Below are 72,089 nucleotides of genomic sequence, written 5' to 3'. Positions count from 1 at the left end.
CATCTTGCCCATGTGGCACGGTTCGCATGTGTCAAATGATTCAAAATCAAGAGACTCTAATAGTCCATCAGTATGGAGCTTCTTCATGCGCTTAACGCCGATATGACCAAGGCGGTAGTGCCACAAGTATGTGGGACTATCATTATCAACTTTACATCTTTTGGTACTCACACTATGAATATGTGTAACATCACAATCGAGATTCATCAAGAATAAACCATTCACCAGCGGAGCATGACCATAAAACATATCACTCATATAAATAGAACAACCATTATTCTCTGACTTAAATGAGTAGCCGTATCGCATTAGGCAAGACCCTGATACAATGTTCATGCTTAAAGCTGATACTAAATAACAATTATTAAGGTTTAATACTAATCCCGACGGTAGATGTAGAGGTAGCGTGCCGGCGGCGATCACATCGACTTTGGAACCATTCCCCACGCGCATCGTCACCTCGTCCTTGGCCAGTCTCCGCTTATTCTGCAGTTCCTGCTTTGAGTTACAAATGTGAGCAACAACACCGGTATCAAATACCCAGGAGCTACTACGAGCGCTGGTAAGGTACACATCAATAACATGTATATCACATATACCTTTAACATTGCCGGCCTTCTTGTCCGCTAAGTATTTGGGGCAGTTCCGCTTCCAGTGACCCTTTCCCTTGCAATAGAAGCACTCAGTCTCAGGCTTGGGTCCATTCTTTTTCTTCTTCCCGGCATCTGGCTTACCGGGCGCGGCAACAGCTTTGCCTTCTTTCTTGAAGTTCCTCTTACCCTTGCCTTTCTTGAAACTAGTGGTCTTGTTGACCATAAACACTTGATGCTCTTTCTTGATTTCTACTTCTGCAGACTTGAGCATCGAGTACAACTCGGGAATGGTCTTCTCCATCCCTTGCATGTTGTAGTTAAGCACAAAGCCTTTGTAGCTTGGTGGGAGAGACTGGAGGATTTTGTCAATTATAGCATCATCCGGAAGTTCGACTCCAAGTGACGTCAGACGACCGTGTAACCCAGACATTTTGAGTATGTGCTCACTGACAGAACTGTTCTCCTCCATCTTAGAGCTAAAGAACTTGTCGGAGACTTCATATCTCTCGACACGGGCATGACCTTGAAAAACTAGCTTCAGCTCCTGGAACATCTCATATGCTCTGTGTTGCTCAAAACGCCTTTGGAGCCCCGTTTCTAACCTGTATAACATGCCACACCTAACCAGAGAGTATTCATCACTCCGTGTTTGCCAGACGGTCAGAATGTCATGGGCTGCTGCGGGAGCGGGAGGGTCACCTAGCGGCGCATCAAGGACATAAGCCTTTTTAGCTGCTTCAAGGATGAGCTTCAAGTTGCGAACCCAGTCCGCATAGTTGCTACCATCATCTTTCAGCTTGTTTTTTCTCTAGGAATGCGTTGAAATTGAGGTTGACGTTGGCCATCTACAATATTTATAAAGACAACTTTTCGACTAAGTTCATGAAAATTAAGTTCATTTAATCAAATTAACTATGAACTCCCACTTAAATCGACATCCCTCTAGTCATCTAAGTGATACATGATCCATGTTGACTAACCCGTGTCCGATCATCACGTGAGACGGACTAGTCACCATGGTGAGCAACTTCATGCTGATCGTATTCAACCATACGACTCATGTTCGACCTTTCGGTCTCTTGTATTCGAGGTCATGTCTGTACATGCTAAGCTCGTCGAGTCAACCTAGGTGTTTCGCGTGTGTAAATCTGGCTTACACCCATTGTATGCGAACGTTAGAATCTATCACACCCGATCATCACGTGGTGCTTCGAGACAACGAACCTTCGCAACGGTGCACACTTAGGGGAATACGTTCTCGAAATTTTAAGAGGGATCATCTTATTATGCTACCGTCGTTCTAAGCAATAAGATGTAAAACATGATAAACATCACAATGCAATCATATAGTGACATGATATGGCCATTATCATCTTTGCTCTTTCGATCTCCCTCATCAGGCATCGCATGATCATCATCGTCACCGGCGTGAAACCATGATCTCCATCATCGTGTCTCCGTGAAGTCGTCACGCCAACTACTACTATCACTATTACTATAGCTAACCGTTAGCAATGAAGTAAAAGTAGTAAGCACATGGCGTTGCATCTCATACAATAAATTAAGACAACTCCTATGGCTCCTGCCGGTTGTCATACTCATTGACATGCAAGTCATGAAACCTATTACAATAACATGATCATCTCATACATCATACATGCAACATCACAACTTTGGCCATATCACATCACATGTCAAACCCTGCAAAAACAAGTTAGACGTCCTCTAATTGTTGTTGCAAGTTTTACGTGGTTGATTTGGGTTTTAGCAAGAACGCCTTCTTACCTACGTGACAGCCACAGCGATGATATGCCAAAGCTATTTACCCTTCGTAAGGACCCTTTTCATCAAATCCAATCCGACTAGAGTAGGAGAGACAGACACCCGCTAGCCACCTTTATGCACGGTGTGCATGTCTGTCGGTGGAACCAGTCTCACGTAAGCGTATGTGTAAAGTTGGTCTGGGCCGCTTCATACGACAATACCGCCGGAAAAGAATAAGACTAGTAGCGGCAAGAGAATTGACAAATCATCGCCCACAAATTTTGTGTTCTACTCGTGCATAGAATCTACGCATAGAAAACCTGGCTCGGATGCCACTGTTGGGTTACGTAGCATAAACTCAAAATTTTCCTACGCATATTCAGATCTTCCGCACCTTGACCAGCAACGAGAGAGGGGTAAGAGCATCTTCATACCTTTGAAGATATCTAAGCGGAAGCGTTGCTAGAACGCGGTTGATGGAGTCGTACTCGCAGCGATTCCGATCTAGTGCCGAACTACGGCACCTCCGCGTTCAACACACGTGCAGCCCGGTGACGTCTCCCGCACCTTGACCCAGCAAGGAGGAAGGAGAGGTTGGGGAAGAACTCCAGCAGCACGACGGCGTGGTGTCTATGGAGAGACGAGGTCTCCCGGCAGGGCTTCGCCAAGCACCGGCGGAGAGGCGGAGGAAGAAGGGAAGGGCTGCGCCGAGGGAGAGGGAGAAGTCTGTCTCCCAAGGGCCAAAACCCCTCTCTATTTATAGGAGGAGGGGGGGGTGCACCACCCTTAGGTTTCCCCCCTAGGTGGTGCGGCAGCCACCAGATGGGAAAGGGGGCGGCCGCTAGGGTGGGAGGGTGTGGCGCACCACCTGGTGGGCCTAAGGCCCACCTGTGCCTAGGGTTTGCCCCCTTCCCTCTCCCCTGCGCATTGGGCTGAGTGGGGAGGCGCACCAGCCCACCTAGGGGCTGGTTCCCTCCCCCACTTGGCCCACCTTACCTCTCGGGGTCGTTGCCCCCTTTCGGTGGACCCCCGGGGCCACCTCCGGTGGTCCCGGTGGTCCCGGTACGTTACCAGTGATGCCCGAAACACTTCCGGTGTCCGGAACCATCCGTCCTATATATCAATCTTTACCTCCGGACCATTCAGGAGCTCCTCGTGACGTCCGGGACTCAGAACAACTTTCGGTAACCTCATATAACAATTCCCTATAACCCTAGCGTCACCGAACCTTAAGTGTGTAGACCCTACGGGTTCGGGAGACAGGCAGACATGACCGAGACACCTCTCTGGCCAATAACCATCAGCAGGGTCTGGATACCCATGGTGGCTCCCACTTGCTCCGCGATGATCTCATCGGATGAACCAGGATGTCAAGGATTCAACCAATCCTGTATACAATTCCTTTTGTTTGTCGGTATAGAACTTGCCCGAGATTCAATCGTCGGTATACCAATACCTTGTTCAATCTAGTTACCGGTAAGTCTCTTTACTCGTTCCGTAGCACGTCATCGTGTGACTAACTCCTTAGTCACATTGAGCTCATGATGATGTTCTACCGAGTGGGCCCAGAGATACCTCTCCGTCACACGGAGTGACAAATCCCGATCTCGATTCGTACCAACCCAACAGACACTTTCGGAGGTACCCGTAGTGCACCTTTATAGTCACCCAGTTACGTTGTGATGTTTGATACACCCAAAGAACTCCTATGGTATCCGGGAGTTGCACAATCTCACGGTCGAAGGAAAAGATACTTGACATTAGAAAAGCTTTAGCATACGAACAATACGATCTAGTGCTATGCTTAGGATTGGGTCTTGTCCATCACATCATTCTCCTAATGATGTGATCCCGTTATCAATGACATCTAATGCCCATGATCAGGAAACCATGACCATCTATTGACTAACGAGCTAGCCAACTAGAGGGTTGCTAGGGACACTTTGTGATCTATTTATTCACAGATGTATTACTGTTTCCTGTTAATACAATTATAGCATGAACAATAGACGATTATCATGAACAAGGAAATATGATAATAACCATTTTATTATTGCCTCTAGGGCATATTTCCAACACTCCCCTCCTCCTATATATAGTGGGAACTTTTTGTTGGAAATATGCCCTAGAGGCAATAATAATTAGTTATTATTATATTTCTTTGTTCATGATAATCGTTTATTATCCATGCTATAATTGTATTGATTGGAAACACAATACTTGGGTGGATACATAGACAAAACACTGTCCCTAGTAAGCCTCTAGTTGACTAGCTCGTTGATCAAAGATGGTCAAGGTTTCCTGGCCATAGGCAAGTGTTGTTACTTGATAACGGGATCACATCATTAGGAGAATCATGTGATGGACTAGACCCAAACTAATAGACGTAGCATGTTGATCGTGTCATATTGTTGCTACTGTTTTCTGCGTGTCAAGTATTTGTTCCTACGACCATGAGATCATATAACTCACTGACACCGGAGGAATGCTTTGTGTGTATCAAACGTCACAACGTAACTGGGTGACTATAAAGATGCTCTACAGGTATCTCCGAAGGTGTTCGTTGAGTTAGTATGGATCGAGACTGAGATTTGTCACTCCGTGTGACGGAGAGGTATCTCGGGGCCCACTCGGTAATACAACATCACACACAAGCCTTGCAAGCAATGTGACTTAGTGTAAGTTGCGGGATCTTGTATTACGGAATGAGTAAAGAGACTTGCCGGTAAACGAGATTGAAATAGGTATACGGATACTGACGATCGAATCTCGGGCAAGTAACATACCGAAGGACAAAGGGAATGACATACGGGATTATATGAATCCTTGGCACTGAGGTTCAAACGATAAGATCTTCGTAGAATATGTAGGATCCAATATGGGCATCCAGGTCCCGCTATTGGATATTGACTGAGGAGTCTCTCGGGTCATGTCTACATAGTTCTCGAGCCCGCAGGGTCTGCACACTTAAGGTTCGACGTTGTTTTATGCGTATTTGAGTTATATGGTTGGTTACCGAATGTTGTTCGGAGTCCCGGATGAGATCACGGACGTCATGAGGGTTTCCGGAATGGTCCGGAAACGAAGATTGATATATAGGATGACCTCATTTGATTACCGGAAGATTTTCGGAGTTACCGGGAATGTACTGGGAATGACGAATGGGTTCCGGGTGTTCACCGAGGGGGGGGGGGCAACCCACCCCGGGGAAGCCCATAGTCCTTGGGGGTGGTGCACCAGCCCTTGGTGGGCTGGTGGGACAGCCCAAGAAGGCTGTATGCGCCAAGGATAGAAAATCAAAGAGAAAGGGAAAAAAAGGAGGTGGGAAAGGAGAGAAGGACTCCACTTTCCAATCCTAGTTGGACTAGGATTGGAGGAGGACTCCTCCTCCCCTTGGTGCGCAGCCCTTGGGGCGCCTTGTGCCTCAAGGCAAGCCTCCCCTCCCTCCTCCTATATATATGGAGCAACTAGGGCTGATTTGAGACAACTTTTGCCACGGCAGTCCGACCACATACCTCCATGGTTTTTCCTCTAGATCGCGTTTGTGCGGAGCTCGGGCGGAGCCCTGCCGAGATCAGATCACCATCAACCTCCGGAGCGCCATCACGCTGCCGGAGAACTCATCTACCTCTCCGTCTCTCTTGCTGGATCAAGAAGGCCGAGATCATCGTCGAGCTATACGTATGCTGAACGCGGAGGTGCCGTCCATTCGGCACTAGATCGGAGTGGATCGTGGGACGGATCGCGGGATGGTTCGTGGGACAGTTCGCGGGGAGGATCGAGGGACGTGAGGACGTTCCACTACATCAACCACGTTTCTTAACGCTTCTGCTGTGCGATCTACAAGGGTACATAGATCGGAAATCCCCTCTCGTAGATGGACATCACCATGATAGGTCTTCGTGTGCGTAGGAAATTTTTTGTTTCCCATGCGACGTTCCCCAACAGTGGCACCATGAGCTAGGTTTATGCGTAGATGTCTTCTCGAGTAGAACACAAAAGTTTTTGTGGGCGGTGATGTGGGTTTTGCTGCCCTCCTTAGTCTTTTCTTGATTCCGCGGTATTGTTGGATCGCAGCGGCTCGGACCGACATTACTCGTACGCTTACGAGAGACTGGTTTCACCGCTACGAGTAACTCCGTTGCTCAAAGATGACCGGCGAGTGTCGGTTTCTCCAACTTTAGTGGAATCGGATTTGACCGAGGAGGTCCTTGGATGAGGTTAAATAGCAATTCATATATCTCCGTTGTGGTGTTTGCGTAAGTAAGATGCGATCCTACTAGATACCCATGGTCACCACGTAAAACATGCAACAACAATTAGAAGACGTCTAACTTGTTTTTGCAGGGTATGCTTGTGATGTGATATGGCCAATGATGTGATGTGATATATTGGATGTATGAGATGATCATGTTGTAATAGTTAATATCGACTTGCACGTCGATGGTACGGCAACCGGCAGGAGCCATAGGGTTGTCTTTAAACTAACGTTTGTGCTTGCAGATGCGTTTACTATATTGCTAGGACGTAGCTTTAGTAGTAATAGCATTAGTAGCACGAGAACCCTGATGGCAACACATTGATGGAGATCATGATGATGGAGATCATGGTGTGACGCCGGTGACAAGAAGATCGTGTCGGTGCTTTGGTGATGGAGATCAAGAAGCACAAGATGATGGCCATATCATGTCACTTATGAATTGCATGTGATGTTAATCCTTTATGCACCTTATCTTGCTTAGAACGACGGTAGCATTATGAGGTGATCTCTCACTAAAATTTCAAGACGAAATTGTGTTCTCCCCGACTGTGCACCGTTGCGACAGTTCTTCGTTTCGAGACACCACGTGATGATAGGGTGTGATAGACTCAACGTTCACATACAACGGGTGCAAAACAGTTGCACACGCGGAACACTCGGGTTCAGCTTGACGAGCCTAGCATGTGCAGACATGGCCTCGGAACACATGAGACCGAAAGGTCGAGCATGAATCGTATAGTTGATATGATTAGCATAGAGATGCTTACCACTGAAACTATTCTCGACTCACGTGATAATCGGACTTGAGATAGTGGATTTGGATCATGTACCACTCAAATGACTAGAGAGATGTACTTTTTGAGTGGGAGTTCTTAAGTAATATGATTAATTGAACTGATTGTCATGAACATAGTCTAATGGTCTTTGCGAATTATGATGTAGCTTGCGTTATAGCTCTACTCTTTTTATATGTTCCTAGAGAAAATTTAGTTGAAAGTTGATAGTAGCAAACTTTGCAGATGATTTTCCTCGTTGCTGCGTAGAACGCTTATGTGGTTAATGCACCACTCAATGTGCTGCACCTCGAGCGTCGTCTGTGGATGCTGTGAACATCCGACATACACGTTTCTGATGACTACACGATAGTTCAGTGAAAAATACTTAATGGCTTAGAAGCAAGGCGCCGAAGACGTTTTGAAACGTCACGGAACATAAGTGATGTTCTAAAGAGATGAAATTGTGATTTCGTGCTTGTGCCCTTGTTAAGAGGTACGAGACCTCCGACAAGATTCTTTGTCCACATAATAAAGGAGAAAAGCTCAATCGTTGAGCGTGTGCTCAGATTGTCTGAGTACGACAATCACTTGAATCAAGTGGGAGTTAATCTTCGAGATGAGATAGTGATAGTTCTCCAAAGTCACTACCACCAAGCTGTGAGAGCTTCGTGATGAACTTTAACATATCAAGGATAGATACAATGATCCTTGAGGGATTCGCGATGTTTGACACTGCGAAAGTAGAAATCAAGAAGGAGCATCAATAGTGGATGGTTAGTAAAACCACTATGTTTCAAGAAAGGCAAGGGCTAGAAGGGATGCTTCGTGAAACGGAAAAACAGTTGCTACACTAATGAAGAGACCCAAGATTAAACCCAAACCCGAGACTAAGTGCTTCTGTAATGAGGGGAACAGTCACTGAGGCGGAGCAACTCTAGATACTTGGTAGATAAGAAGGCTGGCAAAAGTCGAAAGAAGTATAATTGATATACATGATGTTGATGTGTACTTTACTAGTACTCCTAGTAGCACGAGGGTATTGGATATTGGTTCGGTTGCTAAGTGATTAGTAACACGAAATGATAGCTACGGCATAAACGGAGACTAGCTAAAGGCGAGGTGACAATATGTGTTGGAAGTGTTTCCAAGGTTGATATGATCAAAACGTCGCACGCTCCCTCTACCATCGGGATTGGTGTTAAACTGAAATCATTGTTATTTGGTGCTTGCGTTAAGCATGAACATGATTGGATCGTGTTTATTGCAATACAGTTATTCATTTAAAATAATAATGGTTACTCTATTTGCTTTAATAATCACCTTCAATGGTTTATTGAATCTCGATCGTAGTGTTACACATGTTCGTGATATTGGTGCCAAAAGATACGAGGTAGTGATGATAGTACCACTTACTTGTGGCACTGCCGCTTGAGTCATGTTGGTATAAATTGCATGCAGAGGCTCCATGATGATGGATCTTTATACTCACCTGATTTTGAATCACTAGTGACATGCAAATCATGCCACATGAGCAAGGCCTTGTTTTCATTGGGATGAAACAAGATAGTAACTTGTTGGAAGTGATACATTTTGATGTATGCAGTCCAATGGGTGCTGAGGCACGCAGTCGATATCATTATGTTCTTACTTCAATGACGATTTGAGTGGATACAAGAGTATTTACTTAATGAATCACAAGTCTGAAATATTGAAAAGTTCAATTCTGTTTCGGAGTGAAGTTCGTCGTAACAAGAGGATAAACTGTCTACGATATGATCGTAGAAATGAATATCTGAGTTACGACTTTTGGTACGCAGTTAAGACAATGTGGAAATTGTTTCGCAGTTCATGCCACTTGGAACATCATAGTGTGATGATGTGTATGAACATCATAGACACGCACTATTCGGTATGGTGCATGCTATGATGTCTCTTATCGAATTACCACTATTGTTTATGGGTTATGCATTAGAGACAACCGCATTCACTTTAAAATAGGGCACCGCGTATTTCCGTTGAGATGACACAATATAGAATGAGGTTTAGAGAAATCTAAACTATCGTTTCTTGAAAGTTTGGGGCTTCGACACTTATGTGAAAAAGTTTCAGTCTGATAAGCTTGAACCCAAAGCGGATAAATGCATCTTCATAGGATATCCAAAACAGTTGGGTACATCTCCTATCTCACATCCGAAAGCAAAGTGTTTGTTTCTAGAAACGGATCCTTTCTCGAGGAAAGGTTTCTCTCGAAAGAATTGAGTGGGAGGGTGGTAGAACTTGATGAGGTTATTGAACCATCACTTCAACCAGTGTGTAGCAGGGCGCAGGAAGTTGTTCCTATGGCACCTACACCAATTGAAGTGAAAGCTGATAATGGTGATCATCGAGCATCGGATCAAGTTACTACAAACCTCGTAGGTTGACAAGGTCGCGTACTACTGCAGAGTGGTACGGTAACCCTGTCTTGGAGGTCATGTTGTTGAGCAACAGTGAACCTACGAGTTATGGAGAAAGCAATGGTGGGCCCGGATTCCGACAAATGGCTGGAGGCCATGAAATCCGAGAGAGGATCCATGTATGAAAACAAAGTGAAGACTTTGGAAGAACTACTTGGTGGTCATAGGACTATTGAGTAAAGATGGATCTTTAAAAGGAAGACAGACGACGATGGTGATAAGTCACTATTAAGAAAAGCTCGACTTGTCGCAAAGATGTTTCCGACATGATCAAACAGTTGACTATGGTGAGACTTTCTCACTCGGAGCGATGCTAAAAGTCTGTTAGAATTATGTTAGTAGTTGCATTATTTTTGAAATATTGCACATAGGATGTCAAAACATTGTTTCCTCGACGGTTTTCTTGAGCAAACATTGTATGTGATACAACCGGAAGGTTTTGTCGATCCTAAAGATACTAACAAGTATGCAAGCTCCAGTGATCCTTCAATGGACTGGTGCAAGCATCTCGTAGTTGGAATATGCACTTTGATGAGTTGATCAAAGATTTTGGGTTTGTACAAGGTTTATGAGAAACTTGTATTTCCAAAGAAGTGAGTGGGAGCACTATAGAATTTCTGATAAGTATATGTGGTTGACATATTGTTGATCAGAAGTAATGTTGAATTTCTGTGAAGCATAAAAGGTTGTTTGAAAGGAGTTTTTCAAAGGAATACCTGGATTGAGCTGTTTGAACGTTGAGCATCAAGATCTATGGAGATAGATCAAAACGCTTAATAGAAGTTTCAACAAGATGCATGCCTTGACAAGTTTTTGAAGGAATTCAAAATAGGTCGGCAAAGAGGGAGTCCTTGACTGTGTTGTAAGGTGTGAATTTGAGTAAGACTCAAAACCCGACCACGGCAGAATAAAGAGAATAGACGAAGGTCGTCTTCTATGCCTTAGCCGTAGACTCTAAAGTATGCCATGCTGAGTACCGCACCTGATGTGTGCCTTGCAGCAAGTCTGTTAAGAGGTACACAGAGTGATCCAGGATTGAATCACTGATCAGCGGTCAAAGTTATCCTTAGTAACTAAATAGACTAAGGAATTTTTCTCGATTATGGAGGTGGTTAAAGAGTTCGTCGTAAAGGGTTATGTCGATGAAAGCTTTGACACTAATCCGAATAACTATGAGTAGTGAAACAGATTCGTATAGTAGAGTAGATATTTGGAGCATTCCCGAATAGCACGTAGTAGCAGCATCTATAAGATGACATAAAGATATGTAAAGAACGCATGGATCTGAAAGTTTCAAAACCGTTGACTAAAACCTCTGTCACGAGCAAGACGTGATCAGACCCCAGAACTATATGGGTGTTGGATTCGTTGAAATCACATGGTGATGTGAACTAGATTATTGACTCTAGTGCAAGTGGGAGACTGTTGGAAATATGCCTTAGAGGCAATAATAATTAGTTATTATCATATTCCTTTGTTCATGATAATCGTTTATTATCCATGCTATAATTGTATTGATTGGAAACACAATACTTGTGTGGATACATAGAAAAAACACTGTCCATAGAAAGCCTCTAGTTGACTAGCTCATTGATCAAAGATGGTCAAGGTTTCCTGGCCATAGGCAAGTGTTGTTACTTGATAACGGGATCACATCATTAGGAGAATCATGTGACGGACTAGACCCAAACTAATAGATGTAGCATGTTGATCGTGTCATTTTGTTGCTACTGTTTTCTGTGTGTCAAGTATTTGTTCCTATGCCCATGAGATCATATAACTCACTGACACCGAAGGAATGCTTTGTGTGTATCAAACGTCGCAACGTAACTGGGTGACTATAAAGATGCTCTACAGGTATCTCCGAAGGTGTTCGTTGAGTTAGTATGGATCGAGACTGGGATTTGTCACTCCGTGTGACACAGAGGTATCTTGGGGCCCACTCGGTAATACAACATCACACACAAGCCTTGCAAGCAATGGGACTTAGTGTAAGTTGCGGGATCTTGTATTACGGAACGAGTAAAGAGACTTGCCGGTAAACGAGATTGAAATAGGTATACGGATACTGACGATCGAATCTCGGGCAAGTAACATACCGAAGGACAAAGGGAATGACATACGGGATTATATGAATCCTTGGCACTGAGGTTCAAATGATAAGATCTTCGTAGAATATGTAGGATCCAATATGGGCATCTAGGTCCCGCTATTGGATATTGACCGAGGAGTCTCTCGGGTCATGTCTACATAGTTCTTGAGCCTGCAGGGTCTGCACACTTAAGGTTTGACGTTGTTTTATGCGTATTTGAGTTATATGGTTGGTTACCGAATGTTGTTTGGAGTCCCGGATGAGATCACAGACGTCACGAGGGTTTCCGGAATAGTCCGGAAATGAAGATTGACATATAGGATGACCTCATTTGATTACCGGAAGGTTTTCGGAGTTACTGGGAATGTACCGGGAATGACGAATGGGTTCCGGGTGTTCACCGGGGGGGGGGGGGGCAACCCACCCTGGGGAAGCCCATAGTCCTTGGGGTGCCGCACCAGCCCTTGGTGGGCTGGTGGGACAGCCCAAGAAGGCTCTATGCGCCAAGGATAGAAAATCAAAGAGAAAGGAAAAAAAGGAGGTGGGAAAGGAGATAAGGACTCCACTTTCCAATCCTAGTTGGACTAGGATTGGAGGAGGACTCCTCCTCCCCTTGGTGCACAGCCCTTGGGGCTCCTTGAGCCTCAAGGCAAGACTCCCCTCCCTCCTCCTATATATATGGAGCAATTAGGGCTGATTTGAGACAACTTCTGCCACGACAGCCCGACCACCTACCTCCATGGTTTTTCCTCTAGATCGCGTTTCTACGGAGCTCGGGCGGAGCCCTGTCGAGATCATAACACCATCAACCTCCGGAGCGCTGTCACGCTGCCGGAGAACTTATCTACCTCTCCGTCTCTCTTGCTGGATCAAGAAGGCCGAGATCATCGTCGAGCTGTACGTGTGCTGAACGCGGAGGTGCCGTCCGTTCGGCACTAGATCGGAGCGGATCGTGGGACGGATCACGGGACCGTTCGTGGGACGGTTCGTGGGGCGGATCGAGGGACGTGAGGATGTTCCACTACATCAACCGCGTTTCTTAACGCTTCTGCTATGCGATCTACAAGGGTACGTAGATCGGAAATCCCCTCTCATAGATGGACATCACCATGATAGGTCTTCGTGCGCGTAGGAAATTTTTTGTTTCCCATGCGACGTTCCCCAACACTTTTGGGCTTTTGGGGACACAGTTTTCCCTCTCCCTCGACGCAACCCTGCTCTTCTTTCTCCTCCTCTCTGCCGGTGCTTGGCGAAGCCCTGCCGGGAGACCTCGTCTCTCCATCGACACCACGCCGTTGTGCTGCCGGAGATCTTCCCCAACCTCTCCCTCCTCCTTGCTGGATCAAGGTGCGGGAGACGTCATCGGGCTACACGTGTGTTGAACGCGGAGGTGTCGTGGTTCGGCACTAGATCGGAATCATACTGCGATCTGAATCGCCGCGAGTACGACTCCCTCTACCGCGTTCTAGCAACTCTTCCGAGCGATCTTCAAAGGTATGAAGATGCACTCACCCCTCTCTCATTGCTAGTCTCTCCATAGGAAGATTTTGATTATGCATAGGAAATTTTTTCAATTTATGCTACGTTACCCAACAGTGGTATCCGAGCCAGGTTTTCTATGCGTAGATTCTATGCACGAGTAGAACACAAAAGGTTGTGGGCGATGATTTGTCAATTGCTTGTCGCTACTAGTCTTATTCTTTTCCGGCGGTATTGTGGGATGAAGCGGCCCGGACCGACTTTACACGTACGCTTACGTGAGACTGGTTCCACTGACAGACATGCACACTGTGCATAAAGGTGGCTAGCGGGTGCCTGTCTCTCCTACTCTAGTCGGATTGGATTTGATGAAAAGGTTCCTTATCAAGGGTAAATAGCTTTGGCATATCATCGTTGTGGCTGTCACATAGGTAAGAAGGCGTTCTTCCTAGAAACCCAAATCAGCCACGTAAAACTTGCAACAACAATTAGAGGACGTCTAACTTATTTTTGCAGGGTTTGACATGTGATGTGATATGGCCAAAGTTGTGATGTTGAATGTATGATGTATGAGATGATCATGTTATTGTAATAGGTTTCACGACTTGCATGTCGATGAGTATGACAACCGGCAAGAGCCATAGGAGTTGTCTTAATTTATTGTATGAGATGCAACGCCATGTGCTTACTACTTTTACTTCATTGCTAACGGTTAGCTATAGTAATAGTGATAGTAGTAGTTGGCGTGACGACTTCACGGAGACACGATGATGGAGATCATGGTTTCACGCCGGTGACGATGATGATCATGCGATGCCTGATGAGGGAGATCGAAAGAGCAAAGATGATAATGGCCATATCATGTCACTATATGATTGCATTGTGATGTCCCCTAAGTGTGCACCATTGCGAAGGATCGTTGTCTCGAAGCACCACGTGATGATCGGGTGTGATAGATTCTAACGTTCGCATACAACGGGTGTAAGCCAGATTTACACACGCGAAACACCTAGGTTGACTCGACGAGCTTAGCATGTACAGACATGACCTCGAATACAAGAGACCGACAGGTCGAACATGAGTCGTATGGTTGAATACGATCAGCATGAAGTTGCTCACCATGGTGACTAGTCTGGGTTACACGGTCGTCTGACTTCACTTGGAGTCGAACTTCCGGATGATGCTATAATTGACAGAATCCTCCAATCTCTCCCACCAAGCTACAAAGGTTTTGTGCTGAACTACAACATGCAAGGGATGGAGAAGACCATTCCCGAGTTGTACTCGATGCTCAAGTCTGCAGAAGTAGAAATCAAGAAAGAGCATCAAGTGTTGATGGTCAACAAGACCACTAGTTTCAAGAAGGGCAAGGTAAGAAGAACTTCAAGAAACACGGCAAAGCCGTTGCCGCGCCCGGTAAGACAGATGCCGGGAAGAAGAAAAAGAATGGACCCAAGCCTGAGACTGAGTGTTTCTATTGCAAGGGAAAGGGTCACTCGAAGCGAAACTACCCCAAATACTTAGCAGACAAGAAGGCCGGCAACGTTAAAGGTATATGTGATATACATGTTATTGATGTGTACCTTACCAGCGCTCGTAGTAGCACCTGGGTATTTGATACCGGTGCTGTTGCTCACATTTGCAACTCAAAGTAGGAACTGCGGAATAAGCGGAGACTGGCCAATGACGAGGTGACGATGCGCGTCGGGAATGGCTCCAAGGTCGATGTGATCGCCGTCGGCACGCTACCTCTACATCTATCGTCGGAATTAGTTTTAAACCTTAATAATTGTTATTTAGTACCAGCTTTAAGCATGAACATTGTATCAGGGTCTTGCTTAATGCGAGACGGCTACTCATTTAAGTCAGAGAATAATGGTTGTTCTATCTATATGAGTGATATGTTTTATGGTCATGCTCCGCTGGTGAATGGTTTATTCTTGATGAATCTCGATCGTGATGTTACTATCACCCCCAAGATGCGGCCCTATCCTTAATTTGGCACGAGCGCCTCGTCAGGGATAGAAGCGCATCTCGTCGTGTCACAAGAATGCATATCGTTACAAGTACATGTACTGAAAAGAAGAGATATATAGAATTGGCTTACACTCGCTACAAGCTACATCAGACTCACATCAGTACATTACATAATCATCAAGAGTAAGAGCAGGGTCCGACTACGGACGAAAACAAACGACAAAAGAAGAACGACGTCCATCCTTGCTATCCCAGGCTGCCGGCCTGGAACCCATCCTAGATCGATGAAGAAGAAGAAGAAGAAGCAACTCCAAATGATCAATCAACGCGCTCGCGTCATGTCACCTTTACCTGTACCTGCAAATGGTGTTGTAGTAATCTGTGAGCCGTAGGCGACTCAGCAATCTCATTTCCAAAGGTATCAAGACTATCAAAGCTTAATGGGTGAGGCATGGTTAAGTGGCGAGGTTGCAGCAGCGGCTAAGTATATATATATATGGTGGCTAACTTACGAGTACAAGAAATAAGAGAGGGAAGATCTACGCATAACGGACGTGTCTACTGGTGATCAAATGAATGATCCTGAACACCTACCTACGTCAGACATAACCCCACCGTGTCCTCGATCGGAGAAGGAACTCACGAAAGAGACAGTCACGGTTACGCACACAGTTGGCATATCTTAATTAAGTAAACTTCAAGTTATCTAGAACCAGTGTTAAACAAAGTTTCCACGTTGCCACATAACTACGGGCACGGCTTTCCGAAAAGATTTAACCCTGCATGGGTGCTCCAACTAGTCCATCACAAATTACCACAAGCCGCATAGAAATCCTCAATCACGAAGCTCGCGATCTCGTCGGATTTCCTAGTGGAAAACCTCAACTCTGAGATTACCCAAAGCATCACCGGAATCCCGATGCACAAGATATTCCGTCAAAGGTAAAACTAATCCAGCAAGGCCGCCCGACGTGTCGACGATCCCGATAGGAGTCGCGTACCTCGTTCTCAGGACATGGCGGATGGAAAAGCCTACAGGTACCAAACCTCAAGTTGCCCCGTGGTGGACCCGCAGTTTGTCCATTTTGGACCAACACTCATGAGGAGCACTGGCCCGGGGGTTGATTAAATTATCCTCGGTTTAATTACTCCCTATGCAGTTCATTAGTTATTAGGAAAATGTAGTACCAAAGTTGGGCCTTGCCAGACCAGCTTTAATCTAAAACGAATTATCAAGGGGGTCCCCATAACAACCCCGATCGTGTTAAGAGCGCTCATTTATGGAACATAACACCGGTAACCGAAACTAAGGGGGCAAAGTTGGAACAAAACACCAGGCTAGAAAGGCCGAGCCTTCCACCTTTTATCAAGTATATAGGTGCATTAAATTAAATAGCATTTAAATATGGTGATATATCAAGGAACCTATGTTACCACATGGAAGCAACTACTCCTGCAACTAGCAACGCTAACAACAGGGTTAAGCAAGCAGTAACATAGCCAATCAGTGGTTTGCTAGGTCGAACAGGTTGAAGGTAATCATGGCATTGTTGAGAGGCTGATATTTAACATGTGGTAGGCATCGAGGCATAAACGATAGAAGCGATAAAACTAGCATGGCAATGATAGTAATGGTATCTGGGAAAATGGTCATCTTGCCTGAGATCCCACTCGGAAGAAGAACAACTCCGAGAAGCAGTCAAACTAACGTAGTCGAACGGGTCCTCACATTCCGACACGCTTGCGGAACTCTATCGAGACGGAGCAAACCGGAAACAAACATCAACACAAATATTCACCGCACGATGCACAACATGATGCACAACCTAGTATGATGCATGAACAGATCAAAGATGCAAGGGATGACATGGCAAATCACCTCACGCAAACACTACACATTAAATGAAGCTCGATATGCAACGAGTTACATATCGACGAAACTCCACGTTTAATTATTTAATTCACTCCCGTTTATTTACACGGCAATATTAAATATTATTAGACATGCCAAGGGGTGAAGAACGAATTAAACTACCTATCTAGGCATTTTAAATGAGGCCGGAAGCGACATATAGCATCTCTGAAATGACCCCACGCGCTAAAATTCTAATTCTGTCCAGATTTGTCCTAATCAAATTTTATGTTTGTTAAACGGCGAAACAAAGTGGTTCACGTAAAATTGCATGTCGTTCTAGCCCATCTACATATATGGCTCATCTCCAACGGAGCTACGGTTAAATAGCTATGACCTAAATCATTTATATTACGTCGACACGCAAACCGATGCAAACAGCATGCTAACAACCTTAAACATGCATGAGATTTGGACATTGTTGATCTACGTGAAATTCTAGTCAAGTTCCATATATAACTTGTTTCGGTCCGGTGCATGGTCTAAAAGCTACGAGTGTTTGAAAAATCGATGCTTTTTCTGAAATTCGCAAAATCTTAGTGCAGGGAAAAAAATATGACAGGGAAAACAAATATGGGGCAAAGCTGGGATTCGATACCAAGACCTCGTACATAAGCCCACACCTAACTAACCAGCTAGACTACAATAGAACGCTGGCAAAAGATAGGTATGGTCCTATATAACCATTCCATCAGGTTGATGACACTGAAAATCTGTGCTAAAAACAAAGAAAAAGATTGGAGGCGCCAGGGATTGAACCCAAGACCTCCTGGACACGAGTTGGATGGCAACCACTCGGATTACTATTATGTTTGTGAATAAAACTGGTGTCCATGCTACTTAACCTTTGCAACCAGAACATATCTAGCCAAAACATCAAGGTTCAGTCACGCAGGGCTTGCTCACAGCAGGAGATGTAGAGGCTGCAAGAAGATGTAGAGGGTCGGGTGAGCTCGAGGAGGCATTGACCTCGCCTAGGGCTCGGTCCATCTTGCTTCCTTACTGGAGACGAGGCCATGTGCGGTGGAGGTCCTTGCTCCTGCACATGAACACAGGGAGAGAGGGAATTAGAGGAGAAAGGGGAATGAAAGGAGAGAGAGCACAACAAGGAGGAGGTCCGACGGGGCTGGTCTGGAGGTGGTTGCCGGCGACGGCCGGTCCGACGAGGCCACTGAGCGGAGCAGACAGAGGAGCTCGAGTGCTCCTGCTCCAGATCAGGAGCTGCACGCAGCTAGCGGGGTGTCGTGCATGGGGCTTTGATGGGTGGAGGCATATGGGAAGCGGCGACCTGCACTACTTCTGCTGCTAAGCGCGGTGCTGGCCTCGGCCACGGGACGGCTACTGCTCGTGGTGGACATGCAAGCAGCTGCGAGGGAAGAGAGGAAGGAGGCGGTGCACGGGGAACAAGGAGGACTCCTCCTCGCGCTAGGGTTACGTGCGCCGGTTGCGCCTTGGGTCGGCTAGGTTGGGATCCTTCTCTCTCTCTCTCAAAGAAAAAATACACAGGCAGAAATTAAACATAAAACCAAAACGACTTTTGAATTTTAAAACTCGGGTAGAAATAGGGGTAAAGAATAAAACTAAAAAAAATTAAAACTAGGCTTCTAAAATCTTGTGCCAATTATAAAAATAAAATTGGGCTTTTTTTTAAGAGTAAAAATTAAATGTCTTTTACTCCTTTAAAAATATACCCCAACTTTTAAAATAGATTGGGCCTTTTTTTTAAGCAAATAAAAATAAAACCCTTTGAAGAAATAAATAAAACCACTTTACAAAAGAATAAAAAAAATCAAACCCCTTTTATAAATAAAAGGGTCTCTAGTTTTTAAAAAAATAACAAAGGAAAAAAAATAAAGCAAAACCTAGGGGTATCCCCCACATTTAATAAAATGATTTTCTTTAAAAGAAGACGAATCTTTATATTTAAAAATAGGGGTTAAAACGGAACTTTAGCAAAACCACAAAATGAAATAAGAGGAGAGAGAGGGAACTACTATCGCTCTAGGACTCGGTGATCACTCGAAGCACAACACTCAATACACCACTCGTGACAGACGATGCAAGATGCCATGCATGATGCGTCGATGCAAACTAAATGATGGTGCACCAAATAAAACTAATCACACGACGGAAACGGAAATAAAGGGGCAATCTTCTGGAACGTCGGTCTCGGGCTGTCACAGTTACGCATATTCATAGTGTGAGTACCAAAAGATGTAAAGTTGATAATGATAGTCCCACATACTTGTGGCACTGCCGCCTTGGTTATATCGGCGTTAAGCGCATGAAGAAGCTCCATACTGATGGACTATTAGAGTCTCTTGACTTTGAATCATTTGACACATGCGAACCGTGCCTCATGGGCAAGATGACTAAGACTCCATTCTCTGGAATAATGGAGAAAGCAACCGACTTATTGGAAATAATACATACTGATGTGTGTAGTCCAATGAACGTTGAAGGTCGCGGGGGCTATCGTTATGTTCTCAGTCTCACCGATGATTTGAGAAGGTATGGGTATATGTACTTGATGAAGCACAAATCTGAGACGTTTGAAAAGTTCAAGGAATTTTAGAGTGAGGTCGAGAATCAACGTGACAGAAAAATTAAGTGTCTACGATCTGATATTGGAGGAGAATATCTGAGTCACGAGTTTAGCACACACCTAAGGAAGTGTGGAACCGTTTCACAACTGACGCCGCCTGGCACACCGCAACGCAACGGAGTGTCTGAACGTCGTAATCGTACTTTATTAGATATGGTACGATCTATGATGTCTCTTACCGACTTACCACTATCATTTTGGGGATACGCATTAGAAACTGCAGCATTCACTTTAAATAGGGCACCGTCTAAATCCGTTCAGACGACACCGTATGATTTATGGTTTGGCAAGAAACCTAAGTTGTCGTTTCTTAAAGTTTGGGGCTGCGATGCTTATGTGAAGAAACTTCAACCAGAAAAGCTCGAACCCAAAGCGGAGAAATGTGTATTCATAGGATACCGTAAAGAAACTATTGGGTATACCTTCTATCTTAGATCCGAAGGTAAAACCTTTGTTGCCAAGAACGGATCCTTTCTAGAGAAAGAGTTTCTCTCGAAAGAAGTAAGTGGGAGGAAGGTAGAACTTGATGAGGTAATTACACCCCCTCTCGAACAGGATAGTAACGCAGCGCGGGAAGTTATTCCTGTGGCGCCTACACCAACTGATGAGGAAGTTAATGATAATGATCATGAAGCTTCGGATCAAGTTACAACTGAACCTCGAAGATCCACAAGGGTACGCTCCGCACCAGAGTGGTACGGCAACCCTGTAATGGAAATCATGTTGTTAGACAACGGTGAACCTTCGAACTATGAAGAAGCGATGGCGGGCCCGGATTCCAACAAATGGCTTGAAGCTATGAAATCCGAGATTTGATCCATGTATGAGAACAAAGTATGGACTTTGGTGGACTTTCTCGATGACCGGCGAGCCATAGAAAATAAATGGATCTTCAAGAAGAAGACTGATGCAAACGGTAATGTAACCGTTTATAAAGGTCGACTTGTCGCAAAGGGTTTTCAACAAATTCAAGGGATTGACTACGAAGAGACTTCCCGTAGCGAAGCTGAAATCAGTCCGAATCATGTTAGCAATTGCCGCCTTTTATGATTATGAAATTTGGCAAATGGACGTCAAAACAGCGTTCCTTAACAGGAACCTTACGGAAGAGTTGTATATGATGCAACCAGAAGGTTTTGTCGACCCTAAGGATGCTGACAAAGTGTGCAAGCTCCAGCGCTCCATCTATGGGCTGGTGCAAGCATCTCGGAGTTGGAACATTCGGTTTAATGAGGTGATTAAAGCGTTTGGGTTCATACAGGTTTACGGAGAAGCCTGTCTGTACAAAAAAGTGAGTGGGAGCTTTGTAGCTTTCCTCATATTGTATGTGGATGACATATTATTGATGGGGAACAATATAGAGATGTTGGAGAGCATAAAGGCCTATTTGAACAAGAGTTTTTCAATGAAGGACCTTGGAGAAGCTGCATACATATTAGGCATCAAGATTTATAAAGATAGATCGAGACGCCTCATAGGTCTTTCGCAAAGTACATACCTTGACAAGATATTGAAGAAGTTCAATATGGAAAACTCAAAGAAAGGGTTCTTGCTAGTTTTGCAAGGTATGAGATTGGGTAAGACTCAGTCGTCGACCACGACAGCAGATAGAGAGAAGATGAGTTCTGTCCCCTACGCTTCAGCTGTAGGTTCTCTTATGTATGCCATGCTGTGGACCAGACCTGATATAAACCTTGCCATAAGTTTGGTAGGGAGGTACCAAAGTGATCCCGGTATGGAACACTGGACAACGGTCAAGAATATCCTTAAGTACCTAAAAAGGACTAGGGAAATGTTTCTCGTTTATGGAGGTGACAAAGAGCTCGTCGTAAAGGGTTACGTCGACGCTAGCTTCGACACAGATCCGTATGACTCTAAGTCATAGACCGGATACGTATCTGTTTTGAATGGTGGGGCAGTGAGCTGGTGCAACAGCAAGCAAGAAGTCGTGGCAGCATCTACATGTGAAGCGGAGTACATAGCTGCTTCAGAAGCGGCTCATGAAGGAATTTGGATGAAGGAGCTCATCACCGACCTTGGAGTGGTTCCAAGCGCGTCGGGTCCAATGACACTCTTCTGTGATAACACTGGGCCATTGCCTTAGCCAAGGAATCCAGGTTTCACCGAAAAACGAAGCACATCAAACGCCGCTACAACTCCATTTAGGACCATGTCCAGAGTGGAGTGATAGAGATTTGTAAAGTACACACGGATCTGAATGTTGCACACTCGTTGACTAAACCTCTTCCACGAGCAAAACCTGATCAACACCACAATGCTATGGGTGTTTGATACATCACAATGTAACTAGATTATTGACTCTAGTGCAAGTGGGATACTGTTGGAAATATGCCCTAGAGGCAATAATAAAATGGTTATTATCATATTTCCTTGTTCATGATAATCGTCTATTGTTCATGCTATAATGTTATTAACAAGAAACAGTAATACATGTGTAAATAAATAGATCACAATGTGTCCCTAGCAAGCGTCTAGTTGGCTAGCTCGTTAGTCAATAGATGATCATGGTTTCCTGGTCAGGGGCATTAGATGTCATTGATAATGGGATCACATCACTGGAAGAATGATGTGATGGACAAGACCCAATCCTAAGCGTAGCACTAGATCGTATTGTTCGTATGCTAAAGCTTTTCCAATGTCAAGTATCTTTTTCTTCGACCGTGAGATTGTGCAACTCCCGGATACCGTAGGAGTGCTTTGGGTGTATCAAACGTCACAACGTAACTGGGTGACTATAAAGGTGCACTACCTCTGAAAGTGTCTGTTGGGTTGGTACGAATCGAGATTGGGATTTGTCACTCCGTGTGACGGAGAGGTATCTCTGGGCCCACTCGGTAGAACATCATCATGAGCTCAATGTGACTAAGGAGTTAATCACACGATGACGTGCTATGGAACGAGTAAAGAGACTTACCGGTAACGAGATTGAACAAGGTATAGGTATACCGACGATCGAATCTCGGGCAAGTTCTATACCGAAAGACAAAGGGAATTGTATACGGGATTGATTAAATCCTTGACATCGTGGTTCATCCGATGAGATCATCGTGGAGCAAGTGGGAGCCACCATGGGTATCCAGACCCCGCTGATGGTTATTGGCCAGAGAGGTGTCTCGGTCATGTCTACCTGTCTCCCGAACCCATAGGGTCTACACACTTAAGGTTCGATGACACTAGGGTTATAGGGATTTGTTATACGAGGTTATAGAAAGTTGTTAGGAGTCCCGGATGAGACCCTGGACGTCACGAGGAGCTCCGGAATGGTCTGGAGGTAAAGATTGATATATAGGACGGATGGTTTCGGACACCGGAAGTGTTTCGGGCGTCACCGGTAACGTATTGGGACCACCGGAAGGGGACAACGACCCCGGGAGGATAGATGGGCTAAGTGCGGGAGGGAACAAGCCCTTAGGTGGGCTGGTGCGCCCCCCACACTCAGCCCAAGGCGCAGGAGGTGGAGAGGGGGGGAAACCATAGGTGCGGGTGGGCCTAAGGCCCACCTAGGGGTGCGCCACCCCTCCCCCCTGCCCTGGCTGCCGCACCTCCCATCTGGGAGGGGGGGGGGGCTGCCGCACCACCTAGGGTGGGAACCCTAGGGGTGGCACCCCCTCCCCTCCTCCTATATATAGTGGGCACTTTTGGGCTTTTGGGGACACAATTTTCCCTCTCCCTCGGCGCAGCCCTGCTCTTCTTTCTCCTCCTCTTTGTCGGTGCTTGGCGAAGCCCTGCCGGGAGGCCTCGTCTCTCCATCGACACCACACCATCGTGCTGCCGTAGATCTTCCCCAACCTCTCCCTCCTCCTTGCTGGATCAAGGTGCGGGAGACGTCACCGGGCTGCACATGTGTTGAACGCGGAGGTGCCGTGGTTCGGCACTAGATCGGAATCACATCGCGATCTAAATCGCTGCGAGTACGACTCCATCAACCGTGTTCTAGCAACGCTTCCACTTAGCGATCTTCAAAGGTATGAAGATGCACTCACCCCTCTCTCGTTGCTGGTCTCTCCATAGGAAGATCTGAATATGCGTAGGAAATATTTTGAATTTATGCTACGTTACCCAACAGTGGTGTGATATATTGGATGTATGAGATGATCATGTTGTAGTATTTAATATCGACTTGCACATCGATGGTACGGCAACCGGCAGGAGCCATAGGGTTGTCTTTAAACTAATGTTTGTGCTTGCAGATGCGTTTACTATATTGCTAGGACGTAGCTTTAGTAGTAATAGCATGAGTAGCACGACAATCCCTATGGCGACACGTTGATGGAGATCATGGTGTGGCGCCGGTGACAAGAAGATCGTGTCGGTGCTTTGGTGATGGAGATCAAGAAGCACATGATGATGGTCATATCATGTCACTTATGAAGTGCATGTGATGTCAATCCTTTTATGCACCTTATTTTGCTTAGAACGACGATAGCATTATGAGGTGATCTCTCACTAAAATTTCAATACGAAATTGTGTTCTCCCCGACTGTGCACCGTTGCGACAGTTCATCGTTTCGAGACACCATGTGATGATCGGGTGTGATAGACTCAACATTCACATACAACGGGTGCAAAACAGTTGACACGCGGAACACTCGGGTTAAGCTTGACGAGCCTAGCATGTGCAGACATGGCCTCGGAACACATGAGACCGAAATGTTGAGCATGAATCATATAGTTGATATGATTAGCATAGAGATGCTTACCACTGAAACTATTCTTGACTCACGTGATGATCGGACTTGAGATAGTGGATTTGGATCATGTACCACTCAAATGACTAGAGAGATGTACTTTTTGAGTGGGAGTTATTAAGTAATATGATTAATTGATCTAATTATCATGAACATAGTCTAATGGTCTTTGCGAATTACGATGTAGCTTGTGCTATAGCTCTAATGTTTTTATATGTTCCTAGAGAAAATTTAGTTGAAAGTTGATAGTAGCAACTTTGCGGACTGAGTCCGTAAAACTGAGGATTGTCCTCATTGCTACGCAGAAGGCTTATGTCCTTAATGCACCACTCGGCGTGCTGCACCTCGAGCGTCGTCTGTGGATGTTGCAAACATCTGACATACACGTTTTTGATGACTACGTGATAGTTCAGTGCGCAATACTTAATGGCTTAGAAGCAAGGCGCCCAAGACGTTTTGAAAACTCGCGGAACATAAGAGATGTTCTAAGAGATGAAATTGAGGTTTCATGCTTGTAACCTTGTTGAGAGGTATAAGACCTTCGACAAGATTCTTTGCCTACAAAGTAAAGGAGAAAAGCTCAAATCATTGAGCATGTTCTCAGATTGTCTCACTACAACAATCGCTTGAATCAAGTGGGAGTTAATCTTCCAGATGAGATAATGATGGTTCTCCAAAGTCACTGCCACCAAGCTGCTAGAGCCTAGTGATGAACTATAAACAAATCAAGGATAGATATGATGATCCTTGATTAATTCGCAATGTTTGACACTGCGAAAGTAGAAATCAAGAAGGAGCATTAATTATTGATGGTTAGTAAAACCACTAGTTTCAAGAAGGGCGAGGTCTAGAAGGGATACTTCATGAAACGGCAAACCAGTTGTTGCTCTAATGAAGAAACCCAAAATTGAACCCAAACCCGAGACTAAGTGCTTGTGTTACGAGGGGAACGGTCACCGAGGTGGAGCTACCCTTGATACTTGGTAGATAAGAAGGCTGGCAAAGTCGACAGAAGTATATTTGATATACATGATATTGATGTGTGCTTTACTAGTACTCCTAGTAGCACGAGGGTATTGGATACCGGTTCGGTTGCTAAGTGATTAGTAACTCGAAATGAAAGCTACGGTACAAACGGAGACTAGCTAAAGGCGAGGTGACGATATGTGTTGGAAGTGTTTCCAAGGTTGATGTGATCAAACATCGCACGCTCCCTCTATCATCGGTATTGGTCGAAAAACCTAAATAATTGTTATTCGGTGTTTGCGTGGAGCATGAACATGATTGGATCGTGTTTATTGCAATACGATTATTCATTTAAAGAGAATAATAGTTATTCTATTTTCTTGAATAAATTACTCTCAATGGTTTATTGAATCTCGATCGTAGTGTTACACATGTTCATAATATTGGTGCCAAAAGATACAAAGTAATAATGATAGTACCACTTAGTTGTGGCACTGCCACTTGAGTCATGTTGGTATCAAATGCATGAAGAAGCTCCATGCTGATGGATCTTTGTACTCACTCATTTTTGAAACTCCATTGAGATGGATCGTTTGGACTCACTTGATTCTGAATCACTTGAGACATGCAAAACATGCCACATGAAACAAGAGAGTAACTTGTTGGGAGTAATGCATTTTTGATGTGTGCAGTCCAACGAGTGCTAAGGCACGCAGTGGATATCGTTATGTTCTTACTTCACTGACGATTTGAGTAGATACAGAGTATTTACTTGATGAATCACAAGTCTGAAATATTGAAAAGTTCAAAGCAATTTCAGAGTGAAGATCGTCGTGACAAGAGGATAAACTGTCTACGATATGATCATAGAGATGAATATCAGAGCTACGAATTTTTGGTACGTAGTTAAGACAAAGTGAAAATTGTTTCGCAGTTCATGCCACCTGAACACCATAGTGTGATGATGTGTCGGAACGTCATAGCCACGCCCTATTTGATATGGTGCATAATATGATGTCTCTTATCGAATTACCACTGTCGTTTATGGGTTATACATTAGAGACAACCGCATTCACTTTAAATAGGGCACCGTGTATTTCCATTGAGATGACACAGTATAGACTGTGGTTTGGAGAAACCTAAGCTGTCGTTTCTTAAAAGTTTGGGGCTGCGATGCTTACGTGAAAAAGTTTCAGACTGATAAGCTCGAACCTAAAACGGATAAATGCATCTTCATAGGATATCGAAACAGTTGGGTGCATCTCCTATCTCAGATCCGCAAGAGATGTGTTTGTTTCTAGAAACGGGTCCTTTCTCGAGGAATGGTTTCTCTCGAAAGAATTGAGTGGGAGGGTGGTGGAACTTGATGAGGTTAGTGAACCGTCACTTCAACCAGTGTGGAGCAGGGCATAGGAAGATGTTCCTGTGGCGCCTACACCAATTGAAGTGGAAACTGATGATGGTGATCATTGAGCTTTAGATCAAGTTACTAAAAACCCCGTAGGTCGACAAGGTCGCGTACTGCTGTAGACTGGTATGGTAACCCTGTCTTAGAGGTCATGTTGTTGAGCAACAATAAACCTACGAGCTATGGAGAAGCGATGGTGGGCCCGGATTCCGACATATGGGTGGAGGCCATGAAATCCGAGAGAGGATCTATGTATGAAAACAAAGCGTAGACTTTGGAAGAACTACTTGATGGTCGTAGGACTATTAAGTAAAGATGGATCTTTAAAAGGAAGACACACGATGATGGTGATATGTCACTATTAAGAAAAGCTCGACTTGTCGCAAAGATGTTTTCGACAATATCAAAGAGTTGACTATGATGTGACTTTCTCACTCGTAGCGATGCTAAAAGTCTTTTTGAATTATGTCAGTAGTTGCTGCATTATTTATGAAATATTGCACATAGGAAGTCAAAACATTGTTTCCTCGACGGTTTCCTTGAGGAAAGATTGTATGTGATACAATTAGAAGGTTTTGTCGATTTTAAGGATACTAACAAGTATGCAAGCTCCAGCGATCCTTTTATGCACTGGTGCAAGCATCTCGGAGTTGGAATATACGCTTTGATGAGATGATCAAAGCTTTTGGGTTTGTACAAGGTTTATAAGAAACTTGTATTTCCAAAGAAGTGAGTGGGAGCACTATAGTTTTTCTGATAAAGGATATGTGGTTGACATATTGTTGATCAGAAGTAATGTAGAAATTATGTAAATCATAAAGGTTGTTTGAAAGGGGTTTTTCAAAGGAAGACCTGGATAGAGCTACTTAAAACATTAACCATCAAGATCTATGGAGATAGATCAAATTGCTGAAACAGAACTTTCAAATGAAATGCATACCTTGACAAGTTTTTGAAGGAGTTCAAAATAGATCAGCAAAGAAGGAGTTCTTGGCTGTATTGTAAAGTGTGAATATGAGTAAGACTCAAAATCCTGACCACGGCAGAAGAAAGAGAAAGGACGAAGGTCGTCCCCTATGCCTTAGCCGTAGACTCTACAGTATGCCATGATGTGTACCGCACCTGATATGTGCCTTGCCACAAGTATGTTAACAGGTACAGAGAGTGATCCAGGATTGAATCACTGAACAACGGTCAAAGTTATCCTTAGTAACTAATGGACTAAGGAATTTTTCTCGATTATGGATGTGGTTAAAGAGTTCCTCGTAAAGGGTTACGTCGATGCAAGCTTTAACACAAATCTGAATAACTATGAGTAGTGAAACGGATTCGTATAGTAGAGTAGATATTTGGAGTATTTCGAATAGCACGTAGTAGCAGCATCTATAAGATGACATAAATATTTGTAAAGAACACACGGGTCTGAAATTTTCCAAACCGTTGACTAAATCCTCTCTCACGAGCAAGACGTGATCAGACCCCAGAACTATATGGGTGTTGGATTCGTTAAAATCACATGGTGATGTGAACTAGATAATTGACTCTAGTGCAAGTGAGAGACTGTTGGAAATATGCCCTAGTGGCAATAATAAGTTAGTTATTATTATATTTCCTTGTTCATAATAGTCGTTTATTATCCATGTTAGAATTGTATTGATTGGAAACTCAAATACATGTGTGGATACATAGACAACACACTGTCCCTAGTGAGCCTTTAGTTGACTAGTTCGTTGATCAAAGATGGTCAAGGTTTCCTGGCCATAGGCAAGTGTTGTCACTTGATAACGGGATCACATCATTAGGAGAATCATGTGATGGACAAGACCCAAACTATGAATGTAGCATATTGATCGTGTCGTTTTATTGCTATTGTTTTCCGCGTGTCAAGTATTTGTTCCTATGACCATGAGAGATATAACTTACTGGCATCGGAGAAATACCTTGTGTGCATCAAACGTCGCAACGTAACTCGGTGACTATAAGGGTGCTCTACAGGTATCTCCGAAGGTGTCCGTTGAGTTAGTATGCATCAAGACTGGGATTTGTCACTCCGTGGGACGGAGAGGTATCTTGGGGCCCACTCGGTAATACAACATAACACACAAGACTTGCAAGCAATGTGACTAAGTGTAAGTCATGGGATCTTGTATTACGGAACGAGTAAAGAGACTTGCCAATAAGAGATTGAAATTGGTATGCAGATACCAACGATCGAACCTCGGGCAAGTAACATACCGAAGGACAAAAGGAATGACATATGGGATTATATGAATCCTTGACACTAATGTTCAACTGTTAAGATCTTCGGAGACTATGTAGGATCCAATATGGGCATCCAGGTCCCGCTGTTGAATATTGACTGAGGAGTGCCTCGGGGCATGTCTACATAGTTCTCGAACCCGCAGGGTCTGCACACTTAAGGTTCGACGATGTTTTTAGTATAGTTGAGTTATATGCAAGGTTACCAAATATTGTTCGGAGTCCTGGATGAGTTCACGGACGTCACGAGGGTTTCCGGAATGGTCCGGAGATGAAGATTGATATATAGGTTTGTCTCATTTGGTTACCGGAAGGTTTTCGGGCATTACCGACATCGTGCGGGGAGTGACGAATGGGTTCCGGATATTTATCGGGAGGGGGGCAACCCACCCGGGCGTGGCCCAAGGCCTTAAGGGTGGCGCACCAGCCCTTAGTGGGCTGGTGGGACAGCCCAAGGGAGGCTAGGCGCCACAAGGAGAAAAACCAAGAGAAAAGAAAAAAAAGGAAGGTGGGAAGGTGGAGAAGGACTCCACTTTCAAATCATAGTTAGACTAGGATTGGAGGTGGACTCCTCCACCTCCTTGGCCGGCACCCTTCGGGTCTTGGACACCAAGGCAAGCCTCCCCTCCCCTCCTCCTATATATAGTGGAGTTTTTGGGCTGATTTGAGTCAACTTTTGCCACGGAAGCCCGACCACAAACACCACGGTTTTTCCTCTAGATCGTATTTCTGCGGAGCTCGGGCGGAGCCCTGCAGGAGTAGATCCTTCACCACCACCGGAGCGCCGTCACGGTGCCGGATAACTCATCTACTTCTCCGTCTTGCTTGCTGGATCAAGAAGGCCGAGATCATCGTCGAGCTATACGTGTGCCGAACGTAGAGGTGCCGTCCGTTCGGCACTAGATCGGAGCGGATCGTGGGACGGATCGGGGGACGGATCGTGGGATGGTTCGCAGGGTGGATCAAGGGACGTGAGGAAGTTCGACTACATCAACCGCGTTTCTTAACGCTTCGTGTTGTGTGATCTACAAGGGTACGTAGATCCAAATCTCCTCTCGTAGATGGACATCATCAAGATAGGTCTTCGTGCGCGTAGGAAATTTTTTGTTTCCCATAAGACGTTCCCCAACACGCCCGCTGCAATCCGCGCTTTGGCTGCTCACCGATTTCAACTTGACGTTGAACGTCTTGAGCCAGAGCCCGAACTTCGGATGAATCTTGCAAGAACGCTTCACATACGATGATGAAGGAGGTAATGTGCATGATGGAATTGGGAGGGAGGTCATGGAAATACAATCCATAGTAGAACATGAGGCCCCTAACGAAAGGATGGAGGGGAAGGCCAAGGCCCTGGAGGAAATAGGGAAATGAACACTACCCGCTCAACCGGTCTTGGTCTAGTGATCACCTGGCCTGCCTCCACCGCCCGATGGGCGATGTCGGGGGGAAGTTATCCGGAATGCTTTAGCTCCCGGAAGTCAGCGGCGGAGACGGTCGACACCTCCCACTTGCCCTGAGAGCCAGCCATGGTGCAGGCTCGAAGATGGTGCCGGGAAAGAAGAACGGAAAGGGGATTAGATCTGGGCGCTCGTGCTTGGAGAAGGCAAAAGAGAAGCCGAGGATGTAGGTGGTAAATATTTTTGGATCTTCTTTCCTTTTCATAAGGGACCGTACGTAATACCAAGGGTCCCTCGTACTGCGCCGGTTGCTCCGCCACCCCCCGAAAATTATCGAGCCGTTGTGCGCGTAGGTAAGTGTGGGCAATTTTCGTATCCGAGTCAATGCCGGAGTACGATCTCTTCGAGAGAACGTGCCCCCGAAACATGGCCTCAAGAAACAGTTTGAGACGACCTTTCGTCAGAAAAGCCCGCCAATTGAGGAACTATTCACACATGGGCTTTAAAATGCCTTTGCCGAGAAAATGCTAGTTTTAAAGACATGCATGTTACTGAAGCGATCAAATCAAAGTCAGTCGAGCATGAGTGGAACTTACCTTGCAAACCGATTACTATCGATATGTGGGGCATCCGAAGATTGAACACACCGGCGTTAAAGGCTACTTTAGGGGCTACTGAGGGAGTTCAAGATTCTGAGGTCCTCGGGCGGCCGGTTAGTCAATGCCAGGTTGGCCCACTGGGTCGTACTATTGAAGATCGGGCCTTATGAAGACCTCTACTCTGGAATAAATGTTCCAAAGATTGTCGTGTACTCCAAGCCTAGAAGGACTAGGCCGGCTCATCTATCCCCAACTAATAGTCAATAACTTGTAAACCCTAGGGTCCCTGGTGTCTATATAAACCAGGGACCCCTATCCGTGTAGAGGAGGGTGAATCATTGATACGTCTCCGTCGTATCTACTTTTCCGAACACTTTTGCCCTTGTTTTGGACTCTAATTTGCATGATTTGAATGGAACTAACCCGGACTGACCCTGTTTTCAGCAGAATTGCCATGGTGTTGTTTTTGCGCAGAAATAAAAATTCTCGGAATGTCCTGAAAATTTACGGAGATTTTTTCTGGAATAAAAGAAAAATACCTGCGCAAAGATCCATGTGAGGGGGCGTGCCAGTGGGCCACAAGCCCACAGGTCGCGGCCACCCCCTATGGTCACGACGTGCAGGCTTGTGGGGCCCACGTGGCACCACCGCCCCCAATCTCAGCTCTATATCTTCCGTTTCGCCTGGAAAAAAATCAGAGAGAAGGTTTCATCGCGTTTTGCGATACGGAGGCGCCGCCACATCCCGTTCTTCATCTGGAGGGCAGATCTGGAGTCCGTTTCAGGCTCCGGAGAGGGGAAATCGTCGCCATCGTCATCATCAACCTTTCTCCATCGACAATTCCATGATGCTCTTCATCGTTCGTGAGTAATCTCATCGTAGGCTTGGTGGACGATGATGAGTTGGATGAGATCTATCATGTAATCGAGTTAGTTCTGGACGGGGATTCATCCCTAGTATCCACTATGTTCTAGATTGATGTTGCTACTACTTGGCTATGCTTAATGCTTGTCACTAGGGCCCGAGTGCCATGATTTCAGATCTGAACCTATTATGTTGTCGCCAATATATGTGTGTTTTAGATCCTATCTTGCAAGTTGTAGTCACCAACTATGTGTTATGACCCGGCAACCCCGGAGTGACAATAGCCGGAACCACTCCCGGAGATGACCATAGTATGAGGAGTTCATGTATTCACGCGTGTTAATGCGTTGGTCCGGTTCTTTATTAAAAGGAGAACCTTAATATCCCGTAGTTTCCGTTAGGACCCCGCTGCCACGGGACGGATGGACAATAGAGGTCATGCAAGTTCTTTTCCCTAAGCACGTATGACTACATACGGAATACATGCCTACATTAGATTGATGAACGGGAGCTAGTTACCTATCTCTCCGTGTTATAGCTGTTACATGATGAATCACATCCATTACAATCATCCATCACCGATCCACTGCCTACGAGTCTTTTACTACTGGTTCTCGCTACGTTACTTTGCCTAGGATTGTCCCTTGCTATAAAAGGGATTGGGCCACTTTGCTGCTGCTGTCACTACTGCTGTTACTTGTCTCTTTGCTGCTGCTGTCACTACTGCTGTTACTTGTTACTCTGCTGCTGCTACTGCTATTCCTTGCTACTCCGTTGTTACTTGTTGCAAGACTTTGTTGGCGTTAACATCCCGTTAACAAGGCTTTTTCTGGCGCCGTTGCCGGGGATTGTCAAAGCTTTTTCTGGCGCCGTTGCTATCATACTACCTTGCTACTGATATTTTGCTTGCAGACACTAATCTTTCAGGTGTGGTTGAATTGACAACTCAGCTGCTAATACTAGAGAATATTCTTTAGCTTCCCTTGTGAGCGAATCAATAAATTTGGGTTGAATACTCTACCCTCGAAAACTGCTGCGATCCCATACGCTTGTGGGACATCAAGGCTTTTTCTGGTGCCGTTGCTGGGGAAGCACAACTATATTCTTTGAGTCACTTGGGATTGACGTCTGCTGATCACTATGAGGAATCCGAAAGAACCAAGAACTAAAATCCTGCCTTCCACTACGAGGAGAGGTAAGGAACTACCATCTAGCTCTGCACTTGATTCACCTTCAGTTTTGAGTAAGTTTGCGACTTCACCTCCTGCTAGAAATCTTGATATGTCGCCTCTGCTTGATGATGCTACTTCTGCTGCCTATGATGCTTATGATGCAATGCTTGATACTATGCCTGATGATGCTATGCTAGATACTATGCCTGATGATGCTATGCTTGATACTGCTTTGCCACTAGGTGAATTCCTTGATGCACAAATTGCTAGAGTTGCTGCTAGATGTGATGATACTTCTGAAACTGCTGATACTATTGAAGTAGAACCTGCTACTATGCATGTTATGCCTGATATGCACTATGTTATGGAGGGAGAGATAGCTGAGGATTTTCTTGCGTGTAAGGATAGCTATGATGTTGAGAAACTTCTCGCAAGTGCAAAGAGAAATCTCTGAACGCTAGGATGAAATACGACCCGAAGTTTGCTACTTCGCCTATCTTTGTGACCGGTAAGGATTATGAACTCTCTATCGACTCTGAGTTAATCACTCTGGTCGAATCTGATACTCTTCACGGTTATGAGTCTGAAACGGTTGTAGCCCATCTTACCAAACTGCATGATATAGCCACCCTATTCACTAGTGAGGAAAAGATCTGCCACTACTACATGCTCAAGCTGTTTCCTTTCTCGCTAAAGGATGATGCTAAGACCTGGTTCACTTCTCTTGCTCCTGGTTGTGTGCGTAGCCCCCAGGATATGGTCTACTACTTCTCTGAAAAATATTTCCCTGCCCACAAGAAGCAAGCTGCCTTGCAGGAAATATACAACTTTGCTCAAGCTGAAGAAGAGAGTCTCCCACAAGCTTGGGGAGGCTTATCCAGCTACTGAATGCTTTGCCTGATCACCCTCTTGAGAAGAATGAAATACTTGATATCTTCTATAATGGACTTGCCGATGCTTCCAAAGACCACCTAGATAGTTGTGCCGGTAGTGTTTTTAGGGAACGAACTGTAGAACAAGCTGAGATTCTACTGAATAACATCTTGTGCAATGAGAATGCTTGGACTATTCCCGAACCACCTCCTAAGCCAACTCCAAAGAAAAGAGGCATTCTATTCCTCAGTCCTGAAGATATGCAAGAAGCCAAGAAATCTATGCGAGAGAAAGGCATTAAATCTGAAGATGTCAAAAATCTACCACCTATCGAAGAGATCCATGGTCTTGATAACCCGATACAGGTAGTAGAAGTAAATTCTCTGCGTAGGTTTGATGAGAGTGATATTCCTTTTGATAAACCTGCTAGCTTATGCCTGGATGAATTTGATAACTTTGTTGCGAAACAACAGAGTTTCAATGATTATGTTAGCACACAACTGGAAAAGAATGCTCGTATGCTTAGTCATTTAAGTGCTTGTGTAGACAGAAACGTCAATGATCTTAAGCTTCTGAGTAAATATGCCTCTATGGTTACTACTCAGGTAGAACAAGTACTTAAAGCTCAGAATGACTTGCTCAATGAGTTGAATGACAATTCCATCAGAGTCGTCACTAGAGGCGGTAGAATGACCCATGAACCTTTGTATCCTGAGGGTCATCCGAAGAGAATTGAGCAAGATTCTCAAGGAGTTAGCACTGATGCACCTAGTCATCCTAGAAAGAAGAAGAAAGATGATAGGAACTTGCACGCTAGTAACCCTGTTGCTGCTACACCTGAGAATCCAAACGATGCCTCTGTCTGTGATGCTGAAACACAATCTGGTGATGAACATGAGCTTAATGATAATATCAATAGTGATGTTCATGAAGATGCTCAACCTAGCAATGAAAAGGATGTGGAGATTGAACCTAGTGTTGATCTTGATAACCCACAACCTAAGAATAGAAGATACGATAAGAATGACTTCGCTGCTAGGAAGCACGGTAAAGAAAGGGAGCCATGGGTTCATAAACCTATGCCCTTTCCTCCCAAACCATCCAAGAAAAAGGATGGTGAGGATTTTGAGCGCTTCGTTGAAATGATCAGACCTGTCTTTCTGCAGATGCGTTTGACTGATATGCTCAACATGTCTCCGTATGCTAAGTACATGAAAGATATTGTGACTAATAAGAGGAGGATACCTGATCTTGAGATCTCTGCCATGCTTGCCAATTACACTTTCAAGGGTGGAACTCCGAAGAAACTAGGTGATCGCGGTGTGCCCACTATACCTTGCTCCATTAAAGGCAACTACGTTAGAACTACGTTATGCGATCTTGGAGCCGGTGTTAGTGTTATGCCTCTCTCTCTTTATCGTAGGCTTGAACTGGATAAGTTGACACCCACTAAAATCTCTCTACAAATGGCCGACAAATCAACTGCTTTCCCTATCGGCATTTGCGAGGATGTGCCTGTTGTGGTTGCTAACACCACTATCTTAATAGACTTTGTTATCTTGGATATTCCCGAGGACGATGCCATGGCTGTCATCCTCGGAAGACCCTTTTTATACACTGCAGGGGCTGTTATAGATTGAAACAAAGGCAATTTCACTTTCCATGTCAACGGTAATGAGCATACGGTGCACTTTCCGAAGAAACAATATCGAGTACATTCCATCAATGCTATCGAAAAAACTTCATCGATTCTTATTGAGAGCTTTGAATGCCCTATTCCTCGTGTCAAGATGAAGTATGATTTGCTTGTTGGGGAGATTCACATCCCCATTTAGGTGACCTAGTGACTATTCGGAAATTCTCCGTCTTCTTTTGCGATTCGAGAAAATTTTTGTCGAGGGGATTTGATCAACCCCATTGACGGATTTCTTTCGATGACCATGAGATGGATGAATCGAGGAGTCACAAACCTCTGTTCCAAGCTTTCACCTTAGGCTGCTTAGAAGAAACATGATAGATTTAGTTTAGTTTTCCCTTATTTCTGTTTTAGCGTCCGGTAGAAAAGTACCCCGAAAATCAAAGTTCTCCGAACGCTGTGAAAATCAAGTATGATTTTTTATGGAATATCTGAAAAATTCTGGGACAAAGAGTCTGTCTGGGGGCCACACCAGTGGGACACAAGCCCTAGGGGCGCGGGCACCCCCTGGCCGTGCCACCAGGCTTGTGGGGCCCACAGGCACCCCCTCCACTCATTCTTGCTCCCATCCAGCTCTCCTACCTCGAGAAAAAATCGTTTCGCAGCTCAAACCCGTGTTCTTGCTCCTCTTGCTGGGATTTTCGATCTCTTTGCTCAAATCACCGTTCTCCAAATGTTTTGGGGAAATTACTCCTTGGTAAGTGACTCCTCCATTGGTCCAATTAGTTTTTGCTCTAGTGCCTTATACTCCACGTATTTTTGTTGCCTTGGTGACCATGTTGTTGAGCTTTGCATGTTGATTCTAGCTGGTCCCAAGTAGTTTTGATGCGTAATATGGTCTCTAGGCACTTGTTGGAGTATATGCTACAAGTTTCGTTGAGCCTTATTCACTTTTCCTTAGAATCACTAAAAAATTTAGAAATTTTCAGAGGTAAGAAAGGGAAAAGATGAGGAGGTTCTTATGAGGCTCGTCAAGCCGTAACCCCAAGGATGATGGGAGTGAGAAGAAGCCCAAGTATTTGGTCCCTCGAGTCGCAGAAGTTCGAGCATGCGAGTGGCTGCTACTGCAACAAAAGATCTTCCAACGGCGCCAGAAATAGGAGTGTTGCTTGATACTCCTCAGCAACGGCACCAGGAATCCTTCAGCTGCGGCTACGCCTTAAGGGACTTCCTAGGCAAGTATGCAAAGGATTTCCTCCGTGGCCTTGGAGCCTTGCGTTGGTGTTCCCTCGAAGCGGAAAGGGTCATGTAGCGTAGCAGTGGTAAGTACTTCCCTCAGTTTAAGAACCAAGGTATCAATCCGGCGGAAGAGTATCTCAAGATCCTGCACAAACACAAAAGTTTGCAACCAACGCTATGAAGGGGTTGTCAATCCCTTATAGATTGTTTGCCAAGTGAGAACTGAAAGCAACAAAGTAACAAAGTAAAGTAAAAGCGGAGTTGTAAACGATGGATGTGAATAGACCCGGGGGTCGTAGTGTTTACTAGTGGCTTCTCTCATGAAAGCAAGTAGACGGTGGGTGAACAAATTACTGTTGAGAAATTGATAGAACTGTGCAGAGTCGTGACGATATCTATGCAATGATTATTTCTATAGGCATCATGTCCGAAACAAGTAGACCGATACTTTCTGCATCTACTACTATTACTCCACACGTCGACCGCTATCCAGCACGCATCTAGTGTATTAAGTCCATAAAAACAGAGTAACGCCTTAAGCAAGATGACATGATGTAGAGGGATAATCTCAAACCAATGATAAAACCCCCATCTTTTTACCCTTGATGGCAACTACTTGATGTGTGCCTTGCTGCCCCTATTGTCACTGGGAAAGGTCACCACATGGAAGAACCCAAAACCAAGCACTTCTCTCATTGCAAGAATCATAGATCTAGTTGGCCAAACAAAACTCAAGACTCGGAGAGACTTACAAGGATATCAAATCATGCATATAAGAAATCAGCAAAGACTCAAATATATATCATAGATAATTTGATCACAAGTCCACAATTGATCAGATCTCGACAAACACACCGCCAAAGAAGATTACATCGGATAGATCTCCATGAAGATCATGGAGAACTTTGTATTAAAGATCCAAGAGAGAGAAGAAGCCATCTAGCTACTAACTACGGACCCGTAGGTCTGAAGTGAACTACTCACGAGTCATTGGAGGGGAGATGATGATGATGAAGAAGCCCTCCACCTCCAAAGTCCCCTCCGGCAGGGTGCCGGGAAGGGTCTCCAGATGAGATCTCGCGGAAACGGAAGCTTGCGGCGGCGGAAAAGTATTTTCGAGGCTCCCCTGATTTTTTGCGGAATATTTGGGAATATATAGGCGCAACATCTAGGTCAGGGGTGGCCAGGGTGGCCAAAAGCTTGCCCACCGCCGCCTCCCCCTGGTGGCGTGGTGGGAGCTTGCAGGCTCCCTGGGGCCCACCTGGCTTGGCCCAAAGGCTCCCTGGTCTTCTTTCGTTCGGGCAAAAATCATTTCGGGGTTTTTATTCCGTTTGCACTCCGTTCCAAAATCAGATCTGGAAAGAGTCAAAAACACAGAAAAAACAGGAACTGGCACTTGGCACTGAATTAATAAGTTAGTCCCAGAAAGATATAAAAAGGTACCTAAAACATACAAAGAAGGCAAGATAACAGCATGAAACCATCAAAAATTATAGATACGTTTGAGACGTATTAGTGGCCAAGCGACGTGTTCTTACGTGCCGCTGGAATTTATGAGGACTTTTATCACTTGGTGGAGAACACAGACCTTACCGCCTTCGTTGAAGATAAGTGTCCGCAATACCTCCTCCTCACTAATATCTTCGTACAAAGCTTTAACTTCTATCCGAGGAAGAATCCTCCTATGGTTAAGTTTAAACTTTATGATATCCCCCAGCACATGTCACTCCAGGATTTTTGCAATGTTTGCAAATTGCCTTATGTTGGGGATATTCATGAACCTCGTCCACGGGACTTGGAAGCTTTCATTGGTACAATTGCTGTAGGACAGGAGAGAGGAGTGTCTTGCGCTAGAGCTGCTAGCATACATTTTCCCGTGCTTCGGTACTTCTCACTATTTGTGGGAAAATGTTTGATTGACCGTGCGAAAGCTGGGTCACTTAGTTCCGCAGACCTTGCGATCTTGCGCAAAGCCCTTTATAATGATAAAACTTATAGCTTGTGCGCTATAGTAGCTCAACGATTGAACCTGAACCGTTCTAACGGTGTTGTCTATGGAGGTATCTACGCTACTCGTCTTGCTAGACACTTTGAGATACCTATTAGACTGGAGGTGGAAGAAGAGATTCTTCTTCCCGAGAGATATCTAGATTACGATAGCATGGTTCGCCATGACTTTCTTGATAGAGATATAAGTAGAAGGATGATTTATAACCTGGTATTTAGTCAGGGTACTCGTGAGACTATTACTTTGCCTGCTCCTTCTTTGTTCAATCTTCATGCATGCACGTACACTATTATGCCCTCGGACATCTACGCATATTGGGCCTTGGCCCAACCACAGGTTCCCGTGCTCGAGCCGCCAGTCGAGTACCAGACGCCGGTTTATCAGTGGGAGCCAGAGGAGCTCACACAACAGTGGCATCCTCAGTCCACTCCGGAGTACCCATGAGCTGGTTATTTCCCTCCTTGGGAGTAGACCAACTTAGGCCAAAAGCCTAAGCTTGGGGGAGTACGTGTTCTCACCGACTTTACATTCTTGCTTATGCTTTCACTTTGTTCGTCGGTGTTCACACTTTGCCACTGTATCATCCATGCTAGTTTATTTTCTTTTTCTTGTTTTCTTTTCGTGTGTCTGTCTAGTTTGAGAAAAACCAAAAAGATTTTCTTTTCTTCTTTTGCTTGTTGGGAGCTTTCCCGTGTAGATAGTTTTCTTTTTCTTTGGGTCAAGGTAGAAGATATTGGTTACAATGTTTAGTGGCTCTTGCATGCATACTTGTTTAGATTTCAAAGAGCCATATTACTTTGTCTTCTCCTTTGTGTTTGCCTGCAGATTGCAGCGTAGTCCAATGCACGAGCACGCTTATTATTGTTCACATCGTTCGGTCGTGCAAGTGAAAGGCAATAATGACGATATATGACGAAGTGACTGAGCCTGGAAAAGCTGGTATGAACTCGATCTATTTTGTTTTTGTAAATATGACTAGCTCATCATGCCTGATTCAGCTTTGTTGTGAGAGAAACATGTTTGTAATGACAACTTAGAGATCATAGTTTCTTATGCCATGCTTACTTAGCTAGGAGCTTATAATGGTTTGTCTTGGTTGCCAACATAAATGTTGAGATGACTATGATGTAGTATGATAGGATGGTACCCTCCTTTGAATGTTTCAAGTGGCTTGACTTGGCGCATGTTCACGCATGTAGTTGAAACAAAATCAACATAGCCTCTATGATGTTCATGTTCATGGTGATTTATGTCCTCCTCATGCTTGCACTCAATGTTAGTTAATCTCAATGCATTTTGATGACTGTTGTCGCTCTCTAGGTGGTCGCTTCCGAGTCTTTTGCTAGCCTTCAGTTGTACTAAGCGGGAATACTGCTTGTGCATCCACCTCCCATAAACCCAAAGTTGTGACATATGAGTCCACCATACCTACCTATGTGCGGTATCTACCTGCCGTTCCAAGTAAATTTGCATGTGCCACTCTCTAAATCTTCAAGAAATAATTTATTTTGCATGCCCGAACCGCTCATGTGGTGACAGGGGGCTATTAGTATCTTCCATGCTAGGCGTGTTATCCTCGATATGTGTTTAATCACTATCATTCACGAGAAAGGGGCCGGTAATTGGAATTCCCAGTTCCATACTCAAATCGAAAAGATAATTGCAAACAAAACTCCCCCAGGATTGATGTTGGTATGGACGATACCCGAGGATTCGGCTAGCCGTGGAGTGTGATTGATTGGTGGTGGGGGAGTCAAAACTTTACTTTTCTGTTTGGGAACCGCCTATAGCATGTGTAGCGTGGGATATGTTGAGAACTCTTAGTCATTACGTTAACAATGGAAGCATGTCACCCAAAATTATTATCTCTGTTTTCAAAGCTTGAGCTCTGGCACCTCTGCAAATCAATGCTTCCCTCTGCAAAGGGCATGTCTATTTATGTTCCTGTTGAGTCATCCTCTTCTTACAAAAGCACCAATTAGAGAGCACCTCTGTCATTTTTATGCTTTGCTTTTAACTGTGTTGAGTATGACTATGACTGGATCTTCATTGCCATGAATTACAATGTTTAGTCAGCCCTTGGTGTTTTAAGGTGCTCCGCATTTATGTTTTGCGGTCTCAGAAATACCTAGCGAGATACCATCTATTCGTACTGCTTCATGTTGTTTTGATTGAAGTGTTGACACTTGAGGCTTATTATTATTTGCTCGTTAGTTGATTATGCCTTTGGTATGAGTTTACCGTCAGACCTAGATGTCATTTGCTTATGTGGTTTGCTTGTGATGTTGCTGAAACTCTGGTTATAAGTTAGACATAGTTGCAACAACAAGATCAAACAGAGTTCGTTAAAGTTTTTCTTTTGTCTCTTTCAGTTTTTCAACTGAATTGCTTGAGGACAAGCAAGGCTTTAAGCTTGGGGAGTTGATACGTCTCCGTCGTATCTACTTTTCCGAATTCTCTTGCCCTTGTTTTGGACTCTAATTTGCATGATTTGAATGGAACTAACCCGGACTGACGCTGTTTTCAGCAGAATTGCCATGGTGTTGTTTTTGTGTAGAAATAAAAGTTCTCGGAATGTCCTGAAAATTCACGGAGATTTTTTCCAGAATAAAAGAAAAATACCTGCGCAAAGATCCACGTGAGGGGGCGTGCCAGTGGGCCACAAGCCTACAGGCCGCGGCCACCCCCTATGGTCGCGCCGTGCAGGCTTGTGGGGCCCACGTGGCACCACCGCCCCAATCTCAGCTCTATATCTTCCGTTTCGCGTGGAAAAAAATCCGAGAGAAGGTTTCATCGCGTTTTGCGATACGGAGGCGCCGCCACATCCTGTTCTTCATCTGGAGGGCAGATCTGGAGTCCGTTTCAGGCTCCGGAGAGGGGAAATCGTCGCCATCGTCATCATCAACCTTTCTCCATCGACAATTCCATGATGCTCTTCATCGTTCGTGAGTAATCTCATCGTAGGCTTGCTGGACGGTGATGAGTTGGATGAGATATATCATGTAATCGAGTTAGTTCTGGACGCGAATTGATCCCTAGTATCCACTATGTTCTGGATTGATGTTGCTACTACTTGGCTATGCTTAATGCTTGTCACTAGGGCCCGAGTGCCATGATTTCAGATCTGAACCTATTATGTTGTCGCCAATATATGTGTGTTTTAGATCCTATCTTGCAAGTTGTAGTCACCAACTATGTGTTATGACCCGGCAACCCCGGAGTGACAATAGCCGGAACCACTCCCGGAGATGACCATAGTATGAGGAGTTCATGTATTCACCGCGTGTTAATGCGTTGTTCCGGTTCTTTATTAAAAGGAGAACCTTAATATCCCGTAGTTTCCATTAGGACCCCGCTGCCACGGGAGGGATGGACAATAAATGTCACGCAAGTTCTTTTCCCTAAGCACGTATGACTACATACGAAATACATGCCTACATTAGATTGATGAACGGGAGCTAATTACATATCTCTCCGTGTTATAGCTGTTACATGATGAATCACATCCGTTACACTCATCCATCATCGATCCACTGCCTACGAGTCTTTTACTACTGGTTCTCGCTACGTTACTTTGCCTAGGCTTGTCCCTTGCTACAAAAGGGATTGTGCCACTTTGCTGCTGCTGTCAATACTGTTGTTACTTGTCACTTTGCTGCTGCTGTTACTTGTTACTCTGCTGCTGCTACTGCTTTTCCTTGCTACTCCACTGTTACTTGTTGCAAGACTTTGTTGGCGCTAACATCCCGTCAACAAGGCTTTTTCTGGCGCCGTTCCCGGGGATTGTCAAAGCTTTTTCTCGCGCCGTTGTTATCATACTACCTTGCTACTGATACTTTGCTTGCAGACACTAATCTTTCAGGTGTGGTTGAATTGACAACTCAACTGCTAATACTTGAGAATATTCTTTAGCTTCCCCTTGTGAGCGAATCAATAAATTTGGGTTGAATACTCTACCTTCGAAAACTGTTGCGATCCCATACGCTTGTGGGACATCAATCATCTAGGGTTTAGCATATACGATCTCGAGGTATATCTACTATGTAATCATCTTCATCAATACCAATCGAGCAGGACGTAGGATATTACCTCCATAGGAGGGCCCAAACCTGGAGAAACCTTTGTCCCCCCCTCCTCCTTCTTCCTACAACCCATCGATTCATGGTCCATAGTTCAGGTCCCCTACCCGAGATCTATCAGTTTTGACACCGACAAAAACCACCATCCAGTGCCAAATCCAAGCGCGTGCGCTGGGGGGGGGGGGGGGGGTTGCTTCAAAAGGCTTGAGCCGCCCCTCGAAAAATTGAAAAACAAAATTTACTAGTATTCATCATAAAAAAATTAACATTATCTGAACTAAAAATTGAAGATTAGTGTTTTTTTTCTTCACATTGTTAACACTGAGCCCCCTTATTTTCTTCCAAGATTCGCCACTGCCACCACTCCTTTCGGACAAAACAAAATATAAAAACTAAACATTTTTCTCCACTCACTTGTGACATGAGGGGTAAGGGGGTGTTTGTTTCCAGGGACTTTTTGATGGAGGGACTAAAAAAGGTCCCTTTAATTCCCATATGAAACAAACAGGAGGGATTTTTAGGGACTAAAAGGAGATATTTGGGACTAAAGGAAGAAGTCTCTATGGGAGGGTCTTTTTGAAACTTTATTGACACTTTTTTAACAGTAGCCCTACTTTTAGCATGCCATTTAATAATTACTACTACATTATTAGGGGTAACATGGTCTTTTTGCATGTCATTTAATGACCTCTAGTCCATGTTTAGACCATGAAAACAATCGGATATGCACTAGAGACTTTTTAGTTGCAACTAAAAAAAGTCGTAAGACTTCTCAAACAAACAGGGCTACAACTTGAGAGACAATCTGATGACCGGCGGCTAGATGCACTAATGATATTATATGATTCATTCACAATCAATCAATGAAAGAAAAAGAAAGTTTTGGTCGTCCCTTTCTCTTTCGGCCTCGCATGCTTTTCTACCCCGTTGAAAATGCGCTCCGCGTCGTCCCGGATTATTGTTCCAGTGGAAGCAACGGAGTTAGAGAGTGACGCCTCGCCGACGACCCCGTCTTCGCCCATGTGCACCTGCTGCACCGGCGGGTGGGGATGGCCGATACCTTTGACACGGGCACGGGCACGGGCAAGGGCGCCGCGGCTTCTTCACGTCGACAGGTGCATCAGGACTCGGGCACGGCTCACCGGACCATGCTTCCGCCTGTCTATGCGGGCATGGTTAGAATAGACTACACTGCATCTCTAAAACACCAACTTCTTCATTTGGTCGCCTCAAGGGAGAAGAATACCGCGTCGCCCGTTGAGAATCGCCGGCCTGCTGCATGCTGGCTCCCGGCGATGATCTCGACCTGGTCAGACTTCTCCGGCACAGGGTCGCTACCGGAGAGCCGTTCGCGGCCGGCAGCAGTATCCGGGAGGCGGACGTCTGCTCAGCTCCCCCCGCAGACCTCACACGCGACCATGGTCTGGGCATGGACCTCGGCGAGGGGAAAGGGAAGGCTTATTTCTTCTGCAGCCCCGCCAATTACACTGTGCACCCGGGTGTGCGGAGGCGAAAGCGCAAGGTCGACAGCAGCGCTGACGCCGGTGGGCCGTGCTTCTGGCACCCCGAGGCGGGACAGGTGCCCATTCTAGACCCGGATAAGAAATCAGTTGGGGCGCATAAGCGCAAGCTCTCCTACGTTTGCAAGATCAAGAATCCGCCTGGTTCCACAAAGGCGCATCGAAACCAAAGTCTTGGTTGGATCATGGTCGAAATTGGGCTCGAGCAGCAGCAGCAACTGGTGCTCTGCAAGGTGTACGAGTCACATCGGCCTCGCTCGGGCGCTGAGGCATCCACTACGGAAGCCTGCGGCGGGAGGACATGTCCAGCGCCACCGCCTGCTGCGGCTACTCCTGCTCCGTCGTGTGATTACCAGGCAACGGAACGTAAAACAAGGCCATTGGAGTACGATCATCACTTCCCGGGGCCGGGGGTCGGCCGGAAGCCGCCTCCCTCCTTCAAGCATGCCAGACGGTGTGGGAACACGAGTGGCGTTGCTATTAGGATGAAGGCGGCGCCGGTGGCGGCGGTGACCGTGGTGATGAAATTTGGTGGGTCATTGACGCAGTCGGCCGATAAGATGAAGGAGATGGCGAAGCTTGTCCGCAGCCTCCCGGAAGGAGGCGGGGAGTCTCCTGTGGTTGTTTTGTCCGCCATGGGGAACACTACCAACAACCTTCTCCTGGTAATTATGTGGTTACCATGGCCAAGAATTTGGACTCTGTTAGCTCGATCGACCAATGACATGCTATATGTGTAGGCCGCAAGGAAGGCGCTGAGCTGCCACCACCAAGAGGTGAGCGAAATCAGCGAGCTCGTCGATACAAAGGAGCTGCATTTCAGGTGTGTTGTGTTTAATTTCCTCTGCTTTTCTTATCTTGAATGTACGGGCATGCAGTCCTGATTGATCTGATATACACCAGTTCCTCTGCCTTGCTATGCTTTGCTCTACTCTGCTCTGCTTTGCTTTGCTCTGCTCTGCTCAGGGTGATTGATGATCTTGGACTGCATAGCTCGATTGTTTCAGGTATGTTACGGTTGTTGTTTTCCATGCATCTGTTGCTTCTCCTGCAAAATTGGTTGCATCATCCCACAAAGTCCTAGGATGTCATAAACTCATAATGAGGAGTAACTTAGAATACTGTCATACACTAGTCTATGCTAATGTCTTTATAGGGTAAAATATCGTGTAAGTGGTATTATAGATTGTTTCATATATTTTTGTGTGTACTCATTTTTCTAAAAAAACGCTATGCTATGGTAACATAATACATGACCGTTTATTGAAATATCACTAATTTATTTTCAAAAAATCATTTTTGAGAAAATCTTACATATCTGGGAATAGCTCTTCGTTTCTGAAAAAAAATCATTGTTTTCGAAAAAAGTTCATGAATATGGTAAATTTCATTTATTTTGAAAAAAACACATCAATTTTAAAAAGTTTACAAAATTTCAATAAAAAATAAATCACCAATTGAGGAAAAGTTCAATGATATTGAACAAAAGTTTACGGATTTTCAAATGAAAAGTCCATGGATTTTGAAAAAATAGATCACAGATTTTGGAAAAGAACCTGATAAATTGAATAAGATTTCGTTGATTGGAAAAAAAATTCAGGGATTCGAAAAGGTCCACGAGTTTTGTAAAAAGATTCACGAATTTTAAAAATAGTTTGAATCACCTTGCACGTATTTTTAACAGTCTAACTAAAAAAAGAAAACAAATGGACCGACCCAACTTGCTCCCTGGCCCATCAGCCAGCCGAATCCCCGTTGACATTTCTCAAGTCACCATTTTTGTGTCTCAGTGTTTGATTTAGACCGAAATTGTATAGTTTAGGATACAAATGACAGGAATTTGGACTTGAGGGTTTGATTCGCCGAACCTTTACGAGTTGAGGTTTAAAATGGACTTTTTCCTCATCTTTCATACAACTGAAACTCATATCTATACCTAATAATAATAAACTCATGAGGGCTTCTTGCGGTACGTCATAGAAATTTCATCCGAAGTTGCTAAATATTATCCACTGATGCTACCTATAAACTGGTAAAAAAATGTTTTGCATAGGGAATTCACGCCTAGGTCGGTCCATGTAGTAGGAACCTCTTATACTGCAGTTTGCGTGCGGGGAGAAGACACAACATGCCTATTTAGGTCGACCCATGTCCGGGCGACCTGTTTTTTAAATTTAGTTTTGATTCTGATATTATTAGTGCAAATATTCAAATTTCATATATCCGAAACTCACTGAAATATATTACAATCAATTTCCGCAGCAATGCGTAGGATATCATCTGGTTGTACTTGTTGGGGGGGATAATTCAGCACTTCGGTTTCTTTATCTTCAATGAATCGTTATGTTTTCTAGCACTAACACGGGCCTTTCTCACTGTCAAACTAAACAGGTTCACTGGATGAGTTGGAGAACATTTTTAGGACGATTGCTTTCATGACAGAGATGACTGCTAGGACACGAGATTACCTTGTTTCCTTTGGTGAACACATGTCTACACGAATATTTTCTGCATATTTAAATAAACTTGGGGAAGGGGTACGGCAGGTACATACTTCTAGCAAATGCGACATATAAGTTGTTATTGCTAAACCTTTACTTTTGGTATTTATTTTTATCTAGATTCTAGACCCTTTTGCGGATCTTCATTCTCCTATCGTCTCAAAATTACGGGTTTGCTAAGGCACATCCAGATTGCCTTAAGTATTGCACATCTAAATCATATATCATTGATTTTTTGTGAAGATTCGTGCGGTTATTTTTTTCCTTTTTTATTTTCATGTTGATTGAGTGACTTACATGTGCAGCGCATCTAGATGTGCCATATATAGACATACCCTCAAAATTAATCTATGGACCTATGAAAAATGGATAATTATGTCGAAGATTTCCAGTAAATTTAGCATTAGTGTTACATATAGCTCCTGTTATACATTTGTAACTTTTTTCAAAAAAAAATGTATGAACAGTTTTAACGTGGTCCCTTATACCCCCTGTTTTCACGTTGGGAGTAAGAGTATATAACAGATTAGAGCCGTTGATCTTGTTAATTAATGGTCTGATTAACTCTTACATTCTTACCACACATGTAAAAATAGGGGTAAGAGGGCGTGCTAAAATTTGCCAAAATGTAGATGCATGCAGTACAGTAGTGCTATTTCCCGTCAAAAAATAAAATGACAATGTGAACTTAAATTTTTTGAATTTATGGGAATAGTTCTTTCTTCCGAGATTCTAGGAATAAAGTTGACAATTTTGGATTTTTGCTTATATATATTCCTTTGTTTTTATCAATCAAACAGTAGACTTCTCATAGCCCAAATCAAATAATTTATTTTCTTACCATTAGAACGGAAATGCGAACCCATAATTTATATTAGTCAAATCAGCAAGTGGAATCTGAGAGGAAAATGGTGAAAATGCTTTATTTCAGGAATGGGAATCGTATGCTGTCAATACTTGTGGAAGGGGTGGTAGCGACCTGACTATGACTACCATTGGCAGAGACTTGAAATCAAAAGAAATCCAGGTATGTTCTCTAATTTTGTAGTATAAACTAAAGAATACCCCGTGCGTTGTCGAAGGAGTCGATTCAATATATTTAAGTGATTTGCTTGTATGAAACATGCATAGTGGGATTAATAATATATAAACTAAAACTAAAAATGATATTATATATTGTATTAGATTATTGTGTAGTCAAAAAATATTTTGAATACAAGTGGCATAATATAAAAGAAAAAGAATTGCAAGCATGTTGAGTGGACTTTTGATAAGGTGCGATGTGTGCATGGGACCAACTAATAATTAAAATTAAATTCTCATGCATGTTGTGGCAGGCCTTTGATGAGGTGGCATGTATGCATGTTAAGATAATATAGGTAGTTGCAATGAACTATTTAGGTATATATGATTATCTCTTGAAAGCCTGGTTTCGCATGAAAACTCCCTTAGGGCCAAAGTTGCCTTATCAAACAAAAGTTAAAAGATTACAAATGATCTACCTAGAAGCTTTATATTTGATGGGGATTAGTATGTTTCTGCGGTCGAGATGTTGTCCATATGCTAGACCAAAGAACTTTAAAAGTTACAAATATTGAGTTGTTTGGTGTATTTGTACTCCTTTGTTTATTTAAAAATGTTCCATGCTAGTATAACCGGCTTACTAATATGTGATAGGTTTGGAAGGATGTAGACGGCGTGTTGACATGTGATCCCAAAGTTTATGCAAATGCGATACCACGACCGTACTTGACTTTTGATGAGGCAGCCGAACTTGGGTTGTTTGATGGACAGGTATTCTCCTTGGTTTTCTACTTTCTATTTGTTTCGTGGACCAGGTGTTGGCTCGGTAGTGAACATTATGACATATATATGGTCTTTTGATATATCTGTTGCTAGAGTTACTTTCCATACTTCCTTGCTAGTTTAGCAAAGCTGGAGTAATAATTTCTTATTATACTTTTGTATCCGCAGTCAATGCAACTAGCTATGGAAGGTGGCATACAAGTTACAGTTAAGAACTTATGCAACCCTCAAGCACCTGGCACTCTAATTACTAAAACAAGAGATATGAGCAAGGTTTGTTATATGAACACATCACTATATTAGCCACACACAAAAACATGTCACTATATTATAGTTAATCCATCCATGTGTAGCAATTATTAATTGTTGTCCCTTGACAATTTTTTTTCCAGAGTGTATTAACAAGCATCGTGTCGAGATCAAATATTACCGTGCTGAACATAGAGAGCACAAGGATGCTAGGCCATTCTGTTTTCGTAGCAACGGTACTATAGGAACAGACTTGTGTCTTTTTTTTAGTTATTTCACTGTTTGTTGTCTGACTGTGTTATTTGTGCAGTCCTTTTCAACGTTTGGAAATTTCAGCATATCCGTCGATTGTGTGGCTATTAGTGAAGGCAGGATATCCTTGATAGTAGTTCCAACAAAACTATCGAGTCATGAATTGATCCAGCTGGTAAATATTTGAATTATACCCCATTTTGTATTTAGTTAAGCACCAACAATGTGGCCAGATAACCTTTTTTTGTCTATCTTACGTATTATTTCTTATTTTGTAACATAAATTAAGGTCCTAATGCTTCATTCTTTTGTTCCTATAATGTGGCAGGAGCTTGATAATGTAGTGGAAGAGCTTGAAAAGTTTGCAGTTGTTCATCGACAACGAGGAAGATCGGTTATCTCCCTGACAGGTGGCACACACACATCACAAACCATTCTTGTGAAGGTAAGAACCGCAAATACGATTAGCTAATGAAATTGTGTGCGGTGTTTTTTGAAATGAAACTCAATTTGTCCTGTCATTGTTGAGTATGCATTCTCATCATCAGTATGAGCCCGGGCTCATCTGCACCCGACGAACAATAAATTCAAAGAAAATACCTAAAAAATTCAAAAAACTTGAATTACTTTTGCATGAAAGATTCTTTGATGCGTGACATCCACTCCAAATTTAAGCTCATTTGAAAATATGAACAGCTGTCGGCAAAAAAAGACAAATTGAGTCAGAATAGTACATGAACACTAAACTGTTTCACAGGCCCTAACTTTGTCTGTTTTACCGAGAACTACTCATATGTCCAAAGTAGGGGAGAACAGTACATGAACAAGTTATTGTTTTATGCAGCCATGGGTAATCATTTTGTATCTTACCATTTTGAACGTATGCTGCATTCCAGGCGCTCAATGTTCTACAGAGCATTACTGTTGAGGTCCAAAAGTTCTCGCAAGGATCGTCCAAGGTATTTTTTCCAATGCCACGAAAAATGAAGGCGACTTTCCCCCCTTTTTCGCTCATTATCGGAGCTTGTTTCCCCATGTTCCTGTGCTCTTATCTGTTTAAAACAAATTGAACAAATGTGGAAGTGAGCTGTTGTGATTGTGCAGGTGATTAAGGTTTCTTTTGTGGTCGATGACTGTGAGGTAAAACATTGTGTGCAAGCCCTCCATTCAGCATTTTTTGAGGAGGGCTTCGTATCAGCGGCCAGCTCCGGCGACAAAAGAAAGGCAGATGGCGACCACCCAGAGGCTCTGCAAAGGATGGACACTGACCGCAGCAGTGGTGTGGAAGAAACAGAGCACAGAGCGTTCTCTTACAAGGCCACGAACCCGACCGAGGACGATAGCGGGAATTTGGACTGCGTAAAGACCACCGGTGGACATCAACTTGATCCCGAGCAGCCGTCTAATATTGACGACTACCCGGGACCTCCAATTGGAGGTGACAACGGTGGATATCAGACGGACATGACATGCCTCGGTTCAGGACTTGAAGACTTCTTCGACGAGAATGACTGCAGGTTTCTAGATGGCACACTCATTAACCATTCTGTCGACACGGACTTATCGTGGTCCCCCATGGCAGAATTATGAACAAGCGTCCCGTCCACATGGACTTACCATGGGCCCCGTTTTATCTGAATAGCTCTGACACGTACATGACGCCAAGCAGGAAACAAATCCTTGTTTTTATTTTCTCTTTGGCAATTTCAATCATTCACATCTTTTGGACTATAATTTTGTCTTCAATGAGTGAACTTAATTTTTTAGAAGATTGAATTGTCTTTAATGAGTGAAATCTGCTACACCCTCCATTTAGTACTAAATATCCAAGGTCACTTCGTATTTTAATGTCTAACTTTGACTATTAGTTTTAAAGTATGTGAATCGTATGTCATAAAATAATATTTTGCGCAGATAGAACATTATTAGCAGCACTAGAAAATAACAAGCACTGATGTTACTCGCTTTGCGCAGCGCTACAAAGAAAGCTTTAGCAGTAGCGTTGGAAATATAAAGAGCGCTACTGCTAAATGGGACCCAACGAGCCCACCGACACTAGTTGTAATAGCAGTGTGCCCCCGAAAACAACGCTACTGCTAAGATTTTAGCAGTAGCGTGTTCTGCGAGAACACCATTAGTGCTATTCGGCTCCTCTTAGGCTAGTCATAGTGGAGAGTATCATATAGTAGTATCATGCATATGATACTATTGTATGATACTACCTTCATAGTGCATAGTATCATAAAGTAGTATTATAGATGGCCTTATTTATTGACATGCATGACACATAGTAGCATAGCATTTAACATGTTACGGTATCTACCCATGTTACTCTAACCCTCTTTCTCTTCTTTAGTTGTCTGCCACATCAGCATGTTTGTTAGTTCCAAGCATATGATACTACCTTAGTTACTACCACTACGGCTATTTGTCTTAGTAGTAGCACTGCTCCATACAAGCGCTACTACTAAAACCAATAGCCGTAGCGCTCCGAGGAATACAGGGCTACTGCAACTCGTGGCTGATGCCACCTTTTCTCCCATACCCCCTCTCTCCTCTTCCCTCCCCCCTTTGCCCTCTCCCATTCTTTCCCCTCTCCCCTCTCTAAGTTACTTCTTCACCATTGTTGTCCTTCTTCTCTCTTCCTTCTACCTGTTTTCTCTCTCCATTAATGGCCCCCTCCATCATAGTTCTCCTCCATAAATGGCCTCTTCTAGCTCTATCTTCCATATTTATTTGGCTCTCCCTCCTTCCATATATATAGATCTAGCTAAATCATCTCTCTCCCTCTCCATTAGTTAGCTAGAGTCATCTCTCCTCCCAACATCTAGATCTAGCTAGCTATTTAGCCATCCACTTTCGATCCCTATAGGCCGCGAAGGCATAATGATCTAACCGTGCACAATCTCTCTCGGGATATAGGTGAGTAAAAAGTTAAGCATTTCAAGAATGGGAATGTGTGTGTTTGCGATATGAAGGGATTTGTGTGCGTGACATGCCTCGTGAGTTGCTCATGTTTTGCCGAAATGTCGATTTATGTCCGTTTTAGTGAATTTCGAGCAAACTCGATATGTCCTATTTTTAGGCAAGGTCATGCCAAATTTTTATGTGACTTTGATGCATGCATGCATTTCGTTTAGAACCCTTTTTCTTGTTATACCGTGCAGTCATGAAGGTGAGTGAAAGGAATGTGAAGCGATACTTGCAATCCGTGGTGATGGGAATGTATGCAAATAATCAGACTGGTATTAGATGTCCGTGTACAAGATGCAAAGAATGAGTTATTTTTGACCCTTTTGATCATGTTAGTTTGAAGGTGCACGTGCTGCTGAATGGTTTCATGGACGGCTATATTTGGTGGATAAGTGAAGATGATGATGAGGATGTCCACATGGTAGGGAATAACGACATGGGGCTAAACGAAGAGATGACCGATCGACACGAAGACGATGGCGCTGGACATGGCGGCGGGGAAGAGTCCGACCATGGCCGCGGGGAAGAGTTCGAACATGGCGGCGGGGAAGAGTCCGGACATAGCGGCGGAGAAGATTCCGAACACAGCAAAGAAGAGTACGGACATGGCGGAGAAGAGGCAACTGACACGTCGCAGTCTTCGACGCTACTAAGTTCAGTCATGCAGGACCCTCATGTTCAAGACCTCCTTCGCAAGAGTACGGCTAGCGACAGAGTTTCTTCTAGAGAGGAGGCCAAGCTGGCGCAACTTGAAGTAGCCTCGAAGAATCCATTGTATGACGGTTGCGATCCCGAGATGACCCGCTTGGGTTTAACGCTCGAACTTCTAAAGACAAAGGTAAAAAACAAATGGACAAACAAAAGCCTCGATGAGCATGTGAAGTATCTACATAATAAAGTTCTTCCCGTGGGGAACCTATGTCCTACTAGTGTCACGGAGGCCAAGAAAATTGTTTGCCCTCTTGATCTGCCACACATTAGATATCATGCATGCATGAATTGTTGCCTCATTTATCAAGGGGAGCACGCTGAAAAACCAGGAGTCAAGTGTTCAACGCTTCTCGATACAAAAAGGCAGGAAAGAAAGCTCCTTAGAAAGTTGTATGGTACTTTCCGATCATTCCCCGTCTGCAGCGGTATTTCGTAGATCCCAAGGAAGCAACGCTCATGCGCTGGCACGCGGAGAGGAAAAAGCCAAACGATGGAGATGATCCGAAGCTGAGACACCTCGCAGATGCTAGCCAGTGGAGAGCATTCAACGCCAAATATAGATATTTTGGAGAAGATGCAAGGAACATTGTGCTTGGTGTGAGTACCGATGGCATGAATCCATTTAGAAACGAGAGCACCAACCACAACACATGGCCCGTGTTTGTATGGATGTACAACCTCCCCCTATGGAAGTGCATGAAGACAAAGTACATGCACATAAGCATGCTGATTCAAGGGCCGAAACAACGGAAAATAATTTAACCTGTATATGCGGCTTCTGAAAGAGGAGCTAGATACATTAAGGAAATCGTCCGTCAAGACATGGGACGCCAGCACAGGAGATTATTTCAATATGAGAGTCGCGCTGATGATGAGAGTGCACGACTATCTCGGTTACGGGTACACCTCAGGCCAGGTGTGCCATGGATACCACGGATGCATGGGGTGCATGGATGATACAACGTCTCAGCAGCTTACGTCAATGAAAGATGGCAGGTCTGGGAAAATCGTGTACATGGGGCATCATAGATGCCTCGAGAAAGATGACCCGTGGAGAAAACGTGGAGATGTATTCAATGGTTTGTCTGAGCATGGAGGACCACCACATAAGAGGAGCGGCGCCAAAATCAATGAGCTATTGAATAACTGGGAACAGTGTCCCGCTCCGGGAAAGATGGAAAAGGAGCCGGAGCCGCTGCTGAAGGTATGGAAAACGTGGTATGTTTTCTGGGACTTGCAGTACTGGCCTAATCATGGCATGCCTCATTGCCTTGATCAAATTGATATCACGAAGAATGTCCTCGAGAGCTTGTTTGGGACACTCATGAACATGCCATAGAACACCAAGGATGGGCCGGAGGCAAGCAAGGACTTGAAAGATTTGGAGATCAGGAGATATCTCCAGATGCCCCGTAAAAAGTCGACGGAGGAGACGGAGACGGAGACGGCGGCAGGGCCAAGGGGTAGAGAAGTCAAGAATAAGGAGGGGAATTATTTTCCCCCTTCTTGCTTCACCTTAAGTGCGAAGGAGATCGATCAATTCATCAAGTGCCTTACGGGAATCAAGGCCAGTTCCGGTGACTGTGGAAAGATAAGCAGATATGTAGATACCAAGAAGAAAAGGTTTAGCGAGATGAAGTCTCATGACTGTCACGTGATGATGACGCTGATACCCGGTCAGAATTAGAGGGATAATGGACAAGCACGTCCGTGAGACGCTGACTGGTCTCTCCAACTTCTTCGACGTTATCTCTCGAAAGTCCATCAGTGTGAAGCAGCTCTGAAGGCTACATGAAGAGATCATTGTCATACTATGTCAGCTTGAGATGTACTTCCCACCCGCGTTCTTTGACGTCATGGTGCATCTATGTGTCCACATCATGGACGACATCATCGACCTCGGGCCGATATTCCTTCACAACATGATGCCATTCGAGAGGATGAATGGGGTCATCAAAGGATTCATTCATAACATGTCCTGTCCAGAGGGGAGCATCGTCGAGGGGTATCTGACCCAAGAGTGTATCTCCTTTTGCGAGAATTATATAGGCGGCGGAGACCCTGTTGTTGGTTTTCCCGTCAAGAAGCACCATAGGAGGCTCGGAGGAGAAGGTTACAACAATGATCGGAGGGAATTGCACGTGGACTACTCGGATCGATGGGACGACTTTGACACGGCTAACTTAGTAGTGCAACAACACCTAGATGTGGTAGATGATTATGTGACACTGCACAAAGAAATCATCGCAAAGAAGTACAATGATCAGGGGATGAGCAAGATGGACGATGAAGTTACTGTAGAGCACAACACCACTTTCATGCATTGGTTCAACGACTAAGTTCTTGCTAATCCCCCAGAAGAGGGCAGTTCATACGGGTTTCTCATACAGGCCTTAGCACATGGCCCCGCGCCCAAACTCGCGTCCTATGGGGCATACGATATCAACAGGTACACGTTCTACATGGAGGCCAAAGACATGGACAATGAATATCAAAACTCAGGGGTGACGATTGAATGCGTGACCGACTTCAACGACACAACTGAAAGATTCTACGGAAGGATCAAAGAGATCTAGGAGCTTAACTACGCTGGAATGCACAATGCGACGATGTTCCGTGTCAGATGGGCTAAGGCCGTCGTAAGAGAAAACAAGTATTTCACTACCATGTCTATACCCGACGTGAAGAGCGCTACCGTGAACGTTACGTCATCGCCAAAACTGAGCTGTGTGTACCCGTTAAGCACGTGACACAATGCTTCTTCATAACCGACCCGACCAATCTCAGTCGTGGTGTCGTGAGGATAGGCAAAAGGAGCATCTTCAGAATGGATGGAGTCGCCAACGAGGAAGATGATACGTCTCCAACGTATCTATAATTTTTGATGATTCCATGCTATTATCTTGTCAAACTTTGGATGTTTTGTATGCCTTTTATATCTTTTTTGGGACTAACTTATTAACTCAGTGCCAAGTGCCAGTTCCTATTTTTTTCTGTGTTTTTGACCCTTTTCAGAGGAGAATTTTAAACGGTCTCCAAACGGAATAAAACTTCCGAAAAGATTTTTTCCGGAACAGAAGATACGCAGGGGACGTGAGAACCAAGGCAGAGGCCACCAGGGGAGGCCACAAGCCCCCTAGGCGCGGCCAGGGGGGCCCGCGCCTAGCAGGCTTGTGGGCCCCCTGTGGCTCGTCTGCCCTACCTCTTCCGCCTATAAATTCCCGAAAAATCCGAAACTACAGGAGAGATCCACGAAAATACTTTTCCCCCACCGCAAGCTTCTGTCTTCGCAAGATCCCGTCTGGGGCACGTTCTGGTGCCCTGCCGGAGGGGGGATTGGGATACGGAGGGCTTGTTCATCAACACCATGACCTCTCCGATGATGCGTGAGTAGTTCACCATAGACCTTCGGGTCCATAGCTAGTAGCTAGATGGCTTCTTCTCTCTCTTGGATCTTCAATACAAAGTTCTCCATGATCTTCATGGAGATCTATCCGATGTAATATTCTTTTGCGGTGTGTTTGTCGAGATCCGATGAATTGTGGATTTATGATCAGATTATCTATGAATCTTATTTGAGTTTCTTCTGATCTCTTATATGCATGATTTCATATCCTTGTAATTCTCTTCGAGTTGTGGGTTTTGTTTGGCCGACTTGATCTATGATTCTTGCAATGGGAGAAGTGCTTGGTTTTGGGTTCATACCATGCGGTGACCTCACCGAGTGACAGAAGGGGTAGCGAGGCACGCATCGTGTTGTTGCCATCAAGGGTAAAAAGGTGGGGTTTACATCATTGGTTTGAGTTTATCCCTCTACATCATGTCATCTTGCTTAAGGCGTTACTTTGTTTGTCATGAACTCAATACACTAGATGCATGCTGGATAGCGGTCGATGTGTGGAGTAATAGTAGTAGATGCAGAAAGTATCGGTCTACTTGTCTTGGACGTGATGCCTGTATGTATGATCATTGCCTTAGATATCGTCATGAGTTTGCGCGGTTCTATCAATTGCTCGACAGTAATTTGTTCACCCACCGTAATATTTGCTATTTTGAGAGAAACCTCTAGTGAACACTATGGCCCCCGGGTCTACTTCACATCATATTTTCAGCCTTACACTTTTACTTCGTTGCACTTTCCGCCTTCAGATCTCACTTTGCAATCAATCTTGAAGGGATTGGCAACCCTTTATAGCGTTGGGTGCAAGCTTGTTTGTGTTTGCGCAGGTACTCTGGACACTTGGCTTGATTCTCCCACTGGATTGATACCTTGGTTCTCAAACTGAGGGAAATACTTACTGCTCCTGTGCTACATCACCCGTTCCTCTTCAAGGAAAAAACCAACGCAAGCTCAAGAGGCACTAGAAGGATTTCTGGCGCCGTTGCCGGGGAGGATCAAGTCAAAGAATAGTCTCCCGTCAACGTGTCAATCTCTGGCACTCGAGATTATTCTAGGTGAAACTCATCTCTTGCATTTTTTTTGCCTCTCGTTTTCCTCTCCCCCATTTCTGAAAAAACAAAAAATTACAAAAAAAATTGCCTTTTTCGTTCGCCCTTTTCTCTCGCTTGCTTTCTGTTCGCTTGTGTGCTTGTTTTCTTGCTGAAGTCACCATGACTGAAAACATCAAACTTTGTGACTTCTCGAATACTAATAATAATGATTTTATTACACTAATAGAAAACAGGGCATTTGTCCCGGTTCGTAAGGGCCATTAGTCCCGGTTCTTGAACCGGGACTAATAGGTCGTTACTAGTGCCTCCCTCCTTTAGTCCCAGTTCTTACACGAACCGGGACAGATGGGCATCCACGTGGCCGCTGCGGGCAGCCCATGCAGGGGGCCTTTGGTCCCGGTTGGTGACATAAACCGGGACCAAAAGGCATCCACGCGTCAGAAACTGGCTGCAGCTGGTTTTTTTTGAAAGTGGCTGGTTTTGGGGTTTTGGGGGTTAATTTAGGTTGTTATTAGCTAGCTAATAGAGAGAAGTGTCCTCTCTTATCTTCATGCTTGGTTTACCAACGCTACTGCTATGTTCGTTTCACCCGCTGATATATAATAACTCTTCATGCTCGCATCGTACATCATCATATATAATAACAAGTCCTACTAATCATGCATCATCATACATCATAATAACAAGGAGCATCCATGAGCATGCACAAAATTTCATCAGGCACACCACCATCATACTTAAAAGTGCAGTAGCAGTTCAACACTATATCGTACTTAAAAGGTTTATACTATGAAAATTAAAGCCATCAGGTTCTTAAGATATTCACTCCTGCTTCTTCACCTTCTCCTTCATCATCTTGATGCGCTTAGAGCGGCGAAGCCCCAAGCCAGGCTGTGGGATGTACTCTTCTACCACAATTGGCACGGCCCTGTCGCCCAGCTGTGGGACATCCATCGCGAGGCCATCGTCGCTTGTACTTTTGCTGTCGCCAGAGTCACTACTACTTTTGCTGCCAGAGTCGCTGCTGCCGTAGACATAGCACCTGTCGCAGTACTCGCTGCTCCTGATCCCATTGCCTTGCCAAATGCAAAAAAGTTTTTTTTAAAATGGATGTGAGAGATAGCCTAATGGAGAGGAAGAAGAGACAGAGCATACCGACCTCATCGTTGTCCTGGTAGCGACTCCGACACATAGTCGTGTCGAACACCTTCACGGCGAACGTGGCGTTGCCGTCGTACTTGAAGACAAGGAAGTACCCGATCCCCACGTCGTAGGCACGGACGAACTGCTTCCAGCCACGATCTAGGTACATGCGGCCATCGGCGTCAAACACCACCTCCACGTCCCACAGCTTGCGAAGCCCGTTGCCGGCCTGCCTCAGCTTCATGTTCTGTGGCCGATGGCCGTCCAACATCTTCACAAAATTGTACGGCAGCACCAGCCTGGAGGATTTCTCAAGTATAACTGTGAAGAACTCCATCTCTGAAAAGCAGCAGAAGAGACCAATTACTACCCTTTACAACATTGTCATACAACATTTACAGCAACATGATCATTAGTATTAGGGAGGACCTAATTAAATACCCTATTTAAGGTAAAATAGCATAAAACAATATAGACCATGACTCGAGGTCGGAGGGGGGTCGGTGACGGGGACGACGACGCAGATGATTGAGGGGGCCTCCTAGATTTCTGCATAGTGCTCTCTAATTTTAGCATTCAAAGTAGGAGTAATTTTTCAATTTGAACATTCAATAAGCAAAAACAAATCGTAAAATAAAGTAGTATTCAAATTAGCATGCATTCAATTATAAGCAAGACTACATCATCGATCTCTTGTGTCCATACATCGTTGAATATTATCACTAATTAATACTCCTCGAATACTATCATACATAAAGCATCATTAATACAGCTAGAACCGTAGCGTTCGATGGGTATCGTCGCGGGCGGTGGACACCCAAAGAGAAGGAACCATCACAGGATCATAGCTCCAGTGAGATCCCTGAAGAACCCGCCAGGTATTGTCAAACCTGCCCTTCAATGCAACCATGTAGCGACGGACGTGCTCGTCCTCCTCGTTGACACGGTGACGTACCACCTCCGCGGTGTCCGGAAGCCTCGGCACCGTCACTGGCCCACGCGACCGCCACCAAACAAGGATCGGGTCAACAACGGGCTGCCTCCTCACCAACCTACGTCCCCCGGAAGGTACCACCTCCCAATACCAGCCGGGCGGAGCCCAGTCCCGGACATGGCCCCTGTGATCAAGCAGGTGTCCTCCGCCGAGTCGACGACGAGGATGCGGGATAGGCATCGTAAAATGAACTAAAAAAATAACATTTCTATGAGGCATGGAAAAAACAAAATCAATACGTTAAATGAAACTATTCTATGCTTTATTACATTTCATTTAAATGTTAAAATTATAAAGCATTTGATTTCCGTTTTAAGATACCCACAAAAAATAGCACTTTGGTTTTCACATTTGTTTTGAAGGAACTACACACATAACAAAAAAATCTGGCAAGTATAAGACTAACCACTATTTTCAAAATCAATATACTTTCACGAGACCATTGCTAAGTAACCATGCATTAAAACTAGCCCGTGCAAATGCACGGGTTGTTGACTAGTGGATATTAGTTTGAATCGTCCTTTGCATGTAATTAGATGCATGAATGAGAAAACTAGGGATGGTTGATAGAGTGTATTCATTGAACGATCTAGAAACACCATATGAATTATTGGCCACTACACAAAGTGGTTGGGTATATCGGATAACAAACACATGCTGATGATCTATTCATAGCAAGAATGACGAACAATGAAGAACGTGAAAGCATATAAACAAGGGAGAGATAAAAAGGTATATAAATGTAAAAAGTGGTTCATTGAATATTTTGCTATGTGTTGTTCAATGCACCGTGACCTCACATCTATTTATGATGTTGCTGGACTTCCCATAAAATGGAAGTATTCCAAATCCTTTAAACATTCTTTAAAAATTAACCGAACTCGGATTTAAGTATGGTTGAGATAACAATTTCATTTTTGGGTACCACAGTCCACATATGATCTCGGAGGGAGGTGCACCCAATTTCAAATTTATATATATGGGTGATACAAACAACTTTCTTGTTGAACCTTTTTTGATTTGAGGCCATATTTCTGCCAAATATTGCGCATATAGAAGGCAACGACTCACTCTACCCATCAGACGTTGGTCATATGGGTATATTTTTGTTTGAAAAGGAGGTTAAGACCCCCGGTCTCTGCAAACATACATATATCAAAAATGCAAACATACATGCATGAAAATGAGCATTATACAACTATATATGTATATAGAAATCAAATGTTACAAATCAAAAATTAAAAACAATAAATAAAAAAACAGAGCCATGGCGGCGGCGGCTCACATTGGGGGCGGCCGGGGCGACGGCGTGGGCGGCAAGGGCGCACTACAAGAAAAGTGTTAATCTGTGACGGATATCTGCCGACGTTCTCATAAACCGTCATGGAAACCTTCACCGATGATAATGGGCCTCAGAATGCCAGACCCTTTATGACAGACGTTGAGTGACTGTCACGAAAACTGTCACCGATCAATCAACTCGGCCTAATAGGGCCTAGCTTTTTTTTCTTTATGCACCATTTAGTTTGTCATGGATGACTCTTGCTGATGTGTCGTGCATGTCTTTTGGTTTGATCCACCTGTCAGTCAGATGCGATCAATATTACACATACATAAAAAAACCAAATTAAGAGAGAGAGTGCGGCGATGGCGCGCAGAGGAAAATTTCAAGTCTGTAGCGCGGGGCATCAAATTTTTTTTAGCCAGCCCATTTAACTACAAAGTTCACACAAGCCGTAACCCTAAATATCCTTATCCCATCTTCTCCCGTCCCCAACCATCAGCTGCCGCCGCTCCACCTATCCTCCCTGCCCCTCTCTATATCGTCGCCAGTGGTGCCAGCCCCGAATCACCCCGCGCTAGAGCCCTCCCCGTCTGCCCCAGGTCGCGCCCTGCCCTATTCAGACTACCCCCTTGAGTAACGGTGGCCCAGCCCTACCACTGAGATGAGGCGGCAGTGGCGGCGGCAGGACCGAGTGCCGGATTAGGAACTCACCAAGGCCGGAGTGTGGGATTGTGAATTCCCCGAGGTCGCCGGCTATGGGAGGGACCGGATTCGGAAGTTCTTGAGGTCAGCGGCGGGGGAAACAGAACCATCTCCATCCGGCGGTAAGCAAAGGTGAGTTACAAATGGTGGCTACACCACCATGGATCTAGAGTGCATGTACGACCCTTGTGGCTGCGTCCAACTGTCCGCCAGCCGCTGCGGGAACCCAGCCCTCTCCTGCAAGTCTAAAATAACCTCTCTGGTTTGCGTCGTCCTCCGCTGGAACCCAGCCCTCTCCTGGAAGAGTTCAACCAAAGAGATTTATACTGATGGTCTGTAGGATCTTCATGGCTGGCTTTTGTTCCTTTTATTATTATTATGCAGCCTGCTACTTGCTTTCTGCTCCACAGATAGAATGAACATAACGTGGATAATTGCTTTGGTTTGCTAGTAGGTGTGTGCGTGCGCGCCTACATGGGAGATGCTTGCTGGATTGCACATTTGTGCAACGCATTCCGTGAATATATAAATATATGATGATTTTATGGATTGATCATTGCACGATCGAACTATATATGGTCGGCTCCAATTCTTTTCATATTTGGTCCTTTCCTACTCGTGTGTGGATAATTGAAGCTCATGTGCTACCTAAGCTTGAATTTACTCCTGCTGCATGCGGAGACAGCCATGATTCCACACACAAGGTCTCCCTATCCCTCTCTTCATTTTTCAGAAATCAAAGTTTTCTTGTGATTAAGCCAAACCAATCAACTTCAGGCACAAACGGCGTGTTCATTCGTTCATAACAGTGGTACAAATGAATCCATATACTGACAATGCTAGGTGCTGTACTGATGTAATGTTGCATGCTTCACTGGTGGTTGCTTGTTAAATAGAAGAACAAGAACAAAACCTTGATCTATTTGGAAAAAAAGATTCAGTTTTGGATTGTTGATTTAGGCATGACAACCTGTTTAATTATTCTGCTATTATCTTAACGATGACAACCTGTTTAGGGTGTTAGTTTACTATGTAGATTCAGGTCCTGATTTGTACTAGTTGTTGAATGTGGTTAACCTGCTATTTACTCTCCTTATGCATGCCATCTTTATTTTGTTCCCTTGATGATTGTTCTTGTATTTTGAAGGGATGATCCAAACTAGAAAAAGTACTAGTACTGTTGGTGGTTTGTGTTTAATACCATTGTTGCTATGGCATATATTCTTTCAGCGTGCCATGTATATGATTGGTTCCCTGATGTGTGCACTTCTTGACACGCGCAACTGCAAGACAGTGCAACACCCCGGTGATCCTTCTTCCACTCCGACGCCTCCGGTAGGTCTTCCACATCCGTGCTGCGTGTCTCCTCAAGGCAATCTGGTCAAGGTAATATTTCACTGAAGGTAATATTTTGTTGTTGTGTAGTTAATCAAATAAATTTAAGTCAGAGATATCTTTTAAAACATATAATTTAGAGGCTAAAGAAGAGGAGAAATAGCCAAGTGAGCTATCTTAGACAATCATATGGGAATTCTTTGTGTTTCATATTCTTCGACTTTGAGAAATTCAGCTGAAACTTAGAACACTTAAGGTGGACATTAGTGAACGCATCCTTGTTTGCGCTTTTGCTGATAATTTATGGGAACAAGATAATGCTAATCTGGATCAGCAAATTGTTCACTTAAGGGTTAAATTTTCCATAGCACACTCATTCATCTACCTGAGCTATCCATCTAAACCATACATTTTGTGTGACTGCATATGCCTAAAAAGCATAGTATTTTTTCTAGTCTAGTTTATTTGTAAAAGCAGAGCACATAAATAAGAAGAAGGACACTATGCATCTAATAAAGAAGCAAAGTTATGGTTTTTAAAAGGCAATGCAAAATATTCTATAGAGAAAAGTCACTGTATATCTATGGCATACTTTAGTTTTTGCGCAAGCTGATCCAGGTTTGCTACGCATGCTCAAGCCTTGTTTACAAATATAATGGTTCATTTCATTATTCCTTCATGTAATAAATAATACTCACTTCGGGAGCATGGTGTATACGTGTATGAGCGATATATTTCAAATTGTATGTATATGCTAGAGTTGCGCAATGAATATGAAATGATATGTCCATACTTTGTTTCAAAATGACGTTGACCTTTTTATGTTTGGATGATAAAATGTTACATTTGTACAACTAATATTATTACGCTACATATTCATTTGGAGTTGTCTGTTATGCAGTGTAATTCTTTGTGTTTTGGATTCTTTGCAGGTTTGGCAGTTAGTTCGTGTTACTATCGACTGAGTCTTTTTAGCAGGAATTACTTGGGTTTGAGAAGCTTCCTCGAAGTGGTGGTGTAGTGTTGGAGACTAAAATCATGTAGTAGTGTAGTTTCAATGATGTCATGTTAGTTGATTTTTATTAAATGCTTATGCTTATACAACCTTGTAAATATGCTTGTGATGTTTTGATATTAATTTTTCTTTTTGAAATCAGACCAGATTGTTGGAAATTTGTATTGTCTTCTTGAGTGAATATGATTGCATGTCTTGTTGTAAATTATGATGCATTGAGATAATATGCTGGGTTGAAAAGAAGGGCTAATCAGTTGGACTGGAATGAAATTATTGGACCAATATCTAATTGGGTTGGTTCTACATGGTGCATGTCGGCCTTCGCGTCACATCCACGTAGATGCCATCTTAGCTCCACGTTGTAAATCGGTGACAGATTGTTCCGTCATATCCTAGTTTGGGCCGGGCGGGCCTGGGGCAAATCCGTGACGGTCAAGAACCGTCAAGGAAGGTGCTATATCAAATTATGACGCGATATACGTGACGGATTTCAAATCCATCATGCATGGGCATGCATGACAGTTTTTGGATGATCCATGACGGACAGGGATCGTCATGGATTAACAGATATCTTGTAGTGGCGGCGGGGGGCGGAGGGCGAGGGCGACGGTGACTGGCGACGGCTCGGGGGCGGCGGAGGGCGACGGCGATGGCGTTGGGGGGCGAAGGGCGACGGCGACGGGCGACGTCGTGGGCTTGGGGGACGGAGGGCGACGGACGACGTCATGGGCTTGGGGGGCGGAGAGCGACGGGCGACAGCGACGGGGCAGCCTGGCGGCACCGTGGATGAGCTCGTGGCGTCGTCGGGCGTGGATGAGCTCGCGGCGCTGTCAAATCTGAAAATTTCCAAAGTGTTGGCTTATATAGCAGAAGCATTGGTCCCAGTTCGTGGCACCAACCGGGACTAAAGGGTTGCATTGGTCCCGGTTGGTGGCACCAACCGGTACCAAAGGTCTCTTTTCGGCAGCACAAAGGGCGGGAAGCAGAGGCCTTTGGTCCCGGTTGGTGCCACCAACCGAGACTAAAGAGGGGCATTAGTCTCGGTTGGAGCCACCAACCGGGACTAAAGGCATGTGCCTGCCATAGTCGCGGTGCGGTTGGATGTTTAGTCCCACCTCGCCAAGCGAAGGGCTGCCGAGCTTGTTTATAAGCTCCGCCACGGCTGCAATGTCGAGCGGTACGAATTTAGAGACAAAATTCAACCTAAATTCAAGCAGCTAGTTAGGCTAACTAGCACTTTAAATTCAAAGAGCTAGTTAGGCTAACTAGCACTTTGAATTTAGGTTGAATTTCTCTCTAAATTCGAATCTATTTTTTTTAATTTTTTTCCATTATTTTTGTTTTGTTTCTACTTAAATTCAAAGTGCTAGTTAGCTTATTTTGTTATGTTTCTACTTACAACAAAATACTTATTTTTTATTTTATATTGTTTCTAATTACTTATTTATTTTCTTTTATGATAATTCTTTTTGCTATTAAAGTTAGTAACAAAATTCTATATAATTTTAGTTTCAATAATACTAGAGGTTTATAAAAGCTTTTTAGTTGATTCCTTTATTTTCATTTTTTCCCAGTTTTTTTTTGCTTTCTTTTTTGTTTCTAATTACTTATTTATTTTCTTTTACGATAATTCTTTTTGCTATTAAAGTTTGTAACAAAATTCTAATTACTTATTTATTTTCTTCTATGATAATTCTTTTTGCTTTTAATGTTTTGAACAAAATTCTATATAATTTTAGTACAAAGGCATTTTATTTGGTACATATTTTAAGGCTGGGCCCCGCAAGCACCTTTTAGTACCGGTTCGTGGCATGAACCAGTAAAAAAGTTTTTTAGTTGATTATTGCTGCAGCTGTTTTTTAGTCCCACCTTGCCAAGCGAGAGGCACTCGTAGCGGTTTATAAGCCCTGAGTATAGAGACGATGAAGGGAAAGCGCAGTGCTCACCTGTCTATTACAACATGCATTTCAAATGAACTACAAAAAGGTTGAAAGTTGGCATGGTATCATCATAATAGTTGTGCAGAAAGTCTTCACTTTTTCTTCGCTTGTGTCCTTTCCTTATTGCGCGTAACCATGGATAATCTTCATCATTTATCAGGATGCTTGGGTCAGGAGGAATTTCATGAAACTTTTCATAATCTTCGGACATGTTTGTCTTGCCCTCCACTCCCACGATGTCCCTTTTTCCTGAAAGAACTATGTAGCGCTTTGGCTCATCGCATGATGTATTCCCTTCCTTATTTTTTCTTTTTCTCGGTTTGGTAGACATGTCCTTCACATAGATAACCTGTGCCACATCATTGGCTAGGACGAACGGTTCGTCAGTGTACCCAAGATTGTTCAGATCCACTGTTGCCATTCCGTACTGTGGGTCTACCTGTACCCCGCCTCCTGACAGATTGAGCCATTTGCACTTAAACAAAGGGACCTTAAAATCTACTCCGTAGTCAAATTCCCATATGTTCACTATGTAACCATAATATGTGTCCTTTCCCCTCTCGATGGCTGCATCAAAGCGGACACCGCTGTTTTGGTTGGTGCTCTTTTGATCTTGGGCGATCGTGTAAAATGTATTCCCATTTATCTCGTATCCTTTCCAAATCGTAACAGTCGAAGATGGTCCCCTGGACAACGAGTACAACTCATCACAAACAGTGTTTTCATCTCTGAGACGTGTTTCCAACCAACTGCTAAAAGTCCTGATGTGTTCACATGTAATCCAGTCGTCGCACTGCTCCGGGTGTTTGGAGCACAGACTGTTCTTGTGTTCATCGACATAAGGGGTCACCAAGGTAGAGTTCTATAGAACTGTGAAGTGTACTTCAGACCAAAAATATCCGTCCCTGCATATTATTGTCTCCCCTCCAAGCGTGCCTTTTCCAGTCAGTCTTCCCTCATACCGCGATTTAGGGAGACCTATCTTCTTAAGGTCAGGAATGAAGTCAACACAAAACCCAATGACATCCTATGTTTGATGGCCCATGGAGATGCTTCCTTCTGGCCTAGCGCGGTTATGAACATATTTCTTTAGGACTCCCATGAACCTCTCAAAGGGGTACATATTGTGTAGAAATACGGGGCCTAGAATGACAATCTCGTCAACTTGATGAACTAGGATGTGCGTCGTGATATTGAAGAAGGATGGTGGGAACACCAGATCGAAACTGACAAGACATTGCACCACATCACTCCTTAGCCTTGGTATGATTTCTGGATTGATCACCTTCTGAGAGATTGCATTGAGGAATGCACATAGCTTCACAATGGCTAATCGGACATTTTTCGGTAGAAGCCCCCTCAATGCAACCAGAAGCAGTTGCGTCATAATCACATGGCAGTCATGAGACTTTAGGTTCTGAAACTTTTTCTCTGCCATATTTATTATTCCCTTTATATTCGACGAGAAGCCAGTCGGGACCTTCAAACTAAGAAGGCATTCAAAGAAGATTTCCTTCTCTTCTTTGGTAAGAGCGTAGCTGGCAGGACCTTCATACTGCTTTGGAGGCATGCCGTCTTTTTCGTGCAAACGTTGCAGATCCTCCCGTGCCTCAGATGTATCTTTTGTCTTCCCATACACGCCCATGAATCCTAGCAGGCTGACGCAAAGGTTCTTTGTCACGTGCATCACGTCTATCGAAGAGCGGACCTCTAGGTCTTTCCAGTAGGGTAGGTCCCAAAATATAGATTTCTTCTTCCACATGGGTGCGTGTCCCCGAGCGTCACTCGGAACAGCTAGTCCACCGAGACCCTTTCCAAAGATTACGTGTAAATCATTGACCATAGCAAGTACGTGATCACCGGTACGCATGGCGAGCTTATTCCGGTGATCTTCCTCGCCTTTGAAATGCTTGCCTTTCTTTCGACATTGATGGTTGGTCGGAAGAAATCGACGATGGCCCAGGTACACATTCTTCCTGCAGCTTCCCAGGTATATACTTTTGGTGTCAGCTAAACAATGCGTGCATGCGTGGTATCCCTTGTTTTTCTGTCCTGAAAGGTTACTGAGAGCGGGCCAATCGTTGATGGTTACAAACAGGAAAGCGTGCAGGTTAAATTCCTCCTGTTTGTGCTCATCCCACGCACGTACACCGTTTCCATTCCACAGCTGTAAAAGTTCTTTCACTAATGGCCTTAGGTACACATCAATGTCGTTGCCGGGTTGCTTATGGCCTTGGATGAGAACTGGCATCATAATGAACTTCCGCTTCATGCACATCCAAGGAGGAAGGTTATACATACATAGAGTCACGGGCCAGGTGCTGTGATTGCTGCTCTGCTCCCCGAAAGGATTAATGCCATCCGCCCTTAAACCAAACCATACGTTCCCTGGATCACGTGTAAACTCAGCCCAGTACTCTCTCTCGATTTTTCTCCACGGCGACCCGTCAGCGGGTGCTCTCAACTTCCCGTCTTTCTTACGGTCCTCACTGTGCCATCGCATCAACTTGGTATGCTCTTTGTTTCTGAACAGTCGTTTCAACCGTGGTATTATAGGAGCATACCACATCACCTTCGCACGAACTCTCTTCCTGCGGGGCTCGCCGTCAACATCACCAGGGTCATCTCGTCTGATCTTATACCGCAATGCACCGCATACCGGGCATGCGTTCAAATCCTCGTACGCACCGCGGTAGAGGATGCAGTCAGTAGGGCATGCATGTATCTTCTGCACCTCCAATCCTAGAGGGCATACGACCTTCTTTGCTGCGTACGTACTGTCGGGCAATTCATTATCCTTTGGAAGCTTCTTCTTCAATATTTTCAGTAGCTTCTCAAATCCTTTGTCAGGCACAACACTCTCTACCTTCCACTGCAACAATTCCAGTACGGTACCCAGCTTTGTGTTGCCATCTTCACAATTGGGGTACAACTTTTTTTTGTGATCCTCTAACATGCGATCGAACTTCAGCTTCTCCTTTTGACTTTCGCATTGCGTCCTTGCGTCGACAATGACCCGGCGGAGATCATCATCGGGCACATCGTCTGGTTTCTCTTGATCTTCAACAACTTCCCCCGTTGCAGCATCATCGGGCACGTCGTCTGGTTCCTCTTGATCTTCAGCAGCTCCCCCCGTTGCAGAATCACCGTATTCAGGGGGCACATAGTTGTCATCGTCCTCTTCTTCTTCGCCGTCTTCAATCATAACCCCTATTTCTCCGTGCCTCGTCCAAACATTATAGTGTGGCATGAAACCCTTGTAAAGCAGGTGGGTGTGAAGGATTTTCCGATCAGAGTAAGACTTTGTATTCCCACATTTACTGCATGGACAACACATAAAACCATTCTGCTTGTTTGCCTCAGCCACTTGGAGAAAAATATGCACGCCCTTAATGTACTCGGAGGTGTGTCTATCACCATACATCCAGTGCCGGTTCATCTGCGTGCATTACATATAATTATGTGTGTCAAAATTAAGAAAATCAGACAAATATCTATCTAAAGTAAGAAAATCAGACAACTATCATAAAGAAGATAAGAACAAGAGGCTCACCACGGTGGTGCCGGCGACGAGATCGGCGCGGGCGATCAACGGCGGTGAAAACGGGGACGGGGCATGACGGACCCCTAAATCTAGACAAATCTCATGAAAATTGAAGCTCCTAGGTCAAGCTTCGAGAGGAGAAAGCTTAACTAGTGTGGCTCGGGCATTTCATCGAACACCTCATGTGCATAGGAGGTAAGCTAGAGCACCAAAATGCCCTCCCCTCGCCGGCCAAAAAAACAGAGTGCTTTGCCGCGGCGATGGGTATATATAGGCAACTTATTTGTACCGGTTCATGGCATGAACCGGGACTGAAGCCACCCCTTTTGTCCCGGTTCATGCCACGAACCGGGACCAATGGTTGTGGGCCAGCAGCGAGGACCATTGGTCCCGGTTCGTGGCTCGAACCGGGACAAATGGTTCTACACGAACCGGGACCAATGCCCAAGAGGCCCCAGCCGGCCCCCTGGGCTCACGAACCGGGTCTAATACCCCCCATTGGTCCCGGTTCTTGAAGAACCGGGACTAATGGGCTGGCCAGGGCCGAACGATAGCCCTGTTTTCTACTAGTGTTAGTACTCCGATTGCTCCCGCCACTAGTGCGGAATCATACGAAATCAATGCCGCTTTGCTGAATCTTGTTATGAAAGAGCAATTCTCCGGCCTTCCTAGTGAAGATGCCGCATCCCATCTTAATACATGCATTGAGCTTTGAGATATGAAAAAGAAGAAACATGTGGATAATGATGTGATTAAATTGAAGCTTTTTCCATTCTTGTTGCGAGATCGAGAAAAAACTTGGTTTTCATCTTTGCCCAAAAATAGTATTGATTCTTGGAACAAGTGCAAAGATGCTTATATATCCAAGTATTTTCCGCCGGCTAAGATTATCTCTCTCCGTAATGATATCATGAATTTTAAGCAACTTGATCATGAACATGTTGCACAATCTTGGGAGAGAATGAAATTGATGATTAGAAATTGTCCCGATCATAGCTTGAGTCTTTGGATTATTATACAAATCTTCTACGCTGGTTTAAATTTCATTTCTAGAAATATCTTGGACTCCGCCTCAGGTGGAACGTTCATGGAAATCACATTAGGAGAAGCCACAAACTCCTAGAAAATATCATGACAAAATACTCTCAGTGGCACACTGAAAGGTCACCTACTAGTAAGGAGGTACACGTTATAGAAGAAATTAACTTGTTGAGCGCTAAGATGGATGAGTTAATGAAATTGTTTGCTAGTAAAGGTGCTCCTTTAGATCCTAATGATATGCCCTTGTCTTTCTTGATTGAGAGTAGCAATGCGAGCTTGGACGTTAATTTTGTTGGTAGGAATAATTTTGGCAACAACAATGCTTTTAGAGGAAACTATGTTCCTAGGCCTTTTCCTAGTAACTCCTACGGCGACAGAAATCTTCTGTCGTCTCTTGAGCTTGCGTTGGTTTTTCCCTTGAAGAGGAAAGAGCGATGCAGCACAGGAGCAGTAAGTATTTCCCTCAGTTTGAGAACCAAGGTATCAATCCAGTAGGTGAATCGCGTCAAGTCTAGAGTACCTGCACAAACACAAAAGAGCTTGCACGCAACGCTATAAAGGGGTTGTCAATCCCTTCAAGATTGATTGAAAAGTGAGCACTGAAGGCAGAAAGTGCAACGAAATAAAAGTGTAAGGCTGAAAATATGATGTGAAGTAGACCCGGGGGCCATAGTGTTCACTAGAGGCTTCTCTCAAAATAGCAAATATTACGGTGGGTGAACAAATTACTGTCGAGCAATTGATAGAACCGCGCAAAATCATGATGATATCTAAGGAAATGATCATACATATAGGCATCACATCCGAGACAAGTAGACCGATACTTTCTGCATCTACTACTATTACTCCACACATGGACCGCTATCCAGCATGCATCTAGTGTATTGAGTTCATGACGAATAGAGTAACGCCTTAAGCAAGATGACATGATGTAGAGGGATAATCTCAAACCAATGATGAAAACCCCATCTTTTTACCCTTGATGGCAACAACACATGCGGGCCTCGCTACCCCTTCTGTCACTTGGTGAGGTCACCGCACGGTATGAAGCCAAAACCAAGCACTTCTCCCAATGCAAGACTCATAGATCAAGCTGGCCAAACAAAACCCACAACTCGAAGAGAATTACAAGGATATGAAATCATGCATATAAGAGACCAGAAGAAACTCAAATAAGATTCATAGATAATATGATCATAAATCCACAATTCATCGGATCTCGACAAACACACCGCAAAAGAAGATTACATCGGATAGATCTCCATGAAGATCATGGAGAACTTTGTATTAAAGATCCAAGAGAGATAAGAAGCCATCTAGCTACTAGCTATGGACCCGTAGGTCTATGGTGAACTACTCACGCATCATCGGAGAGGTCATGGTGTTGATGAAGAAGCCCTCCGTATCCGAATCCCCCTCCGGCAGGGCACCAGAAGATGCCCCAGATGGGATCTGGCGGAGACAGAAGCTTGCGGCGGCGGAAAAGTATTTTCGTGGATCTC

General features: G+C 44.4%; 1 protein-coding gene across 1 annotated transcript; it reads left to right on the top strand.

The window, feature by feature from the left end:
* Positions 1-44,251: 44,251 nt before the first annotated feature.
* LOC123397423 (aspartokinase 1, chloroplastic-like) lies at positions 44,252-51,042 on the top strand. Its single transcript, XM_045091960.1, has 12 exons — positions 44,252-45,309; positions 45,385-45,467; positions 45,611-45,651; positions 47,036-47,190; positions 48,077-48,172; positions 48,823-48,939; positions 49,120-49,224; positions 49,344-49,436; positions 49,511-49,627; positions 49,781-49,897; positions 50,349-50,411; positions 50,557-51,042. Exons 1-12 carry the CDS (start codon positions 44,404-44,406, stop codon positions 51,040-51,042), a joined length of 2,379 nt encoding a protein of 792 aa, XP_044947895.1. The 5' UTR covers positions 44,252-44,403.
* The last annotated feature ends 21,047 nt before the right edge of the window (positions 51,043-72,089 follow it).

This window comes from Hordeum vulgare, chromosome 5H, assembly GCF_904849725.1.
Source record: "Hordeum vulgare subsp. vulgare chromosome 5H, MorexV3_pseudomolecules_assembly, whole genome shotgun sequence".
Lineage (NCBI taxonomy): Eukaryota > Viridiplantae > Streptophyta > Magnoliopsida > Poales > Poaceae > Hordeum > Hordeum vulgare.
Note: the sequence above shows the minus strand (reverse complement) of the source record. Positions and strands in the feature narration are given on the sequence as shown.

Excerpts from the sequence above, each read along its gene's own strand:
- LOC123397423 (XM_045091960.1), top strand. The coding sequence starts at position 44,404 with ATGCTGGCTCCCGGCGATGATCTCGACCTGGTCAGACTTCTCCGGCAC. Across the intron at positions 49,628-49,780 it reads GTCATGAATTGATCCAGCTG|GAGCTTGATAATGTAGTGGA; the intron begins GTAAATATTTGA and ends ATAATGTGGCAG. Across the intron at positions 50,412-50,556 it reads TCTCGCAAGGATCGTCCAAG|GTGATTAAGGTTTCTTTTGT; the intron begins GTATTTTTTCCA and ends GTGATTGTGCAG.